This window comes from Bidens hawaiensis, unplaced genomic scaffold, assembly GCF_021521415.1.
Source record: "Bidens hawaiensis isolate Kalapana, Puna unplaced genomic scaffold, B.hawaiensis_p1.1 tig00015877_1, whole genome shotgun sequence".
Classification (NCBI taxonomy): domain Eukaryota; kingdom Viridiplantae; phylum Streptophyta; class Magnoliopsida; order Asterales; family Asteraceae; genus Bidens; species Bidens hawaiensis.
Window position 1 is genome coordinate 322420 of NW_027492422.1, and position 72089 is coordinate 394508.

A 72089-nucleotide genomic window follows, 5' to 3' on the forward strand; every position below is an offset into this window, starting at 1 on the left:
ATACGATCATGACTCATGTGAGGGAGTTTTCTAGTGACCTCTGTGGAGGCTCTGCCTCATACACACAGATTTTAGATAGGGAGACTCCAGAGGTTGAGATGGTCGCCTTGACCGAAAACCCCCTGATGTTGACACTGAGTCGTCCTCCCTTGACTCTGAGTTACCTAACGGAGATCATCATTTTCATCAGTTGTTTGAGTTGGAGGACTTACAGGACCATACTTAAGCAGCGGGCGAAGGAACTGCAGGATCATAAGCTGAAGGGTATTGAGCAGTTTAAGTGTGGGGATTTGGTCTTATTGTATAATTCCCGGTTGAGGTTATTCCCGGGAAAGTTGAGATCCCGTTGGTCAGGTTCGTTTACGATTACTGAGGTTTTCCCGTATGGCACTTTTGAGATAAAGGATAAAGACGGGACGTTTAAGGTGAACGGTCATAAACTGAAGCGCTACATTGGCGAGCCGGTGACTGATCAGACGGTCGAGGTATTCTACCTTGACTTGCACTCCGAGACGTAGACGTGTGGATGCACCACTCGGGAGATTGCCCGAGTTGTAGAGTTTGTATTTTTGTTATATGTTTGTGCTATCTGTTTTATTTGTTTTGTCTATTTCAGGATGTTCCAAGATGAAACCGCTCGTACTCAATCTCCATTCGAGTCGGTCGGTTTAAAGGGTGTTCCATTATTGAAAAAAAAAATTATAAAAACCAAAAACACAAAAATATGTTTATTTCTTTATGTTTTTGTTTTCCGTGTTGTACGCCGCTACATGCGAGCGAGTTTGAGTTTTGCAGGTTATATTATACGCATGGTAGCTACGATGGCGTCTTGGAACAGGTTCTCCCGAGATTGCGGCCGCAAATGAAATTTTATACGGTCGTTTGGTTACTACTCAGCTATTAAGGATTCTGCACACAAACCAGGGGAGTAACCCGTTCTTTGTTTTAGTCTTGTATACTTTATTTTTATTTTCTGTTTTATTTTTATTTTATTTCTTTTCCTTGTACTCATCGAGGACGATTTCGTTCTAAGTGTGGGGATGGGGTTTATTTTACTTAGTTGTAGGAAAATTTTTAATAAAAATAAATAAATTAATTAATTAAAAAAAATAGTCCCTTGAAATTTGTTTTCTCTACGTTAAACAGGAGATGATATTATTACCGAGTAGTGGTTATTTTATAACTTCTTGGTGTTTTCAATATATATATATATATATATATATATATATATATATATAATAAATAAGAACAGTGCCCATTAGACCCGCACGAAATGTATGGTAACCGAACGGTTTAGACTCAGTAATTGATGTGTCGGTAGGCTCAGCCTTTGAGAATGAAAGGGCGGTTTGGTTGTTGACCTAATTGTACCCTTTAAATGGCCTGACTTTAGTGGGAAACATCTTAGGGGTTTTTTTTGTTTAACTAATCTCGTGACAGGACTGGAATGAAATTCCGGGTCATACTCAAGCCTCGAGTCACATGATCATCTGTATATATTAGTTGTTTTATCTTTTGTATTTATCTCTATTCATGCAAAGCCATGTATTATGAGTATCAAAAAAAATGCAAAAAGCCAAAAGACAGAAAAAAAATAAAAATAAAAGAGATGCATTTATAATTGCGTGCACTTGAAAGAGAGCTAGAGGTTATAGTTTGTATATGAGTCGAAATGTTTTAATCATGTGGCAACAGGTTTAAGTCAAGTTGGGGTCACTCGGCCCGGTAAAACCATAATGGAATTAGTGAAGTGACAGCAGGGCTTTTAGGTGTGGGTTCCACTTAGTCATACAAATTAATAGAATTGTCACACCTTATTTTCCTCGGTAAGTATTAGGGGCATGGTTTAAAGTGGACAGCAATACCGGCAATCGACCTGATCTAGCTTATTAGGTGAAAGTTGGAAGAAATATTTGGGTAACGGGTCACTTGTTCTAATACTTTAAAAAGAAAAAATAATAATAATAAATAAATAAATAAAACCAAGAGTTGTCGGTTAAACTCAGGTATGATCCTGTGTAGTATTCCTTTTCAGGGATGAAAAAGTTTTAAGTGTGGAGATATTTGATGTGTTGTAAAACAAACGTATTTTCCGCACCTTTTATCTACGTATTATATTATATTTTATGTGTTTTTACTTGATTTATATAGGTTTTACATAGTTTTAATAATTATGTAGGTTTTGGGTGAAAGAAAGAAAGAAACTGGGACTTTTCGAGGAGCTTACGAGCCTTTTACGCATACAAGTTGAAGACAAAGCTCAAAGCCCGACCCATATGCATCATGGAGGCCAAGTCTTACATTAAACTTATAATATAAAAAAATTAAAACCTAACAGCCTACAAGCTGTTGCGATCGGCCAAAAGCAAGGAGAAAAGAAAAAGAAGTTTGGTGGCTAGGGTTTGGTCTTGTGGAGGCTAGGGAAGGAAGAAGAAGGCAAGGACAAGTCTCGGGATCATTTACTATCGGTTTTGGCAGCCAAGAACATCACCTATTCATCTACATATCCTTTCTTTCATAACATTGTTCATCATTTTTAATATACTTGTTCAATTGATTAGTAGTTTTGCAATTGTTTGAGATATTGACTTGTTATTGATATTTGTTGATCAATGAATGATTGTTAAGATGATTGGGATGAGTTTATTGATGATTTTATTAAGTGTTTGCTACTGTCCAAATAATATGAGAGGCTAAATTTGTTAGTTCTACCTAGGGATGATGATAATTGTTAAAGTTTGATGAGCTTGTTGGATTGTTTGATTGATAGACGTATATTGTTATTGTAAAGTTTGATTTAGACATGAAATAGGTTGTGTTTAAGGGCTGGAAATTTTGGTAATTCATTGCATAAACCCCTTGCGTCGGTTGATTAGTTTTGTGTTGATTGATCGGTGCATTGTTTGATTCTAGACTCTGTGTTTAGGGTTTGTTTGCAGTAGGTACCACCGTAGGGTTTTGTTGCATGATATATTGGATTAAGTACAACAGTTAGACACCTTCTTTAAGACCGAGAGGTGATAGGAAGTTAGGGTTGTCTCATGGCCTTTGCATGCTAGAATAAGAATTGCACGAGAACGAGTTTGTTTCTTGTTAGGTTTAGGTGTTTTGAGCGACTAGTTGATCTATTTTAGTTGAAGTTGAATTGTTCCTCTATCCTTGGTTGTGTAGTATTCATTGCCATCAGGGTCGAGTGTTGGTGAGACCGAGAGGTGATCCATCATTAGAACATGTTAGAAATTGTTTCCCGGTTTGGTCGTTTTAGCCGATTTTGAGTAGTTTAGGCTTGTTGAGTGAGACCGAGAGGTAACCCAGTGAGCCCAGGCGATCCTTAGTCGTGTCATCTTTAGGGACCGGTGTCTTGATATCATTCAATCCATTATCTTGTTAGGCGTACAATTTGATTCAGACCTAGGTAGACGTTTTTCTCCATCCTAAGTTAACACAGTTAGTTCCCCGTTAAGTTTTCTATTTTTGGTAAGTTTTGCCAGTCAGTTAGGTTAGTTCAGTTAAGTAATTAAAAATCAATTAAATATTATTCTAAGGTAGGTCTTGTCTAGGGTTAGTAATCGTTAGCGTCTTACGTGTCCATGTGTTCGATACTCGGACTTCCTAGGTCTATACTACTTGCGATCGGTACACTTGCCGGTTGTGTGTGGTTTAGGATTTTCGTTTTATATTTAAAGCTTAGTTGTGAGGGTCATTGTTATAGGGTTGCTTAGTTGTGTGGGAAGTATTTCTTCAAGAAAGCGGCACGCAACGCCTCCCAACTAGTGAATGCTCCAGCAGGTTGTGAATCGAGCCAAATGGAAGCCCGACCCGTAAGTGAAAATGGGAACAAATGGAGGAAAATGGCAAGTGAACCGGTCGACTCTAGTACAGCTAAATAAGTCTGGATATTGAACCCACGAGACTCTTTAAATTACGTAAACTAGCTAATTAGACTCAACTAATACTAACACGACTATTTATTTATTAAAAAGGGGGTTTTGTTTAAAATACTAAATTAAAACTAATTAAGGAAAACAAGTAAAATAAACGAAAACACAAGTTTGGGTAAATAAGATGATGATGATGAGATAACTACCTAGGCTAGAATCCCCTAAATTCCAGTTATGAATTAACCGGGAAAATATTAACTTATGGACAGGGATCGTAAAATAGACATTTAAGAGAAAACCCGAGCAGGACCCCTGACCCTTCTCAAGAGACACCTATGAGTTTCTAATAAGTTTTAACGCACACCAGTATTAAAAATCAAGTTTCCTTACGGTCACCTAATTATTTATGACTTAGTTCCTTTATACGAAATCCTACCTTACAGCGCGGAAATCAAAGACAGTTTAATATATTTAATTGATTCAATAAATAATAATTAAATAATCAAACCTAGACGGACTCCTTACGAAGAACTAAATCTAGCAAGATCAAATAATAAAGATCTACCAATAACCTAACACCTTACAGATTTAGGTTAGCAGCACACTTAGGTTTAATTAATTAATAATTATTATTTCTATGATCTTAATACATATCAATCATAAAATAGTCAAAAACACAAAGTAGATAACCTAATAGCAACCTATCATAATGACAAATACTAATCTAGGTAACTATGGAATAATAGCAATTAATCAAACAATCCTAAATATCCATATGCATCAATTTAATATGATTAAACCTTTTACTAAATCATAAAAACCATAACGATAAATAAATCCCAAATCAAAACACAACGTCAAAATAGGTTCATCATAAACCTAGGCAGTCTATAATGTTTAGCCTAACATCATAAAATAAAACAAAACAATAATAAAGGAATTCATGGCGGAAAACAAAAGAAACGAAAGATTAAAGGTGATAAAACACGGGGTCTTCGTTCTTGATCGATAAGCACGCCACCGTATGATTCCAAGCCTTCAAACCCTCCAATATATCACCTCTTGAGCTCCCAAATTCGTCCAAGTTGGCTAGGGTATTCAGGTTATGATTAGAGTTAAGTTTATGGGTGTTTATATAGACTTTCAAGGCCCATAAACTTAAAATTAGTAGAGTAGAAGATTCTAGAAATCTGAGCCCGTAGACTTAATATTTGTAAAAGATTCTAGAAAACTGAGCCCAAAGTGCCGCGCAATGGGCCTTCTCCCATTTTGCATGTTTTCGCTTGTTTTTCGCCCTCTTTTCGACATGATTGAAACCCGGAACCTAAAATATTTAAATAAATTAGTAATATACAAATTCTAATAAAAACTGAACGAAAAATAATAAAATATTATATTAAATATACAAGGGATTTATATATATTTAGCCTTATATCACGGGGCGTGATCCGATTGCTCACAGCTCAATGATACTATCATAATATAAAAGTGACAATATCTAATTAATTATTTTATTCAAAGTATACATACATTATTCAATTACAACAAGCAATTTAAATACATGAATATAAGCTCAAATAATGATTATCTTGATTATATCCTAAGGTCTTGTCTACGTGTCCAAACTTCAATCTTCAATACAAGCAACCTACATATGCCTAGAAAATGGAGTTTGTCAACATAAAGTTGAGTGAGAATATCACCAGTTTTTCATGTCAATATAAATAAGCATAACGTGATAAAAGCGGTAAATATAATCAAACCACAAACAAGTATGTAGACCGTTGCCAAGTGAATCAGGCGTTGGTCAATAGCATGAGCACCCAATACATGGGAATACGTTGGACCCCTCTGAATATACGAATGAATGAATATTAACACAATATACGAATGAATAAATACTAACACAAGTAGGCATGTAACACGTATATTTGATTAAGTCACTCACAATTACACGTATGCATATGTTTGATATATATATAGTATGAAATACGGATAGGTACGCATATGTCCCCGAAACGTTTAGAAAGGTTCGTAAAATAGGGGAATGATAAACTCACCTTAGATTAAAGACAAACGAATATAAACACGATTAAGCGAGTTAATGAATAAGCGAGTCGTCCGCTACATGTCAAATGATATAAACAATTCAGAATCTGAGATTTTAGGATATGAGAATATAAATAAAAATGAACTCGTTGCCACTGGAATCAATCCAAACGGACGTTTAGAATTCAAGTTATGTTTGTTTTAAAATTTAAGCGAGCTGGTACTGACTAGAATCCGAACAGCGAGCCGAAAGTCGGGTTTTGGTCAGTAGCCTTAAAATTTCGTTACGAGAATAAAAGTTTTCAGGACCAAACATTGAATCCGACCAGAAGTATGACAAAATATTAAGTTAAACTAGATGACTATTTTGTCCTTTAACGAGTTTTAAACAATTTGACCAGTCAACACCCTTCAACCACCGAAATTGATTCACGGTTATTGACTAGGTAATATAAATGAATGATTTCTATGTTTACAACTTACCCGGAAAGTGAAAGAATCAACAGAAAATGTGAGTCAAAGGTCCACACGTAAGCAAAGTCAAACGAACAAGCTTGTATCTTCAACAATAATGCAAAAACCGAAGGATTTTATGAGGCATAGAGAGGGGTGATGGCTGAGAATGATTCTTAGGGTTTAGGTAAAGTTTGTGGCAGAGATTATTAGTCTTGTTTATATAAGAAGATCCAAAAGAAACCATATATAGAAGATTTACTCATTTAAGTAACTAAATACGATATTAATACCCAAATCAAATGAAATAAGTTGTAGATTTCGTGCATGATCAGTAATTTATAAATATGGACTTGTATTTTAGTTATAATCCTTTTCTTGGACCTTATTTTACTCGATTTATGCCAAAAATAAGCGATTTGGATGCTAAAAACAAATTAGAAAACAAAATAAGCTATTTAATGAGAAAATCTAGTACAATAACTAACAAAATTTGGCTTGGACACCAAGAAAATGAAATTGAACCAGCTATAACATTTCTTGGAGTTTAAGTTTCGTTAATTTAATCAAAAATAGGAAAGAATTGACAAAATTAGTCCATGTAGTTCCCGAAAATGCGATTTTTAGCCGTTTTAAGCGATTTTAAAATTTTCTAAAAATTATTTGGCATGATTGAAAGTTTTGGAATTATAAAATAAGTTAAACCACGTTAAATACAAATTTTAATCAGTTCAAAAGATCCAAATTACATTCTCGAATCGGTTTAAATAAATACGAAAAATCCGAGATGTTACACGATGGGTGTTGTCGGCCAGATTTTACAAAATGTCACATTTAGTCCCTGAAGTTTCATAAATGCATTTTTAGCCATTTTAAGCGCTTTTAAGAGTTTCTAAGCATTGGTTAACGAGTTCGAAAGTTATGAGAATATAAAATATGTTAAATAAAGTAAAATACTAATAAATACAAATTTTAAATAATTCGTAAGATTCGAATCTTATTCCCGAGTCGGGTTAAACATAAACGAATTCAAATACAAAAAATCCGAGATGTTACAAGCTCACCATAGCGGTCGGTACGAAATGTCTTTATCTTTTTCCCAACATCACTTTCAACCAATTTCTTAAATTTCTTGAAAGCTTCAAACGCCTCATCTTTTGCTTTCAACAAATACATCCAAACAAATCATGAGTAATGATAGATTAAAACAATAATATACATGTTACCCACTATTGTTGGAGGGGAAATCGGTCCACACAGATCACCGTGCACAAGTTCTAGGGCTCGAGTTTCCCTAAGTGCGTCGAATTAGGAAAGGATTACCTCATTTGCTTCCCGCCTGAACAAGATTTGTACAACTTGTTGTCACACCCCAACCTACGACGGAATATGCCGGGGCGCGACATAATTGTATCATAGCTAAAAAAACACTAAAATAAATACACGTGTTAATATCTAAATTATTAAATTCATATTATTCAAGTACGCAAAAGCACAAACATTGTCTAATGGAAATAAACATTACAATAAAATAAAAAGAAATAAATAAGTCTTTAATTCATGCATCCTAAGGTCGAATCTACTCTTTAAACCTCTTGCTTCATCCAATATAGCTACCTGCGCCATGCGGGAAAATGCATAGTTTGTCAATATAAAGTTGAGCAAGTAATCACGATTTTTGAATACATATAATATTAAAATGACAATTCCTTGTAATAATATGAAATACTACAACTAGCATAACAACAATATAACAATAATATAAAAGTTGTCTTTTCACTCAAATCCAAGGATAACGAGCTACTCCCGACGGCGTATGATCATACTAATGAGGATGAGATACCAACCACCAAAACATAAAATAAACACATAGTCACATTTACACGTATAATTAATTGAGCAATATCATAGAACGCAGATAGTGGAATTGTAGTGAAAAATGATTAACACATAACGCCCCCAAAATATAAAACGGTAAAAAGGGGGATGTGAATTACTTACCTTTTAGTGAGTGGATTAGTGAGGATAAGATAATAATAAAAAGTGAGGATGACACGTTCAAGCCTTCGAGATACGTCAACAAAAATGACCTATTTGTTAACAATATTATTAATAAACGACGAAAATCTAATAAGACATAATGATTTGAGATTTGATGGTGGTTTGCGTTTAACATATTACTAGTTTAATTGTTAACATGAATTTAGAGTCTTGTAAGGTGTAGGTTATTTTATTTGTTAAATATTTATTAACTAATTTTAGTATATTATTATTATTATTATTATTATTATTATTATTATTATTATTATTAGTGTTAGTGTTAATATTATTATTTAGTAATTAATATAAGTGATATATCATATTCATATCTTCAAGTAAATGAATTTTAATAATACATAACTAATACTAAGTATTGATAACATTATATATTAATTTAAAAACAAATTCATATATATAACTAGATTGGTTTAGTACTATAAATAAATAAATAAATAAATAGATATGAATAAATAAATAATTAAAATAATATTTGTTTAATAGTATTGTATGTTTATGTGTATGTGAATAAATAAATGAATAAATAAATATGAATAAAATAATATTTGTTTCATATGTATATATATGTATGTTTATGTGTGTGTGTGTGTGTGTACAAACTTATGATGCGAAGCCATGGCCAAAACAACACTATCGAGGTTCGGTTTCGTTAAAATAATGTTTATCTATTATTTTTATTATTATAAAAACAAAAAGAAAACAAAAAATTAAATAAAACAAAATAAATAAACAAAACCGGGTCCAGGGGGTTCGAACCCGCCCCTGGACCGGCTCCATGGTTTTACTAGAAACATACCAGCCATCAGGCTGGTGCTTCAGTTTGTGTTAAACATGTTCTACAATACCTATAAACATAAACAACCCAGTACCCAAAATCAATTATAACCCTAGAAATTCAAATCCGTTTAATTGATTGATGTTCGTTCAAATTAATTTAGGGTTATTGTTACTGGATCAAAAACGAATTATGAGCACGCTTCAATTACCGTTTATAGTTGCGGGATGAAGGTTAATGATCAACACGTGGGTTACGTCCGAACTTGAATTGGGAACAGATCCAGACAGCTTTGTCAACTGTAATTGGGTTAGGGTTTTTCTTTGCAAGATTGAGAGGAATGTGTGAGCGAGTTTAATTGAATTATCATTGTATTTATATAGTAGTTTAGAGGTCGGTTAAGCCACGGATTTTGATTTAGCGAATTAGCCGTGATTTTGATTCGATTACCATGTTTGCTACGTTGGTGAGATGCGATTTGGGTTAGTAAATGATATGGCAAGATCAATTCTTGATTATACTCGTTAATTGTGGCTCAATAAACGGAGGGGGGTATACGGCTGTCGAGAAGAAGAAGGAAAAAGATTGTTATAATTTTTTAATACAAATTGCATATTGGTCCCCGGTGTTTAGAGTTGGGTACACAAGGGGTTGAGATAATAGTTAGGGGTTGATTTTGCATTTTCTTGGTAGTTTAATAATTATATAAAAGAAATAATTAAACAAAATAGATATTTTATTAATAAATTCACCCGAATATGAACCGGGTCAGGTAACGTTTACAAATGCAAGAAAACGGAAAACCGAAATGTTACATTTGTTTTCATGGGTAACTTCACACATCCCTTCAATCATCTCCCCCTAGCCATTAGCTTAATTGTTTCAAAGTGGAAGTGTCCAAGCCTAGCATGCCATAACCAACTTGTTTCTTCAATTCGACTAAGTAAACTAACTGGTTTACCAATCTTCAATCGTATCCGATATAGCCGATTAAGGGATCGAGCACACAAATTGTTTTCATAAGTAAATTGCCTTGTCCATCATACATCGTAAGGTAGTTATCATTTATACAAATACCAGTTCAAGAACGAAATGATAAACGGAAACACAAGCGAACACACAATATTTAGGATAAATCTCTCGTATTATTATAATCAAAAAACTAGCTCAAAACTTAATTACAGTAATCCCTAATACAATAATCCTAATCGTGGCTATGTATTTATAGGATGACCCAAACTTGGCCAACAAGTAATTACCAAATATAATAAAACCTTAATTGCAACCGCATAAACCCATTACAACATTAATGAATTCCTTGAGTCCAATAGGTCCAACCCGGTCACCTATATGTGACGGGTCTATTAAGATGGAAATTACCAACATAAGGTTGTTTGTTACTATTGGAATCAATTTGTGCAGTTTCTAACCCATTTTTGATGACCCAGACCCGAATATTTGGTACTATTATGACCCGCAAACCGATTCCATTGTATTCTAAGTGGGATGATCGGTTCGGATTTACCGAATCTTGTGGGTTTGATGGTTAAGACTCGGTTCATGCTCACCTTTATAGAGTAGGACTTGAGTGGTTACGACTAAGGTGATGTCTTGGTACCTGCCAAAAGGGGGGATGCTCTTACCTCCGGTACTAACTAGATCCTCGCTCTATATCACTTTCACACCATCCATCTATATGGATTATTTAATAATTTTACACAGCGGGCCATTTTGCTTTAACCGGAAGATCCAACATCATTAGGAAAGTGTTAAAACTGAATCAGAAATGATAGATTGCCAAAACATACAACTGGTAAATATATCTTCACAAAAATAAAGTGTTTGATGACAATTATGAGAAAGTATTAACTGGACTTACAACAAAGGACCGAGGACACAAATTCCGAGGAATAAAAGAACCAGAGATGTGATTGACGTACTAAAAAAACTGAAAGCGCAAAAGACTAAAGACTTGAAGTACTGAAGAAGTGACACAACTGATAATTGTCTTGTATATTAGTTGGTCTTGTATTAGTATTAGTATTAGTACTGACAACAGAACTACTATTCTGATAAAGTACCGATATCTTATATATCAGTTGGTCTTGTATTAGTATTAGTCTTTCATTTACTCGGTTGTTTAATTAGTTATTCAATAGTGTTCTTAACAACTGATTGTGGTGCCTTCACAATTATTTTTGGTGTTAAGGCGCCCTTATCATAGCGACTTCAACTTATATTGCTTTGAGCTACAACCGCCACCCATCATAGCGACTTTTGTTTCACTGCCGCCACTATCAACATACGGCCACCGTCTTCTTGCTGCTATTGTCACCTCCACCATCGGGATAAGGTGGTAGTGACCTGGAGGTGATGACTACAATGATAGATTCCAATATAATTGTTTGTCATGAAAGTCATTAAAAACTCAAATTCCTTTAATATATTTCAATTTCTATTAATTTTAAATCATTCTCATAAATCTAATTTCTAAATACAATTCTCTCATACCAAAGGACTTCTAGTCCAATGGTATCTTGATGGTGGGATAAGACTTAGTGACCATAAGGTCTTGGGTTCGAATCTCACAAGAGGGGGTTTTTCTCAAATATTGAGTTTCCTCCTGAATCGGTGGCTTGGTGGTGGATATGATCGCGTGGTATCATTGGTGGCACGATGATACTCCAGTGGTCCGTGAGTGATCCAAATTAGTCGTTCAAAAAAAAATACAATTCTCTCATATTAAGTAGTGTTAAGAGGGAATACCTCTTGGATGGACACCCAAGTTCAAACGTGGTGGCCGATGGGGGCTATGTGGAGTAAAATCGTAAATAAGGAAGAAAGATTTAGGGGGGTTCTAGTTGATTTAGAGCATTCTCAATAGCTCCCCTAAAATGATAAGAGAGAGTTTTGTAAATTATAAGATACAGTTATAAGTGGTTGTGAGTGTAAATTCTAGGATGATGAGAAAAATGTAGTGATTTTTTTGTAAATTTGGGAAGACTGTTTGCTTTAATTTTTTTTTTTTTTAATATTTGTTGAATTGGTTGCGAATAAATGTGAGAAAATTGTAATAATAAATGTATAAAAAAAGTAGGGTCAGGTTATTCTATAAATGAGGACAAAAATGAGAAGAGTGAGAAGGATTTATAGTCACAAAAAAACCCCTCGAAAAAAATAATAAAAAAATCACAACTCAAATTTTAATAAAAAAAGAAAAATATAAAAACACAAAAATGTTTATGTCGTCTTCCTCGTTAAAAAAAAGGCACAATGTTGATTGAAAAACATTGTGTTTTTTTGTTTATCATTGATTGTGTCTTTTTTTTCTTGACATTGTGTTATATTACTCAACATTATGTTATATTTTGTTCGGTAAAATGATGCGAGAGAGTTTTGTAAATTATAGGATGCGGTTATAAGTGGTTGTGAGTCTAAATTCTAGGGTATTGAGAAAAATGTAGTAATTTTTTTGTAAATTTGGGAAGACTTTGTTTGCTTTAATTTTTTTTTTTTTTTTTAATATTTGTTGAATTGGTTGCGAGTAAATAAGAAAGAAAATTGTAATAATGAAGGTATAAAAAAGTAGGGTTAGGTTATTATATAAAGGGAGACAAAAATGAGAAGAATGAGAAGAATTTATAGTCACAAAAAAACCACTCGAAAAAAATAATGAAAAATTAATAAAAAAATCACAACTCAAATTTTAATAAAAAAAAGAAAAATGTAAAAACACAAAAATGTTTATGTTGTCTTCCTCGTTAAAAAAAAGTCACAATGTTGATTAAAAAAGATCATTGTGTTTTTTTGTTTATCATTGTGTTTTGTGTTTATTTTCGTCATTGATTATGTCTTTTTTTCTTGACATTGTGTTATATTACTCAACATTATATTATATTTTGTTCGGCGTTGTGTTATATTTTGCGATCTATTGTGTTTTTTTTTGTTTATCATTGTATTGTTTGTTCATTTTCGGCGTTGTGTTTTTTCGGCGTTTTTTTTGAGCGGGAATGACGTGGAAACATTTAGTTTTTTAAATTTTTTCATATTTTATTTGTGTATTGACTTATGATTTTTATAAATTATTTTTAGGGTTTTTTGTGAGGCTACAAATTATTCTCGTACTTCTCATTTTTGTCTCCCTTTGCATTTTAACTTTACCCTAAAATATATTATTTAATTGAGTAGAAGAGAGAAATATATTAATTTTTAATATAATTATAGAGATATGAATGAAGATCTGTCGGGAATAAATTGTATAAAAGAAAAATTATTAAATAAATAAAAATCAAACATATAAAAAACTAATTGTTTGAAAAAGAAGAAAAAAAATATTTAATTAAAAAGTAAGTTGTGATCTTGGTTGGAGTTATAACCCAGGTTATAAGATAAAAAATATTTAATTTTTTTGTTTGTTTTTTGAATAATGTCTGGTCACTAATAAACTTACTAAGAGTAAACTTGAACTAGGCTGCTGGGTTGCAATCGTGGACTAATTACCGGACCATAAATAGTAAATACGTACAAAAACTTCTTTTGTTTGGTCCCACACTCGTTTTAAACGACAAGGTAGGATAAGAAACTGAACCTTGTTTGTGTTAATATAGAAATTATTATTTAAACCACCACAAATAGTCATAATTTATAATTATTACTGACCCATGATGTCTAAATCATTAGTAAAAAGCAACCGAAACACGTGGAACACAAATGAGAAGATGACATATTATACAAAACGGAATTCAATAGTCTTTATTTTTAACGGTGTTTGAAATCATCATAATATTTAAGTATTTTTGAAGCAGTTGTGTCAACTGTATATCCTGATTTTAACGTTAAAACTTAAAGAATCTCAATCTTTAACTATCATTTCTATGTTATTGAACCAGAAGGCCAAGTACAAATTCAATGGTTAACAAGGGTAAATAAAAAAACAACTGATGCATGATAAGACAATCTATAAATATGATTTATGAAAAACAGTATAATTCTAATATTCATTCTAGACATGCAAATGAAAAATATTGGGAATTATTGTTAAAAATCTAACCATGCAAAAAAAAAATAGGACGCGTTCATTTCACATAATTTGTGGGAATTCAAAGGAATTAGAATTAAAATCTCATGACATGGCATACTCGTTTCGTTGGAATTGGAATCTTAATTCCATTTTGGTGTGTTCGGTTGTCAAGTAATTGGAATTGGAATTCAACTCCTTCAAATTTCTTTAAATAATGGGATTCTAAATCCTTCCAAAATGTGGAGGATTTCAAGTGAATTTGTTATAATCTTTTCTCAAGTTTTTTTTAACGAATAAAACATTTTAGTTTTTTATTTTTGATTATATTTTGAGTTGTGAATTTTTTTATTATTATTTTTGAATATTTTTTGAGGGGTTTTTGATCTTAACAGAAAACCCCTAAAAATTCAAAAAAAAATACTAAAAAAATCATAACGCAAAATATAAATAAAGAAAAAAATCTAAAAAAATTAAATGTTTCCGCCGTTATCCACGTTAAAAAAAACCGATTCCAATTCATTTGTCAAACGAACACATCAAGAATGGAATTGGATTTCAAGTCCTTCAAATTCCAATTCCAGTTAGAAATTAGAATGTTCAGATTCCAAATCCAATTCTTTTCAATTCAAAATCCTATGCAAATTCCATTCTATTTTATGAAACGGATGCCCCTGGCCCCCCTTAGGGTTCATCGTTTCGAATTTTATCCTTATTGATATGCCTTAAATTATGTCTTTTATTTTAATTGTAGATTTGTTGTTCGTTTGGATAAAATGTTAGGTTGATGGTGGAGTGCTTCATATATGTTTTGCAAGTGTTTATTCTTACAAAATATTAACAACATTGGCTCATTTATACCTCTAACCATGGTTGTCCTGATCACCCCATTATCACCACCATCATCGCAACCTACGCCATACACTGCCTGCTACCGCTATCGTTTCATGCATCGACGCTAGGGACAGAGCGGCGATGACCTATAGGTGGTGGTTTCGAATATTATTGCTTTGTCAACTAGATGCATTACAAATTTAATTTTATTTTTATAAATTTCTATTCATTTAAGATCTAAATCCTATAACTCAAATTTGAAATCATCTTCTTTCAAGTTTCAATTACTTTGACAAATTCAAGTACCTTTAAAAAATCACAAATTAACGACGCGCTTAGATTTCTATCTGAACCGGTTTTTGCTGTTCTATCTATCGAACTAGAGGTGCACAAAAAACCAGAACCTGGAACCGGACCCCAAAAGACACCTGGAATTGGGTTTTTTTATACCCGAGTTATTACTACCCGAACTGTACCTGATCCTACCCGTAGGGTACGGATTGGGTATGCATTTCAGTATCATAACCCGTACCGGAACCGGAGCAGATTTGTTCCTGGTAATACCCGAAAATAGCTGGGAAAAAACCCGGGAAAACCCGAAAACAGGGTTTTTTTCAATGCTCGAAAATAGAGTATTAAAATACCCAGTTTTAGAATACCCGATTCTATACCCGACCAGAAGCCGGTGCATAGGGTATGATTTTTAGAGACAATACCCGGACCAGAACCTGACCCGGGTATTGACATTTGACAATATCCGATATTTCAATACCCGGTCATACTCGAACCCGGTTCCATACCCGAAACCGGGTATTAGAAAAACCCGATTTATGCACCTCTGTTCTGGACTAGACTAAGACAGAATTTGAACTAGGTTGTTGGCTTGTACTGCAATCATCGCCTAATTGTACTAGACCATTATTGGCAAATACGTTCGTGACTTTTTTCTCTGGTCCTACAACCGGTTCGATCTTCTTATACGACATGGTTTATAACCAACCGAAATTTGACACACTCGGTGTTTTAATATCGAAATCATTATTTAAACTTAAAAATAGTCATAGTTATAACTTATTAGTGACCCATGATGTCTAAAATCATTAGAAAAAAACAATAGAATCACATGGAAACACAAATGACAGGAAATGTTGTACCGAAAACGAGGGCATATAAAAAATGTAAAAACTATTAAATCATATAGTTTTGAACAACAATTTCTTTAATCGAAACGTTTTTGTCTACAGATTATAAACCTTCAAACTATAACAACGAAATCAAAATTAATCAAACCTGTCATCGATGAAATCTTATGGCTGAGGACTTCGAACAGATCTTAGATGAAACCAGAGAGCCAACTTGTGTTCGTCCAGTATACACCAACCTATCATACCAACCAGTTGATAAAACCTAGGACCGTAAGCTAATGCTTCAAACCATCTAGTGTGACTTTTAGCGCCATTTTCGGCATGTGCTCAACTCGTTCAGTGTGAGCATTAATGAATACCTTCTCCCTAATAGAAGAGATACATTTGATACTTCAATGCTCGTGAAACCAGTTTGATACAGGTGTACAAGGAAAGAGGGTTTGGGATCAAGAACAGATTGTGACCCGGAACTAGTAATGAAATGAGTTTGGCAAAAACCGGCTAGGAATCAGACCGAACTACCGGTTCATAATCGGGTTGGTAACACCTCAATTGAAACTAACTTAAAACCGGTTGAAGACCAAACCAAACATGTAAAAAACACCAAAACAATTCTACAAATTATCTAAAAGTGGCTCTATGCATATAAGAATATCAAACATTTTAAAATATATCATTTTGCACGAATTTGAAATCACATAATTGTATAACACATGTCTCATATTAAACATCTTTTAAAGAAAGACATAACCGACACGCAACAAATTCATCATGATCAGCCTACACACTACATGCACGGTACAAAAATCCTGAATGTCTTAAAACCGTTCTGCAGGCTAAAACCCTGGTTCATTCAGTTCGGTTACTGAGGTGGTGGAGGCGGCGGAGGGCGAAGACCTTAATTCTGACCTTGATACCCTTGTGGCGGCGGGGGGATTGGCGGCCTAGGTGTAAAGTTTGACATGCCACCTCCAACAGGAGGTGGTGGAGCCGGAAAGTTGCCTCCAGGCGGCATTGGTCTGGGTGGACCATTTCCCATTGGAGGAGGTGGTGGCGGCATTCCCCTTGGTGGGTTTCCCATTGATGAAGGCGGCGGTGGTGGCGGAGCTTGTTGTGGTGGCGGTGGTGGAACACCAGGAGCTGATGTGCCATTGGCTGCTGCAGCTGATGCTGGTTTATTAGCCTCTGGTGGTTTCACCTTGAAGTACAATTGCAACTGTAAAATTGTAACAAGTTGTCAGATTCATAAGAGAAACAGGAGAATAGAAAGGGCAATTTTTATATACACCCCTACAACTTTGAAGTACAAAGTGGTTAAAATATCAAATATACCAAATTCATTAAAAACCATTTAATTAATGATCTTTTACCCACCCATCTTTAACTTCAAATCTTGTTCCAACTCATTTTTAACTTAAATTTTTTACCCTGTAACTTTAAATTTTTTTACCTATAACAATAACTTTCTTGAAATATTAGATTGCTTATTGGTTCAATTATTATGCGATTATACCTGGTACAATTATCTTATTCATGGTTAATTAACAAATTCAAATAAATAATTAATAGGGTTTAAATAAATATAATGGAAAGGGGTAGAATGGTCATCAAGTAAAAGTTCATTAAAGTTGAGTATATATGATAGCTTTCAAGTTCGTAAGGGCATATATGAAATTAAAGATGGATTATTACTGTAAACATTTTGGAATCTTGGTCCCAGTGAGAGAAAAACTTGGGAGTAGATTTGTCTATTTCTGTACTTGGGACCTACAAAACAAATTTTACAGTCAGCATACGATATAATCATATATATAATATCTTAGTTACAAGAATGATACAGAAATACCTTGAAAGCAATTGTCTCATATGGTTCAGCTGCAAACAGAAGATACTGGTATCTTTTGTCAAAAGACTCGACCCTCTTGTCAATGTCACATAAAACAAAGATTCATTAGTATGATAATATTTATAGAGTTAATTGCCCGTTTGCCCCCTGTGGTTTGTCAAACTAGCACGTTTGCCCCCAGTGGTTCCGAAATAGCACCATTGCCCCCTGAGGTTGTTTTTTTAGTACCTGGGTGGCCCTTGTATTATGTTTTTTTAGCACGTTTGCCCCTTTTGCAGAAAGGCCGTTAAATAGGGACGTCAAGTCACGGTCACGTGCCATTCTGGTGGGGGTAAATTGGTCTATTTATGTTATCCCTATTATAAAAACAACCCCTCACCTAAATCTCCCTCAAAACTAACGGCTGCCCTTCCCCTCCATTTTTTACTTGCAGGTCTCCGGCTTCTAGTTGCAGGTCCTTCAATGGCGATGTGCAAGTGTGGAAAAGTATCCGTTGTCCGAACATCGTGGACCGATAACAACCCTGGCCGTCGGTTCTACTCTTGTCCAGATCCGGTAAGCATTTAGTTTTCACAAACCTCTACAAGTCTGGTTTCAAACGTTGTTTCTCGTCCGATCAAAACCCTAAATCACCGGTGCGAGTTGTGAAGAAATCGAAGAATGTAGGGTTGAAGAATCGAAGGGAAATATGTGTATAAGTGAAACTGACTGTGACGTTCCATCATTTCAATGTTAAAAGACGAAAATACCCTAACTTTCTGACACCAAACGGTGAAAACTAACGGACGTTCATGTTTGGGGGCACCCGGGTACTAAAAAAACAACCTCAGGGGGCAATGGTGCTATTTCGGAACCACTGGGGGCAAACGTGCTAGTTTGACAAACCACAGGGGGCAAACGGGCAATTAACTCATATTTATATTATGACATTACATGTTTGTAAAACCTAAAAAGAACATACCTGCTCATAGGATGACATAAATCTATGTCTTGGTTTTGTAAGATCTTCAATTTCAGGATATTCAATCTGAAATGAGAATCAAATAAATGATAGAATGTTAGTTAAGCTGTTGATTATCAAAATAAATAATAATAAGAAAAGCATAATTTCAGTTTGTACATTTGTAAAAGAGTAAAGTGTCATTTTCGTCCTTGTGGTTTGGAAAATAATGCGAATTTAGTCCAAAAAGTTTATTTTTTGCATATGGACCCTCCACGTTTCCCAATTCTTGCCAATTACATCCAAATCACTAACTCCGTTAAATTTAATCGTTAACTTAGGGGTAGACATGTCTTTTCCCTCTTTCTTTATTACATGAGTACAGTGCCAAAATCGTCCCTGAAGTTTGGTCACATTTGCTAATTTCGTCCAAAAATATTTTTTTTCGCGATTAGACCCTCAATGTTTCCCAACTGTTGCCAATTTCATCCAATTTGTTAACTCGGTCTAAATTTAATGTTAACTCAAGGGTGTTACTCTCCTTTTACATATTTGTTTACATTGTTATTATTATTACGCTAAGCTAAACCCCTTATATGACTAAAAATAAAGAAGAATAAAAAAACAATAACAACCATAACCAGTAGAAATCCCGCCAACAGCAAATCTGTAAGCAGGGTCTGGGGAGGGTAGGATGTAGGCAAACCGTACCTCCATCCCAAAGAATAGAGAGGTTGCTTCCAAAGAGACCCCCGGCTCGAAACCAAATGCATAAGACCAGGTAAAAGGAGCACCAAGTTCAACACTAGACCTTTAGGCCATACAGGAGAAACATAAACCTATAGTAGATCAATAAATAGGCAATAGTAAAAAAGTTAAAAGTAGTCGTAATAGAGATAATAGAGATAGATAGATAAAACTAGTAATATTAGTAACGAATACAAAATATATGTTATAAAATATAAATTTGAGAATATGATATTATAGTAATATATCATTCATCACTTGAAATAAGGTAAAGAAAAGCCCCCTATGATAATTCTAGTCAAAGCTCTACATTTCTCCTAAAAGTCCTTAGCCTTAATCCTACGTCTCCAAGAATTCCTATCCTCAACCATGTCCTCGGAAAGGTGCAAATCTAGCAAATCATGCTTAATCCTCTCGGCCCAAGTCATTTTGGGGCATCCTCTACCCCTCCTCCCCTCTATATAAATAGTTTCTACGGATCGAACAGGAGCCGTCATCTCTCTTCTCTTCACATGTCCAAACCATCTCAGTCTCCCTTCCCTTGTCTTATCTGATATATTAGCCACCCCTATTCTCTCTCGAAAAACATCATTTTTTATTTGGTCTAATCTTGTGTGCTCGCACATCCACCTTAGCATTCTCATCTCTGCTACCTCTAACTTACATGCATGTGACTTCTTAATAGCCCAGCAGTCCGTTCCATATAACATCGCAGGTCTAACTGCGACCCTATAAAACTTACCCTTTAGGCTGGTTGGGAATCTGTTGTCGCACAAAACTCCTGTAGCTGCCCTCCATTTACTCCATCCTACTTGTATGCGGTGGGCCACGTCACTATCTATTTCCCCGTCACTCTGGACAAACGATCCTAGATACTTGAACTTCGTTACCAGCGGAACCACTTGGTCTTCGATGGTGATCTGAATCTCCTCCTCTTCGTTTACCCCGCCAAAGTCACAATGGAGATACTCGGTCTTAGAGCGACTAATCCTTAAACCTTTCCTTTCTAAAGCTGCACGCCACTCCTCTAGCCTCGAGTTCAATTCTTGTTTTCTCTCAGCCACTAACACAATATCGTCTGCGAACATCATGCACCATAGGACTGTCTCCTGAATCGACTTTGACAACTCATCCAAGATTATTGCAAAAAGGAACGGGCTTAGCGCTGACCCCTGATGAAGGCCTACCTCCACTGGAAATAAGTCAGTATCCCCCACGGGTGCACGGACGCATGTTGCAGTGTTGGTATACATATCCTTTATCATCTCTATATAGTTCCATGGGACCACTCTGGCCTCAAGGCTATCCCAAAGCAGTCGACGAGGCACATTGTCATAAGCCTTTTCTAGGTCAATGAACACCATATGTAGATCTCGTTTCTTCTCCCTATACTTTTCCATGAGTCTTCTTAGGAGATGTATTGCCTCTGTAGTGAACCGGCCCGGCATGAAACCAAATTGGTTTACAGTGACCTGAGTTTCCCATCTAATTCTAGGAATCGTGAAATGTTATATATGTTAGGGATGAGCAAAATCGGTACCGGTACCAACTGGTGTCGGTACCAAACCGGTATCGATTTGGTACCGTCGGTACCGAATCGATACCAAGGTTTTGAGTTTTCGGGACCGGTACGGTACGGTACCGGTATTTCCCGAATTTTACCTCAAATACCGGTACTGAACCGAACATTTCGGTACCGATACCAGTACCAAACATTTGTGATTTTCAGGATCGGGATTTTCGGTACTGGTCAGTACCGAGCTCATCCCTAATATATGTCATCAAACAAACACATAATAACAATAATGTAAACAAACATGTAAAAGGACAGTAACACCCATAAGTTAACGTTGAATTTAGACCGAGATAACAATTTGGATGAAATTGGCAACGATGGGAAAAATCGAGGGTCTACTTGCGAAAAAAATATTTTTGGACGAAATTCGCAAATATGACCAAACTTCAGGGACGATTTTGGCACTTTACTCATATAATGAAGAAATAGTGAAAAGACATGTCTACCCCTCACTTAACGATTGAATTTAACGAGATTAGTGATTTGGAGATTGGCAAGAATTGAGAAACGTGGAGGGTCCATATGCAAAAAATAAACTTTTTGGACTGAATTCGCATTATTTGCAAACCACAATGACGAAAATGGCACTTTACTCTTTGTAAAAACAGAGACACATTTTGTCAACGAAAAGAAAATGTACCTGGAATAGCAAAGATCTTTGCTTTGTTTCATGATCAAACTGCTTCGTCACGCGGTAGCCAGGTCGACCAATCTTAACTGCACAATTATTACAATTTGATGTTAAACCACATTAAGGTACAAATGAAATGTTAAAAGTGCTAAAATGCAAGCTCTTTGTTGAGTATTATGCACAAAACAGTTGTTTGCAGTTAAAAAATGCTAAGATCAACAGCAAGTAAAAGTACTATTATTGCATATAAGAAAATCTTCCCAATCTTTCACAATTAACTTGTCAATGAGATTATGAAACTAGTAATGTAGAATGGTAATTTATTGAAAGAAGGTAGAATCAAACTGTTGCTTTACTTATTTAGATAATTCACCGATGGTTATATCTAGTGAACTACTTATATCCTCCTTAAGCGTACATATAAACCTACATTGCATTGGTGATTAAGCATTAGAAGGCTACTAATGACTAAACCACTAATCTACCTACCACTTTTGAGAAAACTAAGACTAACAAAGATAAAATCACTCCATCAAATATCTCTTTTTCATATAAGAAAATCTTGTAATCATTAATTAATACATCTAAAGCATAAGTTTCATAACAAAAAGATAAGACTACTGAAATCAGAACCTGACGATACACGGATTACTAAAGAGCACTAACTATATACACTTTTCTTCTCCTACAAGACTCCTAAGCATAGTGTAATCATGTATCTGCCTGTACCAGCAATTATTGTAGCAATATGTACTCTTTAGTCATTAATAACAGAACTACCTTCAAGCAAAAGATGGAAAACTTAAATTTCTCTGTAGCCCTGAATTAAGTATTGCATAACCTTAGCATGCTATGCCCTTGGAAACAGCTATTAGAAACTTAAATCAATATATAGCAATCAAACTGAAGATAAATAAACATGCAACAATTTGGACCCAAGGATTCTCATATCTAGCTGATTAGACCTATATTCATTCACTGGCTAAGTTATGACCTAAAACGACAATAACCCACATTAGAATAGAAAGATGCCTCATGCCACGAAACCATATTTCCCAAAAATAAAAAGAGTTATGTCATTGATAAAATATATAAATTCATGTCATACTAATCTTTTTAATCTAATTCAAACCAAGAACCTCTTTGCCCATAGTAAAATACTGAACACGATACATAAACTTATGAACCTTACATTCTCAATTAACAATGCAGACTAAAAACATTTAGTTAGTTGAGCACACTACTTCCTACATCACAAAGCCAACTCTAGGTACTTAAGTTACAACCTTTTATCTATGTTTCTAGCTTCAAAAACTATCATAATGTTACTAATTCCTGAAGTTAACAAACAACTTAATCGATTGCAAAGTCACACAATGAATCCAAAACATTCTATATTTTAGCTATGCAGTAGTTGACTGAAACAGAAATAATACATTACCTGACTTGCGAACATTAACGCTTCGCTTATGAGGCAACGGCTGCGCCGGCGCATCCTTGGCCTCACGCGCAGCTCGCTTAGCCAAATTCGTCTGATGCCGTTTCCCCTGGGTATGCGCCAAGTAATTGCCCTCATTATTATGCAACGTCAAGCACAATTTACACTCATAGCTACAACAAGAAATCACAATTAATCAATCACTCAATTCGAAGAATCAATTAATAAACAGAATGAAACCCTAGGGTTTACCTTCCGAGATGATTGCGCATGAAATAGGGATCCTTGGCGAGGTCAATGGTCTCGAGAGCCATTCTACGCAACCGCTCACGGCGGTCAATGGCCTCGTTTTGGGCGGAGGCGGCGCCACCGCTGCCAGGCTTCGAACCCCATTCTCGATCCATGGTTCGGCTTGTTTGGTTCGTGTAGAGGGAGTCTGCTGCTTATTATTAGTTGTTTTAACCGATTTAAGTAGAGTGAGTCCGTTATTTACAAACAAATTGCAGTTTCAGCCCCTGTATCTGTTTTACTTGACAAAAAAACAAAATTACCAACCATCCTATTATATTAAAACAAAACATTATGGACACATGGCATTTTTCTAAAGTGTTCATATAGAACGACACATAAACTGTTTCCAAAATTAAACTTTATTTAAATCAATTAAATTAATTTGCTACATTTATTATTACTTTTAAAATTCCTAAATTAAATTTTGATTAATTCTCATTTAGTGTGATTTCCAGAAATAAAAAAACGTTTAAGTTTATTTATTTATTACGCTTTTTAAACTAATTTTTAAATATTTTATTTCAAAATATTGTTATTATAAAGATCCTTTTGATTTGCACAAAACAACTAACATATGCATAAACTATTAAAAGTCTCTTTTTGAGCGTGTGTACATATAAATACTTATAATTTGCCTTATGTAAATATTTAGTTAAACTTGACTTAACTTTTGATTTGTTTCACCATTTTAAAACCTTAAAGTTATCATTTAGTGCCACTCAATAATTAATATGGGAAAACCTCATATGTTGTGTATAATGAGATATTTGAAGGTTTATGCACAATTTTTGTATTTAATCTTTTTTCAAATTTATATATAATATAATATTTGATTTCATATATGAGAAATTTTTATACAATCCTAAATTATACCACGTATATAAACATCTTTTTTATTGATGTTATATTCTTTATTCAGCCCGTGTATTACACGGGTTACTAACCTAGTTTAGTGAAAATAATATTAAAAATAGCAGAGTGTTAATCATGCATCAAGTGGTAGCGTTGTAGCTGAAAAACAAGGGTGTATGCATCAATCGGACGGTTCCCGATAGTTGAGTGATACGTTCCTTATGTGTAACATCTGGCCCTTCGTACTACCAATATTGTTCACTTTACCCACAAAGAGCTCACAGATTTGCTTTTAGTTTGTCCATGTGGAGACTTCTTAGGAGGTTATCTATCCCGCTACTACTTCAACCTGAGCACACTTAACTGTGAAACTCTCCACTCATCCACTAGCATTAAGCCAAAAACGCGTTGGTAATTTAAGAGGCGGGGCATTTACTTAATGAACCAATAATCTCTCCTGTCTATGGCTGATGTGGGATTGGCCTAGGTTGTTACATTATCTTCAAGGCTTGATGCAAAACAACTATCGAGCCAGGAGTTTTACCGGAAACTATCTCTCTATTCATACGGCGTAGAGTAAGGATGTCTGCATATTATGGGTGAGCAACCTAGCTGCCATAATCGTTAACCAAACCATGACTAATGAAACCAAATTTAACTAATGACCGACATAATCGGTGGATCGATTTAATAAATTTTCAAAAACCACCAAATACAGGTCGTTTTAATTAAAGATTATTTTAAACCTGTCATAACCGAACCGACCCATATATTTTACTGAAATATGTTTGGGATTAACTTCCGTCAAACATATTGTTGGATTATAGCATTTAAATGTTTTTTGTTCTACATTTGTTATCAGATTAACATGAATTTAATTGTTAGATTGTATAATACCATTTTTTGAGCATTTGGTATTAATATTATGAATTATATATTTTGTTGGATTATGTCATGTCGTTTTGTTATAATATTTTGTGCCAAACTTTTGGGTTCAATTACATTGTTTTGGTTACGGTTAACCGACTCTTTATAACCTTCAAAAGCGATTAACAAGAACCACCATAACAGATCAGTTATGGTTAGCTATCCATTAACCAACATTATGCTTATGGTTATGGGTTTATTACAAAACCGGGAAAACTGAACTAAGAACCCCGAAAACCGAACTAAGAACCCCAAAAACCGAATCGTTGAACACTCATCTTAAAAATTCAGGGTTTTTAGTTTGAAATAAAACAAAACGAACCGAATTAGATTTTTTTTCATATTGGCTAACTTGAATTTGATGCGTTTAGACATTAGATTAGACGGAAAAACAATCAAACTAAAGAAAACCGAAACCATGACTAATGAACAATTATCAGAATTCCAAATAATCTTTATGTGTTTTAAAAAAATATAATTTCTACACAAAATCAGCCTTGAGACTTGAATGTGTTTTTGGGCTTTTAGTTGAAACTCCAAAAAGGTTTTATGCCTTAAAACCGTGTATGTTATTGTGCTCCCTTACATGTTTTATGTGATTCTAGGAACCCAATATGAGTATGATAGTCATTCAGCCCCTTACATACGTGGAACCGGACCTAAAAAAAAAGGAACCAGGTTTTTTTATATCCGGGTTTTTAATACCGGATGTTGTACCCGACCCTACTGTAGGGTACGGATAGGACATGTATTTCAATACCAAAACTCGTACCCGGAACCGGACCCGATTTGTACCCGGTAATATCCGAAAACCGAAACCGGTTCCATACCCGGAACCGGGGTTTTTCATTACCCGAAACCAGTTTTTTCAAATACTCGATCTATACCAGAAATATATCTAAAAAAAATACCCCTAAAAAGTGCAACCCCTTAAAAAATCCAATCTAGGCCTGGAAAGTACCCGGACAAAGAACCCGACAAAATCCAAAAATCAGGTTTTTTCAATTCCCGAAAATAGGTTATTTAAATACCCGATTTTAGAATACCCTATCTGAACCCGATACATAGGTTATGGTTTTTAGAGACAATACCCATACCCGGACCCGACCCAGGTATTGCTAATACCCGATTTTCCAATACCTGGTCATACCTGAACCCGGTTCCATACCAAAACCGGGTATTTGAAAAACCCGATTTGTGCACCTCTACCTTTACCTTAGATGGTTTAACATAGCAATAAGATTTTTCTTTGTTCATATAATCATTTGGATATAAAAGTCCACAAAAGTTTAGAAACATGGTTGAACAAAATCACAAATTGTTCATATCATATTATCATCCAGAAGATAGATGTATACACCATATAAAGAAGAAAAAAAACAAAGAACTTAAAAACGGGTCGAGATATCATCAAACCTCGACAAATGCCAGCGCTTCGCGGGCTTATTTTTAGACACCATTACTAACACTAGACCAAAATAAAAAAAAATGTATGACCCGAGGCTTAAACCCACGAGTTTTCAGGCGCGTTTTCACCCGTAACAAATCAGTACTTATAGTCCTTAACGTGAAGGCTCTCAGTAGCACCCTCAGCAGCAGCACCACCCTGATATTTCCCGAGTGTGGCCTCCGAGTTAGCCTTGCATCGCGCAAGGAACACCTCTTGAGCCTTCTTCACATTCTCCTCCTTACCGGCCCACGCCTTCAGGGTGCTCTGCTGTAGGGCCCGCCCGAACGAGAAGGTTAGGCTCCACGGCTTCTTACCCTGGACCTTGTTAATAGCATTCAGGTTGACCGTGGCCTCCTCCTCGCTTTGACCACCAGACAAGAACACCACGGCTGGGACCGCGGCTGGCATGGTTCGTTGAAGGGACCGCACCGTGTACTCACCCACCACCTCGGGCGCAACCTTCTTGGAGTCTGAGCCCGGGGTGACCATGTTGGGCTTCAAAAGGGTGCCTTCAAGAAGCACATGGTGGTCATTAAGAGCCTTGTAGCATGCGGCTAGCACCCGCTCGGTGACATCAGCACACTTGTTGATGTCGTGGGGGCCGTCAACGAGGATCTCGGGCTCCACAATGGGGACGAGCCCGTTCTCTTGGCATATGATCGCGTATCGGGCCAGCCCATAAGCATTTTCATTAATGGACAGCTGGGATGGCTCGTTGGCGCCAATTTTGAGAACCGCACGCCACTTGGCGAACCTAGCACCAGCTTCATAGTATTGAGCACATCTCTGGCCTAGACCGTCAAGACCTGTGGTGGTGGTCTCACCGTTTGTTCCGGCTAGCTCGACGGTACCCTTATCGACTTTGATTCCAGGGAGGACTTTATTCTCCTTCATTATCTCAACAAAAGGCTTGCCTGCAATAATATGACCATAGTTAGAAAAACATATAGGTGGCTAAACTAAATACGGGCGTACACGAGTGGAACTCGAGTCAACCAAGCCTGTTTAACTTGACCCGAACTCATTTTGCTCAGAACATGTATTGGCTTGACTCTGTTTTGGCCAGAACCCGTTTGACCCATTTAGGGCCGTCTTAGAGCATGTGCAGGCTAGGCAATCGTGCAAGGCCCATCGAGGTTTAAGGCCCATAAGTTTTTAATTTCTTTGAATATATTTCATATATTATATGAGTTTTTAATTTCTTTTAATATATTTCGAGGCCCATTTTTATAGCTCGTGCAAGGCCCAAGACAACCATCATGCTCCTAGAGACGGCCCTTCACCGAAGCCTAAAAAATAATATATTGTCACTCAAAAGCATTGATTACCTGCAGCAGTCTTCTGGTAGAGAGTTTCCTCAAAAAGGATGATTCCGCTGCAATATTGAAGGGCACCGGGAGTGCAGAACAGAAGCTCGCGGAGGGCTCGCCTGTTTGACTCGCTGTTCTCAACACCGATGCTGGAAAGACGCTTTCCGATTGTCCCGGTTGATTCATCAGCAGCAAGAATACCCTTTCCGGGTGTACCAATGTAGGTAGCATTGGCAATAAGCTCATCTGATCAACAAACACCATTAGTTCATTACATACTAATTTCAACATCTTCTACAACTCTCATCATGTTACAACACCATGTTCTTATATTAACAATCATTAAGCCAGGTTCAAATAAATAGAATCTTAAGTGCTATAGACATATAGTATGAAATCTTATTATATATGTCATTTAAAAACACCAGATTCATATATTAAAAAACATTAAGACATATTCAAATGAAATAGAATGATAAATTGTATAAACCATACTACATAATGATAAATTATGTATGCTTTTTGATCATATTAGGTATGCAACAAATTCAAATGTCAACCCATAATATAATATGAAATCATTACTAGATATATATGATCATATTGCAACCACTCGGATATATGATATAAAATTATTACATTTAAAATTGTAGATCAAGGTTACTATCCAATCATACATGAAATAGTTATAGCAACAAACATAGAAATGATAAGCAAACATTAACAATTCATGTATTAAGCCAGAATATGGATCCCAAATTACGTATATTTTCGATTTCGTTAATTTCTGAAAAATCCAATCATGCTCAAGAATTCAACATTTAAGCATACGGCCTTCAATAAGATCTACAGCGATCGCCTTCATGACGATGATAAACGATAGAATAATATATAGTCACGTATATAAAACATGAAACAACAAAATACACTTGAAAACAATATTAAACAATTTAAATCGAGAATGAAGATGATATATATATACACACACACACATACCAGCGTACTTTCCCTTGAAGCAAGACATGATTGTTAGATTTGGAAAATGATGAAGGTGAATAGAGAGAAGGAGGAAATGATAATAAGAATGCGTAGGTTTAAGTGTTTATATAAATACATTTTGTTGGCTATTTTTTAAAACCGATTTCAAAGGCTGGTTTCATGCACTTTGAACCATTGTGGCCCTCTACTATTTTCTATGGTAATGGTAATGTGCATGGCTTTTGTTCCCAATAATTAATTCATGCAACTGATTTATATTATTAGTTATATTAGGGTTGTTTTAAGTTTTAACTATTCAACTAGGTTATATTGTAAGTTTATAAAAATCAGAGCTGGCACCATCGCTTCCATCATCACTACCATCGTTGTTGCCTTCATGTCAACACTGACACCGTGACCGACAACTGTGGCCACTAGTCACCATAAAATAAAGTACAACGGGTGAACCTATTGTTAGGTTTCAGTGGTGTTCTGTCAAAATTTTATTTATTAAAACCGGTTTAATAAATGTGACAAATAATAATTAATCTTATTAATTAATAAATGTATAGCGGAATGTAAACGAGTAATCAGCACCAAAACAAAACCTGACAAGATTTGGTTACAAATCATATGAGCACAGTTACAACGAAACAATTAAATATATATAAATGTAAACCGACAATATATGTGTGTGTGTATAATTTTACCTCGGTTAAAAAATAACCTTCGAGACACCGAGAGTTAACGAGCAATGCTAGGCGACAAACGAGACCCAATGGTGGCGGTGCACTAGGCAGCGACAACGGCGGTGGACAGTAGTGGCGATGGCAGTGCGCGGCGGTGAAGGCAGGCAATGGACAGCAGTGGCAGCGGTAAGCAGCCGGTGGACAACAGCTGCGGCAGCAACAGGTAAGCAACAGGAGCGGCAGCGAATGGCTGGTGGTGTGGTGTGAGGAAGAGAGGGATTGTTATTCGGTGGCTAGGGTTAGAATTAATGATAGGTAAACTAGTTTATTTATAAACTAGCTAGCTGATCCTTTCAGTGCGGCGTGCTCTAGGGGGGCTGGCTGGCCAGTCCGATTCAATCCTAGTTAGTTTTCGGTTCATTACTGATCCTTTCGGTTCTCCATTTTAGCTCATGTTAACTCGTTTTTTTTTTTTGCCATTTTCAACCACGATCAACTTCCGAAACCTATATTACACAAGTATGTTAGTAGTATACAAATTCTAAATAAAAATGAACAAAAACTAATAAAATATTATACAAGGGAATTATATATTCATCCTTGGAAAAGTTTAATTGTAATGGAATCAAAACCGGAAACTACGGTTTAAAAACACATAGGTTATATTAAAGTCTTAGAAAAACGCAAAAACCGTGATAACCGATATTGTTGTCCACTTAAACCCATGCCTTTGTCTTTACCGGGACAAGTAAGATCCAACAATTTCATTAATTTTTTAATATAGTGGAACCCAAAGTTAAGATCCGTTTTATTTTATAATTTTCCGGACCAAGCCACCCCAACTTGACTTAAACCTCATAATTAGCATATCAAAACTTTGGTGCATTTTTTTATATGAGTAGTTAAGACGATCAAAGATATTGTTTATCCACCTAAATTTAAGCATAAAAGTCTAACAAAGCAACCATTGGATACGATTGAGGTATAACTATTCCAACTAACTAGCTAGTGTTCCCCACTACATGACATACCCCCGTTATCAAGCAACACCTCAGACCCATTACCACCTGTGATTTTACAAGTTTTCATATGTCAGTTTACATACGTGGTGTCTCTTGTTGATCTTGTTCTTAATGGTATGAGATGCAAGTAAGAGGACCACGTATGACTAACAGCGGGATGATCAATGGATCATAAAGATTTTACTTCACTGTAGTTTATGTAACTGAGTATATACAATAAACTGTGGGTAATTTATGCTTAAAAGCTTTTAAATTATTTAAATATCCAAAGATACCTAGATGATAAACTGTAAAACGACCTGTGGTCTCCAAACCCGAGGCATCCCATCAATACAAGATTTAAGGTTATAAAACCATATGCCTCTGAAGTGTTAACCACTAAAGCTAGAAGTGCATGATTTAGTTTATATCATCGGATACTTGGCATACTCTAACATTAAACCTATCCGAGCATCACATGATAACGTATTCAGATCTCTTATAAAATTCATAATTTTTATACAATCAAACTAAAAATAAGGCTTGAGTATGGCCTGACCTTTCATCTCATATTTTTCACAGACTTAGCATGTTTCACACTAAAATTATATTTATCGTTTATAACCAACTAATACTTGAGTAGAATGGTTAGTATGAATGTTATGTATAGAAGAATGGGTACATGCTCATGCGTAGAGCCTTCGAGCCTCACACATGCACATCAAGTTAGGATGTCAAATCCCTCTAACTTTAAAGGGCTCGGTTATGAACAAGAAAAGATGTCTCGGTTATGAGAAAGAATAGACGGCTCGATTATGAGCAAGAATAGAAGCGTTGGTTATGAGCAAGAATAAACAGCTTGGTTATGAGTAAGAATAGGAGGCTCGATTATGAGCAAAAAATGATGGCTTGGATATGAGCAAAATAGATGGCCCAGTTATGAGCAAGAATAAGAGGCTCGATTATGAGCAAGCATGTATGAACCTAGTTATGAAATGATTGATAGACTGATATAGTACAAGTAAATAATGAATGAGAAATGTTATGTTATGTTTGAATCTTTGAAAGATGTGATTTTATTATAAATCATATTTTACGAAAAGAAAGAAATGTTAGAACTCAGTCATCATGTAACTGACTTTTAGTATACGTGCAAGTATTGTGATGACGCGGCAAGCTTCAGGTGTGTACGAGGCTATCCATATTAAAGATTTAGTTAAAGAAAGAAGTGTTAATGTAAGAGTATTGGTGTACGCTGCAAATTGAATATGCTTCCGTTGTATCAGACTAAGTTTATGAATAAATCCAACGTTAAAGTAAGGGCTCTCAGGTCCAGAACCTTACAAGTAATGATTACATTAAAACATATGGCGAACGGTTAATAAGTTGCGTCACTACCCATATTTGAATTTCATAACTCAATATTTTAGAAACTACATTAGCAAATTTTAAATATAAAAAGTGTTAAAACTTTAAAGTTAGATATTATTATTTTTAATTTGTCCTCTAATCGATGAACTTCTAAAAGTGGAATTAATTTTCTCTTTTTAACCTTTTATCAACTATTCATTTCTAACAATTTTATCATATTAGTTTACTAACTTTAGACCTTATTCTTAGGATTTCATCTCCACTTGTCTTCTTCATCAAATACTCTTTATGAATTTGTTTGTAGTTTGATTATTTGATATAACGAAGCCTTTGATTATATGTTTATGGCACAAACATGATTTTAAGTGTGACACCACAAGACACTTATAAGTTATAAGCATATTATAAGTTATAAGCATATGTGGGTCGAGTTAGGGTTCAAGAATTCAGAATCCCAACCCATTAATCTGAAACCTATCAACTCACTAACCCTTTAACTCGACAATATTCACACCCCTAATATTTAATATTTGAGAATTAGATGTTGTAAAATTTGCATACCATGATGATGAATTCGATCAATATTCAAACCTGCCATCTTGATTTCAATCTTCATAAATAATTAATGACCTGGATTAATCTCCGAATTGTTTGAGAACTTTCAGATAAACCTATTTCGCGGGTTAAGCACGAATGATTTATCAGATAAGATAGAGATATCTCATGGTTGGAATTGGATTTGGATAATTCTATGAATGTGATGAAGAACCAATGTTTTCATAACTGGATCGGACAACGAACCGGACAAGCAACCGGTGACTGGCCAAACAACTTTGGTTAAAAAAATGACGGGTAGACTTTAAAAAAAAAAAGATTTTTTTAAAAATATTTTTTTCATAGTAAACTGGTTCAACCGGTTTGGTTTTCCGGTTGGACAGGCCGATTTTCTGGGAGCCGAGTGAACTATACACAGAACCGGACAAGTAAGTGGACCGAATCCCAGTCAGACCGGTCCGGTCTCAACAACATTGTGAAGAATAGAACGTGGCAATCGCCTGTTTGTTTTATGTAGCAATCAATTAAAGGTTAGATACGCATATGGCCTCCATCATTTTAATTAAGATTGATGTCACAATAGGTCCTCCGGTCCAATGCATAGGGGTGATGGTTAAGGCTTCGGATCTATGGTCTCAGGTTCATAACCTGACTCCGCCCGAGGGGGGGGGGCATTTGTGGGTTTTTTTCTTGATCATGTTCTTGGGTGAGTCAAACATGAAGCATCAAAATTAGTAAGGATAATTGACATCCTGTCTCAAAAAGACTAACCCTAGTATTGGAAGTAGTTTCAAACGTTGTTAAAAATAATAAAGATTGATGTCATGACTCATGGGTTTTAACCCAACATCCAATTAATTAGTAGCCCACTACATAATATATTAAGGCCCAAGTTATTATTGTAATAACAAATTATTAAGTCTTAATAACAAAGCCCAAATAACATCTAAAATTTAATCAAGTCCACATTCAACTTGTTTAATCTTTAGCGTTACTTACTCGATGGATAAGTTAATTCATTATACTAAAATACACGTCGATAATACTAAAAAATTACCAACACTATTCTCATGCCTTTCCAAAGGATTAAATGATCATCAACTGAATATTCCATGCACTTTTCTATCAACTAATCTCCATCACCATTATGATTATCCAAAGTGGGCATAAGGGCATTTATCATTAGAAACAGCCGTCACTGGATAATCTTGAAGGTGATTTGAACATAATTTGCATCCTCAATTTACGACTATATCCATATAACTTTCTTGGGACTTTTTCCCAAATTAATAGCAAAGAAAATGGATCACATCTACATAGGAAACAAAATCATGTGATGAAACAAGAAAAGAAAAGAAAAAAAAAACACACACAATTGTGAAATATATGTTTTATTGTTCTTTTCATGGCATCCTATACCCTAATGAGTTTAGTGAAAACATGTTGTACTTAGCCCTTTCTGAACATGTAGCCGATATTACGTTTTATAATCCATATCAGTACTTTTTAATTTTCTTCTGTCTTAACCCTAAAAAGATATCCTAAACATTTTTTAAAAAAGGAAAAAAGAAGAAAAAAAACATTAGACGCAAAGTTAGTCATTAGTTTTAATGACACGGAGATTTCTGTCACAAAAGTTAATTGTGAATGGGGTACTATTATTCCAAAATCAGTCATAGTCGTTTTTATAGGATTGACGCGCATGCGTTCATACATATTTTATATGTCACACGTATAACATTTCTAAATGGAATTGAAATCATAATTTTCCGCATAGCATTTTTAATCACTTAACAATAATAATTCAATTATTTAGTAACTGTGTAGCTAAATCATCCAAAACTGCTGACTAATTTTGATAAAAGATAACAAAAAAGATCCAACTTCTTGTGACATTATCGACAGATCTTTTAAACGTAACGTCTCGTCTCTAGCACGCATTGATATATACTAGAACTTGGCGACATATCAACAACATGACATTATTTGTCGCTAGTCTAAAGTAATAAGTGAGATTGTCCTCCTTGGATAAGTTATTGATTTTTCTATATCTAATCTCATAGTTATTTTGTCGGGTTTCAATCAAATAAATTGACATAAAAGTACGACTTTTTGGACAAAACTTTTGTGTTGGTTGGAGTTTCATGCTCAAGAAGGAACTAGTTACGGATGATACATCATTGTCTCAAAATATTGCAAGTTTCACCCACTCTTCTTGGGTCAACTACTGTTTTCTACTTCCACGTACTTTATATCTTTCATTTAATTCTGAAATGGTGATGTAGTTTTCCATATCTATATCTCATTCATGTTCGACAAGAAAATAAAGAGGATGTGGACATGTTTTTGATCCATTTACATCCTTGAAAGCGACTTCGTATCAATCAATCGTTTAAATCGATAAGAGTATTAAGGTGACGGTGAGAATCAAACAACATACTAGGTTAAATAGTGGTATACAACGTCGTCGTCGTTTTCTAACAATTTAACTCTAAATTGTTGTCGGAAGCTTAGTTTAAACAACTTAGTGTACATAAGAAGGCTGTGTTTTAATTTACCGGTTGAAAAGTTATGATTTTACTAGTTAGTTAGCTAATCAAGTTACAATTATCAATATTTTATTTTTCGAACATATATATATAATTATAAATTGTTTCATGATAGTTTTTTTTTTAAATAACAAATTAAATAATCAAACTTATCTGATTAATTATAAATTGTTTCATCAAACTCTTTTAAAGCGAAATTGTATGGAACTATAATTAGAACCAAGAACCAACCTAAAAATATGGGTTATGTTCATTTTAGGGCATTTTTATGTTCGGTTTCGGTTATGCTCGATTGAACCTCATATCTGCTCACCCGCAATCAAATATAACATCCATACACCAAAATATAAAGTTCTATAAGGAAGGATATATTTTTGTATACAAAAAGGGTAAAATCCATAAATTTTATTTCCCGATATAACATTATATACTAGGAAAAAATTTTAAAAAGATTTGACCTTCTCTAACTGTTTTTAAATCTTTAATTTCTAAAAGTTTGCTGTTCCAACACGTTTTATAGAAGTATTTTATTTCCTTGCTAATTAAAGCAGTTGACTCTTAGATGGGGTTGTATATTGAACTATAATAGTTGTACATATGATTGGGATAAACAAAGTATCAATGCCTTTCTTCCCTTTCTAGTTCTTCTATATGGAGAATAGAATCTTCTTTTTCACTAAGAAAAAGTAAAGAACACCTTTGGGCTCTTGTACCCCTCCAAAATATGTCAAGAATAAAGTTTGTTTTCAATGGAATCAAACTATGAGGTGCAATTGTGTTTGCAATGAAGTCATGAAGGTGTAATTGTGTTTGTATTTATAATTATGTAATGAAAATTTTACAACATATGCTATAATTACATAATGCTATTTCTAACGTAAGTTAATTAGATTGTGATTTATATTCGTCCGTGAGCTAAGGGTGAGATGCCACATGCTGCTTGGACCACAAAAATATTTATCTTTGAGACGACGACTTTGTAAATATATTTGCAATTTGATTATCCATTGATATGAACCGAACGCTGACTTTTCATTGAGTTGCCTTTCCACGAACAAAGTGAATATCAATTTTTGCAAAGTAGGTTGAACATAAATTGTCACATCAGAGAGTCGGAGTAGATTTTGTGTCTATCCTAAGTTCTCGTAGAAGATTTTGTAACCAAGTTAATTCTAAAAACCATATCAGATATACCTTTGTATTCTAACTCAATTGATATCCTGAAATTGTTTTATACTTTTATGTGATGCAAGATATAAGGTTAGAACACAAATAGACAACGAATCCCTCTGTGGACCGACGGTCATCTGAGAATCAGCCCAGACAACATCATAAAAATTCTTAAGAGTTAAGGATCCTTGCTAGTGTACGTCAATGAAGGCCTAGAGTGTGGAGCCGAAGTTGTGACGTATGAGTAGACCATGATCGATGGTGTCATTTAAGTACCATAATATTATTTTAACCATATGCCAAATGAGAAATGGAAATCACAAATGTTGCTATAATCCTTACAAAATTACTAAAGTACAAAAATATCTTTTAAAGAATCTACTATGAAGTGCATTCACAAGTGTTAACCAGCATATTTATTTTGTTTTTATACACAAAGAATATATTGTTTAAAACTTATCATGGAATCTTGATAATGATTGTTTAAAACTTATGATCATTTAATCTGAATATACTTAAGCACATTGAGCATCTTCTTATTTTAAAGTAATTTTATTTAGATTCAAGGTTTAGTTGACCATCAAACTTAAACTATAATAGGTATCTTATCATTAAAAAGGTATAAAAATGCCAAAAAGTAGAAAAACCATTAACCACCAACACTTGTGTTAAAACTCTGATCACTCAACTTGCATATATGTTAGAAACGGTTTCGACCAACCAAGTTACTATTCATGGAATCTGGAATCATATATATAACTTATTTTGTAATTGTTATATATGGTTTAAATTAGAATATTCGGTGGGGTTATTTTGTCTCTTAATGATTTTATTAAGATGACACCTCTTGGTGTTCAACATTAAAATGTGTCTGTGTCCAGTGGCGGATCTTGAACATTTAGTATGGATGGGCTGAAAGTCACAACAATCACATATTTTTTTCCTACTTCTAAGTTTCGGGTCGGCAATCCGGTTCAGGTGGGGTCAAACAATAATTCCAAACCCTAACATACCAAATTGAAAGAAATACAAAATAGCGAAATGCGAATTACCGAATCTGATCTCTGCTTGCTTATGTTGACTGTTTCGAATAATTGATTTCATTCCCACACAAGTCAGTTTCGAACCTCAGGCCTCAGCAGACAACGACAGTGCCCAGTCAATCAATCAATTTCACATCCAAACGATTTCATCAATTCACTTGCTTGCTTCTCATCTTTTGTTTTGACTTCTATGACGAACCTCATAAGTTAGTAAATCACACAACGGCCATCGCACAAGGAACCTCCATTTGTTGTTGTGTTCAAACATCAACCATATGTTAGGGTTGGATTTTAGGCGTAATGTTTAGTTTTTTTGTTTAAAGTTTATTTGGGTTTGGGGTTGGCCTTATGGAGTTTTATTTCTTAGCCTTCCTTTATTTATCTTTATGTTTATTTCGTAAACGATTTCTGATATTCGGCTTTAAACAAACTTTGCATTTATAAAAATTCAAGCATAGCCCGGACTCAAATAATATGGATGAGCCGGATTCAAATAACTTGGCTAGGCCAGACTCAATACATATATATATATATTCTTAATTTTTTCGAAAAAAAGACAATACCGAGCGAAAAGCGTGATGGGGCCAAGGCCCGATTTGGCCCGTAGAAAGATCCGCCAGTGTCTGTGTCACTGAAAGAAACCTCTGAATCAATCATGGAGCCTCTTACCCGATCAATCAATAAAAAAGTTAAATCAATAAACTCTTTTAATGACTTATATAGACAGTGGGTTCCAAACAGGGATGAGATCGGGACCGTACCGATACCGGCCGGTCCCGGTCCCGAAAATCACCAATTTTTGGTACCGGTACCGATACCGGAACCAAAGGTAAAAAAATCGGGAAATACCGGTACCGATCCCTATACCAAAACTCAAAACTTTGGTACCGATTTCGGTACCGGTACCGGTACGGGTACCGAATTTGCCCATCCTTAATTCCAAACAACCCCCTAGTATAATGAACCCCTTAACAATCAAGAGTCCATTTTCCCATACTTTGCACACAAAAGTTATAAGTAAAACCACATAAAACTTCAATTATGTACATCATATATATATGGGTGGGTTAAAATAAAAAGAGATTGTTTTCTAGGAAGACTAAGAATAAACCATAGCCATTGGATCATATTAATCAATGGTTGAGATTTAAAATTACCAAAAACCGACATAGTTTCCTAGAATTACTCTTTCACCATTATAATCGACATAGTTTTCTATAATTAGTCTTTTACCATAAGTTTTAATGGCAAATGTCAAAAATCTATTGATTCTTACAATTCCTAAGAAACTTTTTATTCTTATTTGAACATTTTCTATATATATATATATATATAGGCTAAATATAAAATGAAAACCCACTTGAGTTGTGAAAACTCTAAAAACTCATTCTCAACCACATGTTTTTAATTAATGTTTAAATCTTGTGGTCCACAATTAAAGTGAATAAAAAATGTAAATATAAATATAACTTTTTCTCTCTCCTGAAAACATATATAAAAATTAGCAAAAAAATAGCAAAACATTTTTTTTTATGTTTCGATGTTTTGTATTAAATGTTACAATATATATTACATGTAACAAAAAAAAAACGATGTTACATAGGGTTTTCGCGGGTTTTCACAACTCAAATGGGTTTTAATTTTAACCTTACCCTATATATATATATATGGGTAGTATATAATGAAAACTCACTTGAGTTGTGAAAACCCTATGTAACATCGTTTTTTTTTTGTTTTTTTTTTCTTGCACATGTAATATATGTTGTTACATTTAATACAAAACATCGAAAACTAAAAAAAAATTGTTTTATTATTTTTTAACATTTTTTTACTAATTTTTATATATGTTTTCAGGAGAGAGAAAAAGTTAAATTTATGTTTACATTTTTTGTTAACTTTAATTGTGAACCACAAGATTCAAACTTTAATTAAAAACATGTTGTTGAAAATAAGTTATAAGAGTTTTCATAACTCAAGTGGGTTTTCATTCTATACTTCACCTATATATATATATATATATGGAGAGGATCAAGAGAGAATTCATTTTTAAAGAGAGAACTAATAAAGAAATATTTTTAATTTAATTAAAAAAAAATATTTTTAAATTTTCATTTTTGCCATTATTCTTATATTATGTTACCATTTACTCGAAAAATATAAAAAATAAAAAATAAAAAACTCGTTGTAGTGCACATATGCAATACATCGACTTTTTTTTATTGCATATGTGCACTAGTGTGTATTTTGATATGTGCAATAATGTTGAATAGCATATATGCAATTTTTTATATTGTATTAGTGTAATAGTGTTATATTATATACAAAAATACCAAAAAAACAATATAGTGCATATGTGCATTAGTGTTGTATTACGTATATGCGATAGTTTGTTTCGAGTACAATTATTAGTGTTTGTATTTGCATATATTCAATTGTATGTATTGTATAATGCAATTGTGTTGTATTATATCCAATAAAACACTATCGTATATATGCAATACACATTAGTGCACATATGCACTACATCGCCGGTTTTTTTTAGGAACAATATCATCTTATTAGAAGGAGGAAAGAAAAATAGTTTTTATTAGTTTTATTAGTTCTCTAGTTCTCTCTTTAAGAGGAGTTCTCTCTAGATCTCACCCCTATATATATATATATATATATATATATATATATATATATATCGGGAAAAGTTAACGTACAAATGAAATTAGCGTGCTAATTATGAAAATTAAGTAGAGTAATTATGTAGTTACATTATAGAGTAATTATGTAATTACTCTATGATGTAATTACATAATTACTCTACTTGATTCTCACAGTTACAGGTGTTCACGGTTCGGTTTCAAACCGTGAAACCGCCCAAACCGATCATTGGTTTGGTTTCATGGTCGGTTTTTTTCTTTAACTTCCGGTCGGTCGGTTTCAAAAATTCCAAACCGTAGCGAACGGTTTGGTTTACGGTTTTACCGGAACCGATCGTATAAAACCGAACCGGACTGTAAGGTTTGATGGTATATATTTTTAGTCTTTTTATATATATTCTTATACAACAATATTTTAGTATATGTATTGAAGATTTAATAGAAATTTTTATGGGTTTTCAATCTTATCTAATTCGATATCCTATGAACTTTTTTAATCAACTACTTCTAGGTTCATACAAAAGCTTGTTAATGTCATTTGCTACATATACTTTGATGCATACTTTCACTTGTTTCACCCTTCACAATAATGTACTATCTGCACATTAATATCATTACTGCTTATTAATTTCAAAACTCCATCTACATGTTAACATACGCATACGCATTTATATATTATTCTTCCACTTCTACACATTCAGTTCATTTTGAATAAGCTTTAATTTTATATTTTATAGAGGCTTGGAAGCCTAAACCGTGAAACCAAACCGGAACCAAACCGTTAGTAACGGTTCGGTTTGGTTCGGTTTTAACTTTCAACGGTTCGATTTTGGTTTTCGATAATAAAAACTATTACTAACAGTTTCGCTCACGGTTGGATCTCAAAATCGGACTGTGAACACCCCTACTCATAGTTAACACGTTAATTTCATTTGTATTTGATCCAAACCCTATATATATATGTGTATATGTATATATATATGTATATGTGTATATATATATATATATGTATATATATATATGGTAAGGATCCTAATAGAACCCTTTGCAAATTGAGAACCATTTTGGGCAAAAAAAAACATCTTAAAAAATATTTAAAAAATTATAAAACAAAAAACAACGAAAATTTTAAAAAAGTAAAAAAACCAAAATTCTTATATTTCATTCTGATTTCATAAAAAAACAAAAAAAAAATTCGTATTATGCATATACATATGTGTATATTTTGATTTAATCTCTAGTTACGTAATGTACACATATGCATATTATCATTTACCTTAAGTTATAGATATATGTATACAAACGCGTGTGTACATATATGTACATATTATACATATATGCATAATTTAGCTAAATCGAGATTTTTTTATGAAACCAGGATGATAAAATAAGAATTTTGGTTTTTTTACTTTTTTTATTTTCGTGTTTTTTTTGTTTTATGTTTTTTTTATTTTTAGGTTTTTTATGGTCCAAAATTGTTCTCATTGTCCTCAATTCTCAAAAAGTTCTCACATGATCCTGATCCTATATATATATAGTTCTTAAGTTCTTAAAACTCAACAAGGTTCTCAAAATATCTCTCCCCTTATATAGGTCAAAATTGATTATTTGGTACCTGTGTTTTTCCAACCGCATTTTTGGTTGCAAAATGGTCGGAAAAGCCCAATTGTGACCGTTTTGCGACCGGACAGGTGGTTGCAAATGCCTAGGTTTCTAGTAGTGCATAAATCACACCATGATCTCTTGTTAATATCTTACTTTATTATCATTTTTTTTGAATAAATAATAATACTAGTTCTTTGACATTCATCTCAAGAATAAGAGAATACATGGAAAATTCATTTAAGAAGGTGCAATTGAAACCTTTTCAACTTCAACAATGTACTCAAGTCTCGCAAAAGGAGGAATCTTTACATGTTCAGAACCAAAATCTGCACCCTCGTCTCCAAAGGCGAGAGCGGGAGGCACTATGATTCTTCGCTTTCCACCGTTTCTCATTGTTTTTAAAACCATTTCGACCCCTTCACACACTCCTTTGCTATAAGGCCTTGATCCAACTACAAGAGCCAACGGCTTTTTGTCCCTACCAAAAGTATCCACAAACACACCACCATCTCCTACCACACTTCCCTTGATATCTATGACCACTAAATCACCTTTCCTTGGTATAGCACCACCACCAACTCTCAATTCATAGTACCTACATAGCCAAAGTCCATGCTTGTCTGTTCATTAAATAATCATTTAATTTTTTATTCGTTTAAAATATTACATAAATATAATTATTTTGATAGATAAAATACTAAACAATTAACATCATATTCTATGGGATGATCATACCGTATACCATTAGGTAACACCACCTCCTCTTCCTTCTCAACGTCTCTGCATCAATCCAACAAAAATGAATTCAATGGTTGGATCAAAGCTGGTTGAAAATAATGTGAAATAATTAATACATGATGTATAATGTTTTAGAGTGTGGATTGATGAATCCCACTAGGGATTCAAATGAGATTTGAGAGGTCATTCCAGTCCTATACCAGAGTGTAAAACAATTTTTTATACTTGCAGGGTATTCAATTACTGGGGTATACTCGTTAATTTGGCAGAACTTATCAATTAGAAAATTTGAAATACATTTCTTTACTATTCTAAATTTTATATAATTTTATTTTTTTGAATGGCCAACGTATAAAGCCTAGGTACCGGGATGACCAAATGGCAAAAGACAACCCCGTATGCCCACGATCGCAAAGATAGCGGGGCAGCCCAAGCACACCATCTTCTATTCCGGGAAAAAACTGCCGTCCGAAGGCTCACTGTGTTAAAACCCGGTTGGGATCAAATTCAAACTTCAGACCCTATGGTCTCCAACCAAAATCTTCACTTTTCATCCATTAAAGTTGAGCTAAAGCTCACCGATTTATGTAAATTTATAAACAATGAAATTAGAAATATTAAAACTAAAAAGCCATTGGATTAGTAACCTTGGTTACTACATCTACCAAGCACAAAGAAAAATAAACATGAGAAGAAAATGCTTTTGAATATGATTTACGTAAATGGTTATTTATGTTTTAAGGAAATTTATCGACTATCATCTAATATCATGCCCGTACAAATACAATAACTTTTAAAACTAATAATGGAAGATCCACCATCCGGCCCCATACCTTAATACCCAAGTATGATCATTTTCTCCCATCATGTTTACTAGTCAGGTTTGGGTTTATTGTCATCCTTACTCTGTTCCCGAGTTTCATTTAACAAGGAAAAGGAAAGGAAATGAAGGGATGGAAAGAAAATGTTGTGTTCCTGAGTTTCATTAAAGAAAGTTTCATTAAAGAAAGAAAAGAACAATAAGTGTGTTCCCGAGTTTCATTAAAGGAAAGAAAGCAAAGAAAAGGAAAGGAAAATGAAGGGTTTTATAGTATAAATTCTTTCCTTCCATTTTGGAAGGAATTGAATGGATGGAAAGGAAAGGAAAATGAATGAAAGGAAAATGAAAAGAAAGGAAATGAATGGAAATGTTTTCATTTCATTTTCTTTCCTTCGTTAAGTGAGCTCGGGAACACAGCGTAAGTGAGCTCGGGAACACAGCGGGTTTTATACGTTAAATCTAGTATTATTTTTTAATCCTAAAATACGCAGCATAACAAACCTTGTATTAACTTGTTGCTGGCTGACTTCGAAACGGGTCTTGATTTGTTCAGAGACAACACCAAATGCTAAAAATCCCACCCAAGCCAGCCCCGCACCAAGACCGAACCTTCTAGTCAAGCTCGACGCTATCCAGTCTGTTGAATCCGCACTTCCACCTCGTTGTACCTTATCTTTAGCCACCACCAATGGCTCCGGTGAAGCAGATGGCTGTTGTGACGGTGGCTGAGATGGCGGCGGTGGTGGATTTGACGATGAAGCTAAATGATGAGTTCTTGATACCGGAGTGGACACAATAGCCGGAGAACCAAAGAAAGTAGCCATGGGTTATCTGAGCACACAATACATGAAGGTGTTCTGGTGCGATATGTATATTAATGGTCCCTACCTTATCTCACTGCTTGTGATAAGATTTTTATGGCACTAAAATCTTCAATATCAAACACCTCAATTAAAATTTACAACTACATATTCATGGAGTACAAGACACCTCAAATCATATGGGAGATTTCTTTTGAGAACCACTTTGAGTTTTAAGAACTCGAAAGAACTCAACGTAACAAAAAGAATTTTTGAATTTTTTTACATATACGTAATATATGTAGGTTACATGTACGTAAAAAAATTACATAATTTTTACGCACCGAGTCGACTTATTACATAGGTGTAACGAACGTTTAAATTAGTGTAATCATTGTACATCTTTATTCTTTCTCATACTTTAATTTTTTTAATCACATTTAATTTCAACCATATAATTTAATCTATATAATTAAATATGGGAAGAAAATTGGATTTTAATAATCGAAACTATTAAGCATTAACCATTAATAATTCTAACTAACAATTTAACCGATGGCATTCCCAATTTTTCATTTAATGACTAATAACAATCTCAGTTTAATAAATGATTAACTCTGTTAATTTTTTTTTCTATTTAAGCATTGTAAAGTAAGTGAAGCACCCTTACTTACAACTAATTAAATAAGAAATACAAATTACTAGCATACCCTTTATATTTAAAAAAACAAACTAACGAGTCGGATTCAGACTTTCAGTTAACCCAAATATTCATCACAAGTCACAACACAGAGTCAACACCATCCCTACCAGGCTACCATCATCTTCGGCCTTCGTCACATTCACCATTTCCGGCCACCGTGTTCGTCATCATCTCATACCACTACTAGTCTACTATGACCTCATTATGATTTCACACTTCTGTTTTGCTTATGTAACATGCACCAATTCATCAGCCTTCATCTCCGGCCGACCACCATCATCTTTGTGCATCACCACCATCATGCTTGCAGAATTTTGAATCTGCTCGAGCCGTCTCCCCCATATACGTTACTCATCTCAATTCGTATCCAGTCGCCTCATCCCCTTTTTCCGGCGACCCACCGTGTTCGAATTCAGTACCCAAATTCATATATGATAGATTGGGGGGCTTGATGCGTTGGTGGTGAAGAGTTCAGATCTTGAAGGATGGCTAGCGATTTCTTTCTGTTGTTGCAGGAAAAGAAACGTCGCCGGAGCTGGTGGTTGTACACTTGTATGTGCAGATAAAATTTTCTTTTAACTTAATTTTTTAGAGGTAAGGATACTTTGGTCATTTCATAAACTTAAATAGAAAAAAGTTAACAAAGTAAAGCATTTGTTAGACTGAGATTGTTATCAGCCACTGAATTGAAAGTTGAGACTGTTATCGGTTAGATCGTTAATTGGGATTGTTATAGAGGAGATTTTTTTTAGAACCACTTTGAGTTTTAAGAACTTGAAAGAACTCAAAGCAACAATTTTTTTTTTTTTGCATTTTTTACACATACGTAATATATGTAGGTTACATATACGTAAAAAATTACAGAATTTTTTACGCACCGAGTCGACTTATTACATAGGTGTAACGAACGTTTAAATTAGTGTAATTACTATACATCTTGAATATCTCTCATACTTTAATTTTTTAATCACATTCTCAACCGCATAATCTAATCTATTTAATTCAATTTGTGGTAAAGAATGAAGTTCTTAAAACTCAACAAGGCTCTCAAATTATCCGATCCATATATATATATATATATATATATATATATATATTCATGCTTTTTATAAGGTCATGGAATTTCCATCGGTTACATAGACAATAACATGCATCCTCATGAAAAATTAAGGTTAGTATACAGAAACACAAATTAATAGTGAGAGAACAAACTTTTGATATAATTTTTCTTTATTAACAGAAATTAAAATAAAAAATTAGCTAGGCTTCTTACACGCACGAATCAACAAAGACGCACCAACTTTTTGTTCTTCTTTCTCATCCAAATTCTTTTCTTGGAGCCACAATCTACTATCCAGCCCATTTCTTGGTCTAAACAAGAAGATCCCGGCCCTTGATCTTGATTTTGTATTCGAATCCGAATCTGTATTCGATTGGAAGAACCAATCATGAACATCCCACATCAAATCCACAACCATTCCGTCTAAAAACACGGTTTGATTACCGCGAAAATTCCATCTTAATCTCTTAACATCAATCACATTCTTCTTGTCTATACAAACACACATACTCAAAGGGGTCTTGTTTGTTTTGTCATCAGCCACACATGTGATCAATATATCATGCCACATCCCCGTGTCGAAAAACTTCGCCCTGCTCGAATACTCAAAGTTTCCCAAAAATCTCTCATTACGCGATACCAACGAACATTTGGCAAAAGGGTAATCAAGAACAAGCTTCTTTACCTCCAAATCATCAGCATCACCAATTGAAATCAACTCGGAGTTGACCAAAACCGCCACAAAGTACCCTTTGACCGGCTCCGGTCCAACTTCGTATATGGCTTTAGAAAGATCCCAAATGAGTTCAATCTTGAACTCAAAAGGCTCAAGCTTTTTGGACCCTTTGATCTTTCTCAAACAAAAGGATTTAGAAGAATTGGAATGGTGGTCATTGATGTTGATTGTGAATGCATAGTCAATGTTGTGAGTTGACCATGTGAGGGTGATGAACATTAGGGTTTGTGCAGAGAGTTCCACTTTGTAAATAACTGAAACTTCATCTTGGATTGAAGGGATTAAGGCTGGTGGCACATAAATATTATTTGAATTCCCAGAACAATATGAATCTGAAACCTTGATTGCATGTTCATTGTAACAAGTTGCTAAATTTCTCATCTTTAACCTCATATATGCCCAAGGTATCTTATCTTCTTGGATGAGAGAGAAAGAGAGGCTAGAACAAACTTGCAAACATAAATATATATATGTGTATGTATATATATATATATAAAGAGGATAACTGAATCTCCTTGCTATGAACAGAACATATGTATGTATGTATGTATATATATATATATACTATACATATATATGTGTGCATATATAGGATGGGATCATGGGAGGGAGGTTAAGAAAGTGTTGTGTTTGTCATCTTTAGAAAGTAGGAAACTAAGAAAGACAATGAATTAATGTCTTGTTGATACATATAGTAATTCTGTTTGTGTGTGCATATATGTGTATATATCGGTATGTATGTATGTATGTATATATTTTGTTGAGAGTGGGGGTGGGGTTAATGGCCAGCACATCTGCATTAAATGAGGATTCCGTTTTGGTATTATACGCTCCACTCTTTTAATTGCAAGATTACTATTTCCATAACCAAAATGGCTAAGTTCAGAGTAAGACGTAATAGACAGTTCTCTGGAAATAGCAAAGAGTGTGAAAAGGACAAATGTTAACAAAGAGGAGAATTGCTTATTACAGGTTTTTGTAATTATGAGCACATTGAATAAAAACAAATAAGGCTAAAAAAAATATAAGTGTACTAATTTGACTTCTACTGGAGTTTGACTTCTTGGATCTGAAGAATTCGTTGCTCAACTAACCAAAGATTATTGTGCCAAAATATTGGGAAAACCAGTAAGGCTGAGGGGTGTGGAGCGCGAGAAAGGGCGCGTGAGGCCATTCCCTCGCGCCCCGGGGCGCGAGCACCACACCACCGAGGCGCGAGAGGGGCGCGAGCGCGGATTTCCAGGCGGGCGCAAGAGGGGTAGCGGCTGGGAGAACGCGTGAAGTGGCCTGGGAATGCGTAAATAGAGCCGTTGGGCTCTTTGTTTATTAAAAAAAAAAAATTTTTTCTCTATAAAACCAATATCACATACCACCCAAAACCAATATCACATACCACACCCAAAACCCAAAATCACCCCATCTTCCAAACCTTTTTTTAAAAACATGGCTGGAAATTGGTACCCAAACCTAGATTCAGATTACAGTTACGACGATTTATGGTCGGCACCGGACCAACCGATGTTTTATTCGGGGTCGCAACAATCATCCGGCTTTCAACCATCCAACATACAACCGTCTCCTAACTTTGTTGTTCCGGAGACACAAGAACCAGAAGGTGAAGCTGCGGGACAAAGAAGACGCGTCCACCGGAAAAAACAAGTTGCAACGGACGGGTCGGGTTCGGCTTCGACTGGAAGGACGAAACGGAAAACCACTCCGTGGTCATCGGATGAGAAGGAAGCCCTGTGTCGGGCTTGGATAGTCATTTCTGAGGATCGGCGTTGCGGTAATTGTTTTAACGTTTTTAAAAATGATTTTTAATAAAAAAGTTAAATAAAAAAGTTAAATGACTTACAAATTTATTTATGCATTTTGCAGCGGACTACCAAAAGAGCAAGGTCTTTTGGACAAAGGTTAGGGAGACGTTCTATTCGCTCGTTGGGAGTACAGAGCGGAACGCCGATATGATTTCGGGTCGGTGGACCGAAATCAGAAAATTTGTCGGCTTGTTTACTAATCTGTTCAACAGGAACGCCGGTCGTATGAGACCAAGTGGCAGTGACGATTTGGCGGTTTATAATTTCACTGTCGAAGAGTGGAAGCAGGAGTGCCTGCGGAGGTATGGGACGGTGAAGACGTGGGACGATGTAAAGGTGTGGGAGAGGTTGAGAAGGTGTTCTAAGTGGGTTGAGCTGGTGGCGCCGGACCTTGATGCGGAAGTAGGGCCGAAACGGACTAAAACTAGTTCGTCTGGAGCGTATAGCACTTCCGCCGGGTCGGATTGCCGGGTTGGATTCGACCTAAACGTTGCGGGGGAGGAAACGTCTTCACCGCCGAGGAGGCGGCCATTGGGAAGGGACGCCATGGGGAAAAAACCGGCTGAGGGGGAAGCCGTAAACATCACCGATCTTGTTGAATCCCTCAATAAATTCAACAAAACCATGGAGGTGGTCTCTAATGACAAAAAGGAAAAAAAAAAGAATGAGAGATTTGGACTTCCTTACAAGAGACTTCAGTAACCTAAATCCGGTCGACCAAATGCTGATGGAAAAACAAAAGGAACGTATCCGCAAGAGGTTGATCGAAGAAGACCAAGCCGAAGAATAAGAATAATGTTTTTTTTAGTACTTTAATTTTTTTTTAGATATTAATGTGTTTTTTTAATTAATGTGTGTTTTTTTAAATAATTTATGAGTTTTTTTAATAATACGTTTTTTTAATACATTTATAAAAAAATTAAAAAAAACCGCTCGCGCCCCCTCTCGCGCCCCTCCACACCAGGGCCCGGGGCGCGAGCACCACAACCAACACCCATCTTATCAAGTTTCTCTCTCTGTCACACGTCACAATATTATTGGCTGGAGCCCCCCACTCGCGCCCCCTCTCGCGCCCCTCAGCCTAAAAGATTGCTCACTAAAGATTATTGATTATAAAATTATTGTATTTCAGTTATAATAATTTTATAATGTCATAATTAGATTCAGTTTTTTTTTTTAACTAATTTCAATCTTAAAATTTTTTATGTGGTTTCGTCTTCGATTGTGTTATTGGTAAGCCCGAAGCATCAAAATTAATACGAATTATTGGCATCCTTGTTTTAGAAAATTAAAATACTCAGATATTAGGAGTATTTTCAAACGATGTTAATTAAAAAAAAAGATGATTGTTGTTTATACTTAACAGGCACTAAACAATCTATAATATATATAAATGAAACCCCTAAAATTCTACGTGTTGGGATGTGGTCGTTTCGCTCTTTTATGAAAGTCATTAGATTGCTTGATTTTTAAATTAAGGTCTCTCATTGATTTAACCCAAATTAATGGGTATGGGTCTTACCAAAACCAGATAGCTCTTAAACGGGTTATAACATCTCATTAAATTAAAAATTAATCTTACCATTTATTTGATATGAAAATCCTATAAAATAAGGATATACTAAAATTTAATATCCAATTTAAAAAGGAAAATATATTATTTAGAATTAATAAATAATTTTATAGTAAAAAACATAAGCGGGTCATGGGTCACCAAATCCTGATAGCTTTTAAACGGGTTATAACATATCATTTATTTATGAAACTCTTTCATCATCAAACCCTAAGTATATTATTAACTTTCTTACAATAAAGAAAATTAAAATCCAAAAAATAAATATTAAAAAACGAAAAATGTAAAACAATTATTCTCTTAAGCCATCAGATTGCTTTATTTGTAAATGAAGGCTTCTCACGCATTTTATCTGAATTCACGGGTAAAGGTCTCATCAAACTCAGATAGCTCTTAAACGGGTTATAACATCTCATTATATTAAAAATTAATCTCATCAAATATTTGATATGAAAATCCTATAAAATAGGGATACGCTAAAAATTATTATCCTATTTTATTTAAAAAAAAAAGATATTGTTTATAATTAATAAACAATTTTATAATAAAGAAAATAAATGGGTAATGGGTATTACCAAACCCGGATAGCTTTTAAACCGTATTATAACATATCATTTATTTGTGAAACCATTTTATCATCAAACCTCAAGTATATTAATTATTAACTTTCATATAATAAATAAAATTAAAATCTATATATATATATATATTAAAAACAAATAATGTAAAACAACCCCCGTAATACGGGGGATAAAATCTAATACGTAAACATAAATATCTTACCTACAACTTAGCTTATAATTTTTAGTTTGGGACTTTGTAAAAATAAAAATTAGAACAAAAACATTCGAAAGAATGTTTTACATGAAATTTTTTAGCCAAAATGATTCTAGGTGATCACATATTCACATACCAAACTATCTTCTTCTTCTTCTTTTTCGTTTTTTTTTTCAATTTGAAGGCATAGATAGCGATAAACGTAAATACATATGCCCTCTAAAGCTAGACATCCAGAGCCACATTTAGCTTGGAACGATGTGTAGCAAAGACAGTAGTCGATACTCTCTTGGTGAGCATATTTGAAATCTAAGCATCACAAACTTTGATTGTATGAGCAAGAACCATATCAAGTACAACGCTCACATTGGCTAAATACCAATGTACTAGAGAAGATCATCCAAGTACTCATATTGAGCCAATTGCATAAAGGAAACCTCTACCTCCAAAATAGCTCGGTAGAAATTTCAAGTATCCTAACACACAGAATCCTCAAAATAATCCTCACAGTGCATCAGAATTACAGACAGACAGAATCCTCAGTATAGGGATGAGCAAATTTGGTACTAGTACCGGTACCGAAATCGGTACCGTCGGTACCAAATAGGTGCTAAAGTTTTGAGTTTCGGTTTCGGTACCGGTATTTCCCGGTTTTTTTACCTGTGATACCGGTACCATCCCGGTACCGAACCGAAAATTTCGGTACTTGTACCGGTATAAAAAATTTGCGATTTTCAGGACCAGGATTTTCGGGATCGGGACCGGTCGGTACATCCCTACATTAGTAAGTATCATTATTTATTATCATGATTCTTTCACTCTTAAATTGGTCTTGCAGGCAACGGTCGACAATTAATATTCAGCTGAAGACTTGGTCAAACAATGAAGGATAAGAGACGTTGGAGGCCGTTACAAGCGGTTAATGGTGAAGATCTGCAAATATGTAACCGCTCCAGAATCCTCTCCAGGGCAATTAATGCTCATCATTAGTTATCCTTCTTGTAACTATATATAGAAGTTGTATTTGATTGCATATGACACATACACACACCCGTATACACTCTTTTGTACTCATAGCAGCAATCAAGCACTTTCAATGCTTGTAATCACCATTTCTTATTAATATAATTTAGGCGGGGGAATAGTTCCCCCCCCCCCCCCCCCGAGGTTTTTTGCCAGATATTCTCTAAGGATCAAGGGTTTTTCCTCACTAAATCACCGTGTCACCCGTACCATTTACTTACTATTTTGATCATATACTTAAGCATCCTACTTTACATAAAAAGTTTGGTTACTTGGTTATCCTTGTGTAATTTTTGTCCAAAATAGTTTGGCGCCTGTCGTGGGGCAAGTGGTGCTTTACATATTTCAAATCTCAGTTTTCATGATCAGTCACTAGCTTATAATCATAACCAATGGCGTCTTAGTTGAATCAATCATCATCTCCAAGCAAGTCGACTCATTCGGTAACTCAGTCCACGAATGCGGGTCTGAACCAATCTTCACCATTGATGCAACCGCCTCTAAGAAGACCAGATAACACCTCAAAAGTTACATATACCAGCATACCATATTCTCAGCTGAGGATCCTATCATAGTTTCGAATAATGAGATCCTCTCCATGTTCAGTCAAGTCTGGAAGCAAATGACGGAAAAACAACAAACCAACAAAGTATTCTTGGAGGAGATACAAAATTGAAGTCGAAGAAAGCTAAAGCATCGGAGCCAGCAGCTATCCAACAGCTTAGGATGATGAAATTTGAAGCTTCGGGATCTAGGGGCAAAGGCAATGAAGATTTCAGCACATCGGGATTTTCGAGGGAAAAGCATTGACGATTTCATTCCTATGGATCCTCTGCCTAGAGTCCAGAATCATGAATCATCAGCCAGGATCACTGCGGAAAAGACCCCCGAAAGGATCCCAGGATCATCACATCAGGATCCTAATATTGGTAACACGAATCAGGATTCTTTTTCTATTTCTAACAAAGCTATATATATACAGGATACAGGGATAAATTCTACGATGGCTAAGGAGTTACAAAAGCTGAAAAACATGATTTCCAGCATACCCGACATAGTTCAACCTATACCGGAAGTGACCGCTGCAAGCACGAAGGTTTTGAGGTTCGCCTCACCAATATGTGAGCTGAAATCCCGAAAGGCTTCCAAACTCCCAGCATGAAGCTCTATGATGGAATAACCGACCCTGAAGAGCATGTGGCTCAATACAGAGAAAAGATGGAGATCATACCCATCTCAGCAAATTTAAAGGAAGCATTTCTATGCAAAGGCTTTGGATCAACTCTAATCGGATCAGCCTTAAAATGACTATTGATTGTGCCTCCTAATTCAATTACTTCTTTTACACATTTAATTAATTTATTCAACAACCAGTTTTCTTGTAGCAGGTCATTTGAGAAGCTAACTAATCATTTGTACAGGATCACTCAAAAACATGAAGAATATCTTAGAGATTATGTTGGCAGGTTCAGCAGGGAAGCATTGGATATCCCAAACATTAACATGACTACAGCAGTCCAAGCTTTCAAGATAGGATTGAAGAGTGCTTCTCCATTATATAAGGATCTCGCCATGAATCCTTGTAGGAACTTAGATGAAGTCAGAAATCGGGCTCTACGGTTCATTAGGATATAAGAAGATCAAAGGATCCAAGAGAGGATCAACGCACCAGCATATAGCTACAATTGTCCCAACCGAAAATCAGAGCCTTCGTCCCAGTCATCATTCAAATCCAATCCTTGCACAAGGCCTAACAATAATAAAATTAATTCTATGCAGGGTGAAGATGGTAAGGAAAAAGAATATCCAAGGATCATGGACTATTGTTTTTCTGTTGGCATGTCTGGACTAATGTTTGCTATGCAGGATCTTGGAGCCAAGGCTCGATGGCTGAGGAAGAATGACAAAGTTTCATCCAGGAAGGATCAGTCCAAGTGGTGTGCTTATCATAAAGACTTCAGCCATATAACTGAAAACTGCATCACTTTAAGTAAAGAAATAAGTCATCTATTGAGAAAGGGGTACTTAAAAGATCTCTTAGGAAGGAAAGGGAATAAGATGCAAGGGGATAATAAGCCCGTCGAAAGAGCACACTCTCCTCCTCCGGATGTAAGAGTAGTCAACCTTATATCAGGAGGATCCGACATATGTGGTACCTCCTACTCTGCAGCCAAAGACATGCTAAAGAATCCAAGTCCGAGAAAGAGACCAGATCCACTAGAACAACAACTTTCGATGATAAAAGAGTTACAACCTTTGAAGAAGAAGACAAGAAAATATCTTGGATCCTCACCATGATGGTCTTGTCATCACATTATACATGGCAAATCATTATGTTCGAAGGATCCTGATCGACGAAGGAAGTTTAGTTAACGTTATCCAGCTTGAAACCTCGAAGAAAATGAACATTCTAGAAGATGAAATTTTGAACAAAATCATCGGCGTTAGTAGGATTCAGTGGGGAAGTGAAGAACATAGTTGGAGAAATCAAGCTGCCTATCTACATAGAAAAGGAAAATTCGATACAAAGATTTTGTGTCATGGATTCACTATCATGTTAGAATGCAATCTTTGGAAGACCATGGATCCATGGCATGAAACCAGTACCTTCCACATACCATCAATGCATCAAGATGCCAACGCCATGGGGAGTGGTTAAGATAGTAGGTGATCAACAAGAAGCCAAAGATTGTTATACATCCTCCATGAAGCTATCCGTAAAATCAAGGCAGTCATAGCAATTAAAGAAAAAGGATCACGAGGTCTTAGAAGCAAATGAGTAAGATGTCAAAAAAGTTATCCTAAGCCCCGAGGATCCTGATAACAAGATACTTTTAGGATCCAATATCCCTAAAAATATTGAGTCAAGGATCGTAGAGTTCTTAAAAGAAAGAAGATCAACATTCGTCTGGAAACATGAAGACATGGAAAATATTTTCAAAGACATTATTACTCATAAACTATGTATAGAAAATAATTTCAGGCCAATACATCAAAAGAGGATAAAGTATGCACTCGAGAAGAATGTTATAACACAAGCAGAGGTAGAAAGGCTGCTCAAAACAGGGATGACAAGAGAGGTAAAGTTTCCTAGATGGCTCGCCAACGTGGTAGTGGTACCCAAGAAAAATAGGAAACGGAGAGTTTGTGTGGACTTCACCGACCTCAACAAATTATGTCCGAAGGATCCTTTCCCTTTGCCTCATATAGACTCAATGGTAGACGCAATAGCGGTTCAGGAAATGTTATCCTTCATGGATGCCTCCTCAGGATACCAGCAAATCCAGATGGAGCCATTATATCAAGAGGATACAGCCTTCATGACACACACATGTATTTATTGCTATATTGCCATGCCGTTTGGTCTTAAAAATGCAGGTGCAACCTATCAAAGGCTCGTCAACATGATGTTCAAAGACAAGCTGGGGGACACGATGGAGTATATATTGATGACATGGTGGTTAAATCTAAGAAAGCTGAGGATCATCTGAAGGATCTTTAGGAAGCATTGATATCTTGGACAAATTCAACATGAAGCTGAATCCCTCAAAGTGCCATTTTGGTGTAGGATTGGGAAAGTTCCTTAGGTATATGGTCACCAAAAGAGGGATAGAAGCAAGTCCAGAACATATCAAAACAGTCATCAACCTGAAATCCCTGAAAAATACTAAAGATGTTCAAAGGTTAACATGGAGAGTAGCGGTACTCAACAGGTTCATCTCAAGATCTTTCGAAAGATGTAAAGAATTCTATGATGTCCAGAGGAAGAATAAACGATTTGAGTGGGGTCAACAACATGATAAAGAATTCCAAGATTTAAAGACGTATCTATCTTCAACTCCACTATTAATGAAGCCGGAAAACAATATCCTTATTATCACACCCCAACCTAAGGCGGAAATGCCGGGGCGTGATCCGATTGCTCACAGCTCGAAGATACTATCATGATATAAATGTGATAATATCTATTTAATTATTTTATTTTAAATGTGCACACAATATTCAAATACAACAAAACAATTCAAATAAATAAATATAACAAGTTTAAATCCATGTTTGTCTTCAATAAAACCCTAAGGTCTTTCTAAGTGTCCAAACTTCAACTCAAAGCAACCTGCATATGCGTAAAAAACAGAGTTTGTCAACAACACATGTTGAGTGAGTTTATCACCAGTTTTGCAATAAAATAATGTTAACATAATAAATAAGAAAAATAAGCAAAACGTAATAAATGCGGTAATGAAATCAAACCATGAGCAAATAAGTTGTCAATTAAACCATTGCCAAGCGAATCAGGCGGTGGTCAATAATATGAGAACCCTCTCCAAGGGGATATGTCAAACGAATGCATATAAACAAGTAAACACATAATATGTATATTTGATTAATCACACACAATTACACGTTTTCTATTATATATATAGTATGATATACGCATATGTCCCAAAAACATTTTAGAAAACTGAGTAAAATAGGGGAATGATAAAACTCACCTTAGATTAAAGGCAAGTGATTACTAATTAAGATAAACGAACTAAAGATTAAGCGGGTCGTCCACTACGCGTCGCACGAGATTAATGATCAGAACATGAAACTTCTATATATGATAATATAAGTAAAAGCAAACTCGTTTCCGCTGGAATCAATCCAAACTGACGTTTAGAACTCAAGTTATGTTATATTTAAGATTTAAGCGAGCTGGCACTAACCAGAATCCGAACAGCGAGTCGGAATTCGGGTTTTGATTAGTAGCCTTAAAATCACGCTACGAGAATAAAATTCTTCTAGACCGAACGTTGAATTCAACCAGAAGTATGAGAAAACGTAAAGTCAAACTTGTTGACTGTTTTGCCCTTTAAAGGGTTTTAAGCGAATTGACCAGTCAATACCCTTCAACCACCAAAATTGATTGAAGGTTATTGACTAGGGAATATATATGAACAAATCCTATGTTTACAACTTACCCGAAAAGTGAAAGGATTGATGAGAAACGGAAGTCAAAAGTCCTAAAGAAAGCAAAGCCAACTAACAAGTCTCGTGTCTTCAACGAATATGCAAAAACCGAGCAAGATGATGAAAGGCAGAGATGAGTGATGGCTGGAGGAGGTCTATTAGGGTTAAATTTAAAGTTTATGGCAGGGAATTATGATGTGTTTATATAGAAATAGCAAAAACGAACTATATTTAGTATATTTACTCGTTTAGGCAAGTAAATACTATTTAAAGGAAAGAATCATTGAATTATTCATAAAGATCCTCTCTTGGTCAGTAAGAAACGAATTGGGAATGATATTTTAATTGTATGATGTTTACTTGGTCCTTACTTCTTTCAAACATACCTAATATAATCGATTTTATACCATAAAAGAGCTAGGAAACGAAATCGGCTAAAAAATCTGTGTAGTGTCCCCATGGCGCCGCGCGATGGTGAAGATGGAGCTAGCCACGTGGTGCTCCAGGCTTAGGAGGGTTGGATTTTTGATTTTTGGCAAGTATGGTCCTTGTAGTTTGATCTTTGGACATTTAATGAATCATTTATGAAATAAATATGAATTAAACATTATCCAATGTATGAGGGACTTAAAGTGAACATTAGGAAACTTATTTACTTATAAATATTTGATTTTCAATAATAATAAAGATCTAAAAATGTTTTGTTCTTAAACGAATACGGGTTTGAAAACTCCGAAATGTTACACTTATATTTGGCGGTATCCAAGACCACCATAAGTGTTGTGCTTGTCAAGGATCATGAAGGTGAACAGCATCCTATCTATTATGTAAGTAAAAGTCTATTAGATGCGGAGACCAAGTATTCTCATCTTGAAAAATTAATCCTTGCATTAGTCATGGCATCAACTAAACCTAGACATTATTTTGAGATACATGCTATTCATGTTAAAACTAATTATCTTATCAAGTGAGTCTTGAGAAAGCCAAAAAAGTCAGGAAGGATGGCCAAGTGGTCTGTAAAACTTAGTGCTTATAACTTGATATATGATCCAAGAATAGCAATCAAATCACAAGCTCTAGCAGATTTTATGGCTGATTTCAGTAGTGATATCCAACAAGAAATATGGAGATTCGACAACTAAATGAAACCGATGAGAAGTGGATCCTATTCACTGATGGAGCATCCAACATAAGAGGATCAGGGCTTGGAATCATACTAAAATCGCCACAGTGGGACATCATACCCCAATCCATCAGCTGTGGATTTCAAGCAACAAATAATGAAGCAGAATATGAATCTTTAATTACAGGATTGCAATTGGATAAGGATATGAAGATCAGGAATCTAAAGGTACGCGTTGACTCTTTGTTAATTACTAACCATTTTAATGGATCTTATGCAGTAAAGGGTGAAATATTAGCCATATACTTACAAATAGTCAAGGAATTGGCGAAAGAATTCAAGATCCTCAACATAGAACATGTTCCAAGAGAGAATAATGCTGAAGCTGATGCCTTAGCAAATCTCGGATCAACCCTCAAGATATTGGCATATAGCAAGATCCCAATCATCCACATCCTGCATCTAACAATCGACTTAGTTTGTCCAGAAGTAAAAGAAGGACCCCTTGAAAGTTTAAAATTCAAAATCCTCCCAGAGAAAAAGGATCCTGGATCCTACCGATCAAGGCATATTTGCAAAATGGAGAAATCCTAGCTAACGAAAACAATCACAGATCCTTTCGAATGAAGTATCTTGTTTTATTTTGTTACATGATGTTTGTACAAGAAATCATTAGCAGGTCCCTAGATTAGATGCCTTGAGGATCCCGAGATCCAAGAGGTACTAAAAGATATTCACGAATGAGATTGTGGTAGTCATATTGGGGGCAGATCACTCTTCTTCAGAGTGTTAAGAGCAGGATACTATTGGCCAACCATGAGAAGAGATGCCCTAGTTTATGCTCAGAAATGCGATGCTTGTCAAAGTCAATGTAATGTGCTTCATCAACCAGCATAACCAATGCATCCGATCGTTTCCCCTTGGCCATTCTTGAAATGGGGAATAGATATAGTTGGAAAGCTACCAAAGGTACCTGGACGAAAAGTATTCATACTTGCAATGACAGACTACTTTTCTAAATGGATAGAGGTAGAAGCATCTGTACAAGTCAGGTTAAAATAGGTCACATCCTTCATAAAGCGCAACACTTTACAAGGTTTGGGATCCCGCAGAGATAACATGCGACAATAGGTCTCAATTCATTGGAAAAAGAATGAAAAATTTCTGTGCCACTTGGGGAATCAAGATAATAACTTCAACTCATGTCCACCCTCAAGCTAATGGACAAGCTGAATCCAACAACAAGATCGTCGTCAACAATTTGAAGAACAAGTTAAGCGACAAGAAAGGTAGATGGGCAGAAGAACTACCTTTTATCCTATAGGCATATAGAACTACAGAAAAAAATGCAACAGCAAGGATCCATCTCCAGGATCCTAATAATAATGATCCCTAAAGACTCGGACTTGCAGCTGGATTACTTCAAATAAAACGTGTTCAAAAAGGAAACGTGGAAATCAAACGGCTAATTGGAAGGAGGACCTGCAGCTGGATTACTTCAAAAAAAACGTGTTCAAAAAGGAAACGTGGAAATTAAACAGCTAATTGGAAGGAAGACTTGCCGCTGGATTACTTCAAATAAAACGTGTTCAAAAAGGAAACGTGAAATTTAAACGGCTAATTGGAAGGAGTCTGTTATCTCTGGAATTATAGGGATTATTGTTAGCTTAGTATTTGTATAAATAGAGCTCATTTGGATCATAACACACACACTTTTTCACTCGAGACTTAGCGCACTCTGTAATCATGATCCAGTTGAAGCTCCACCACTTGTAATCAATTTTTGTTATTAATAAACTGGTGGTGATAGTTTTCACCACCCGGGGTTTTTTTCTTGTTATCCTCAGGATAACGGGTTTTTTCTCACAACAAATCTTCGTGTTATAGCACTTTTACATTCATTTCAAGCAAGCACGAAGTCACATTTACTAATTTGGTTATGAAATCACATTTGTTAATTTTTTACCAAAACAATTTGGCGCCCACCGGAGCTATCGGTGCTATAATCCTTCAAATCCCTTTATTTCATTCCCAATCAGTTTCATCCCTTCATTATGGCCTCACAACAAAAAACCAATTCTGTTTTTGCTCCGGCTGTCACCACTGCTTCAAATGTTAACTCTGGTCCTCCACCAGTCCTGAAGAAAAACACTCAGCCCAGAGGAGAACTTCCACCATACGCAGGAATCTCTACACGGGTACATCCGGTTATTTCTAATAGTGACTTTTTTGCATTGATGAAACAGGTCAAAACTCACATGGAGCAGCAATAAAAGACCAACTCAAGGCTATTTAAGGAGATTGAAGGGATCAAGAAAAAACCAGAGCAGGAGACTACTCCAATCATGCCCAGGGCTCTTGATTTTGGTTCTCCAGGATCATCTATCCTTCAGAATCCAGGATCCTTGGGAACACAGTCAACAAGGACTCCGTCTCAGTAGCAGTCAGGATACTTGGAATTTACCCTCCGGTATCCTCGGAATTACCCAGACCAACGAAGCCAGACTCCATTAACATGCAACCTCGTTCAACCATGCCAGCCGGCACATTCTCGTCAGGATCCCCCTTGGTGTCCTCTGAAGTGCATGTCGGGGATGATATCCCTATGCAAACATCACCTTATCCTGAGGCTACCCTCAATGGAGGAACTAGTCGTCAAGACTCAGGATACCAAAGGCCTAACCACGATCTCGGTAACAATTTATTTAATGCAAATTTATACACTAACCATGGATCTTTGCAGGATAAGGGGATATCCCCTGAGATAGCCAGGGAATTACAGAAAATGAAGGATATGATTTCTAATATCCCCGGGATAATACCCCCCATAGCAGAAGTCCCCGCATGCAGTCACAGGTTATCCAGGTTCAATTGGCCTATATGCGACGAAGAGATCCCCAAGAAGTTCCAAACAGTATGAAGCTGTATGATGGCACTACGAATCCTGAGGAACATGTAGCTCAGTATAGAGAAAGGATGAATGTCAACCCCATCCCCATTGACATCAAAGAAGCCTGTCTATGCAAGGGATCCGGTTCAACACTAACGGGACCGGCTCTAAAATGGTTATTGAGTATTCCTTCCAAGACTATTACTTCACTTGCTCATTTGATTAACTTATTCAATAATTAATTTTCTTGTAGTAGATCTTTTAAGAAAATGACAGGTGATTTATATAGAATTGTTCAGCATAGTAATGAATCCCTAAGGGATTACATAACTAGATTTAGCAGGGAAGCTTTGGATATCCCCAACCTTGATATGGCGGCTGCTGTTAAAGCTCTCAAGATGGGATTGAAGAAGAATTCTCCTTTCTATGATGACCTTGTCATGAATCCATGTAGGAACCTTGATGAAGTCAGAAACAAGGCATTAAGATACATTCGGCTAGAGGACGACAAAAAGGCTCATGGAAACCTGGTTATCTGGAAATATGAGTCTACCAACAGAAAGTCAGACTCTCCACAGAAGTTCTCTAGGCCAAAGCCTTATTCCAAACAAGATAATCCCAAGATAAAAGCCGTGGAAGAAGACGAAGACAATGAGGAGTATCCTAACATCTCCCAATATTGTTTTAACATTGATATTGGTGGTAATATGTGCCATGCAGGATTTAGGTGACAAGGCTAGATGGCCCAAGAAAAATGAAAAGTTCAGATCCAGCGAAGACAAGTCCAAATGGTGTGCATTCCATGAAGACTTTGGCCATTTCACCGACGATTGTTGTGACATTTGAGCCAAAACAAGGTACACCTCAGTACGTATTTACCGATTAAGCAAATAAATGCCTTCTGCGTAACAAACGAACAATTAACCGAACGGGTCGGGTTATGACCCAGATATCTCGGGGGGCCATCTATAAGTGATATACGATCTATACAAGCTAAAATATTAGAAATATGGTCTTAGTTTGATAGCAAACAAGTTAAACGAAAACATGCTCGTTTAACCACCCGCTATAGATTTAAACACGAAAGATAGTTACAAACCAAGCATTGTATCATCCGTTAAGCCGAAAAAGGCTTACCAAACACTTATTTGAAATGTTTTAAGCAATCTGTGAAAACATTTTTGATTTTTACAAACATATAGTATGTTTTTATAATTTTACACAAAACTAGCCGAAAAACACTCGTTTTCGCACTGTTTAACGCACCCGATAAGTTTTTCGCGCCAAAAACCGAACCCGAACTAAATTTGGACCGGGCTTTTCATATTTGGGCTTGAGAAATCAGAAACCTGGGCCAAAATGGGCCAAAGGTGGGCCCACGAAGCTCCGATCGCAAACAACAGCCCCCCCCTTTTTTATTCTTTCACATATAAACTAGATCCAAGATATTTTCAGCCTCATTTTCTTGAAAACTCTGGACATAATTTCTGCTCCAGCCAAAAAACTTCAAACCCTAAGGTAAGGGGCTTAAATAAGTAGCTTTTTTACTTGTTTAAACTTGTTTAATACCATAAAAACATGTCTTGGTTACTAAAAATCATTCCTAACCGTGTAAAAATCCTAAAAATGGTCCATAAACATGTTTTGATCATACACATGGTAAGGAACCTGTTTTGATAGATATTTAGGCCATAAACACGGATTAAAGGGTTGAAACGGCATTTTTACGGTTCAAAAGTTCGTTTTTGTGCACTAGCCGAAACCCTAAGTTAAAGGCTGTTATGTTGATGAAATATTGCTTGGTTTGTGATATAGGACTTGTACCTAGCTTTCTTAGAAGCACAAGAACCTGAAAACTTGATTAAAAAGTCGGAAACGAGCTAAACCCGCCAAGGTAATGCCGAAACACTCGCTTGCGGGCTACTTAGGTTAAGGTTGTGATGTGCATAATTTTATGACTTCACATTTTTCTGGGACATCAAGGACCATGTCAATAAGTCCCTTTTTAAATTTGGTAATTTTTCGACCATCCGAGAATATTTGGCGAATTTATTACCGAATTGGGTTGTTTATTTGGGAAAAATAGCTAAAATACTTCAAAAATTATGAAAATTTTCTGGAAACTCAGATTTGTAGAATTTTGATCACATATGAATTTTGGGATCATTTGGATAAGTTTAAAGGTGTTTTATTTATTTGCGTTCGTGTGAATTTTTACGCCGAATTTGGGCCGAAAAGAATATTGCACGAGCTTTTTACATTCTGGAATTGATACAAGTTGTTTTGGGACATGATTTGAGTATTCAAGAATTTTTGGTGAATTTTTGGAAATTATTTGGGCTAAACGGACGATTTTCAGGCGAAATATAGCTGATAAAATGAATTTTTATAAATTAATAAATCAGTAAATAAATTCCAGAAATATTTTTATTAAAATCTACATATTTTAATTGATAAGTGGTTAAATTTTCATAATTTAATGATTAACGGTTAATTAATTATGCTAATCTTAATATTAAACAAATTCAGTTTTTATAAAAACCGGCAAGTTCGCGACTAGTGAATCTGCGGGAATATCAAAACATCAAGAGTGATCAAAAATCATATTTTTGGACTAATTAAGTAAAAATGAACTTTTCTATAAGAAACCTGGACAATCCGGGTAGATTGTGCGCGTTTCTTCTCAAATCAAACTAAATAAACGAAAACGGGCCCCGTGGCTAATCCGGGACCCTAATCGGTGATCCTTCTTTATAACTTAATCATTTTATTAACCAATACATTTACTCAAGCTTATTTTCCCATAACTATTTTCCGAACGCGTAAACGAGCAACTTGGCCCAGCTGGGAAAACGGGAATCTGAGCCAAGTTCGGTTTTGAGTATTAGACATTGAACAACATCACAACCTAAGCCTATTGCCACTTTCTGGGCGTTCCAGCTACACCCAGATTAGTTATACAGCCTAGATTAGTATTGAGATTATAATAATATTAAAATATTAATATTATTATAATATTGATTACAGGAACTACCGATAGCAGACTGATCAAACCACGAGCTGATACAGTACTGAATATCTACTAAACCGTGAGTTTCATGACCCCACTTTTAAACTGTTTTACGAACTTTTGGGGTGAAAAGCATGTTTGCTTATATCTATATACTTATCTGAAACATGTGATGATGTAAATTATCTAAGTGCTAACACACGAATGTCCCCACGATCACAGTGATTAACTTCGAGTCGGTGGCTTGTGAATAGTACTATTGGTTTGACAAACCCAGGCGGGGCCAGCACGGTTGCTGAGACATTATCCCGTTTGCACATGTCCATATTTTTACGAACCAGCTATGTAGTGTTAGACATAGCTACCGGGGCATGATGTGGGCGGAAAGGGGCCACAGTGGTTGATTGAGCGTGGGAAATGGAGGCACGCAGCACGAATAGTCCAGGCTTCACTGTAGCTTAGCATAATTACATCACATACATCAGTTACATACATACATACTTATTTCATGATTTCAAGTGTTGACTTGTGAATACTCATTACTGTTTCTTGAAACTCGTGAAACTCACCAACTCTAGTAGTTGACCTGCTTTAAACTGTTTTTCAGGTGTACCTAAATCGGAGTAATTTGGTGATCTGTTACTTGCCTGAAGTGTGTGGTCGATACTATGTGAATAGAAGCAAGGGTGTTAGTAGTAAGAACGTTTAATTAACGAACTAGTTTTGTTTGTACCACCTAGACTGTAAAACAATGATAGAACAAAGAAATGTAATATATTGTAAATTAGTTTGTAATGTTTCTTTATAAACAATGTGTTGATACCAGAGGTGTCTGTTACATTCCCGTTTTACGCTTCTGCATTGTGCTAGTCGAGGTGTGACAATTGTATAGAACTTCAGAAGGAAATAGGGTACCTTCTCAGCAAAGGATACCTGAAGGAACTGTTTGGAAGAAACAAGAACGAGAGTCAGGATCCCGTCAAGATACCTGAAAGGGCACATTCTCGACCACCCGGAGCTAAGATTGTTTCCTTTATCTTGGGAGAATCCGACATTTGTGGAACCTCATACTCCACGGACAAGAAGCGTTCCAAAGAAACGAAGATGGACAACGGAGAAAGACCTCTCCGCACCTCCACGCTGACAACTCAAAGAATTATATCCTTTGATGAGGAGGATCGATGTGATCTTGTGGATCCAACCATGATGGTTTGGTAATTACTTTATGTATAGCTAACTATTTTGTGCGCAGGATACTCGTTGATGGAGGCAGCTCTGTGAACATCATCCAACTCGATGCACTAAATAAAATGGATATTCCGGAAACTGAGATTATCCTAAAATTCTCAGTCCTTGTAGAGTTCAGTGGCAAAACCAAGGATACGTTGGGATAAATCAAACTTCCAATATATATTAAGGGAACTAACTCCCTACAAAAATTTTTTGTTATTGACTCATTGTCTTGTTGTAATGTGATATTAGGCAGGCCCTGGATCCAAGGCATGAAGGCAGTTGCCTCAACTTATCATCAATGTGTGAAACTCCCAAGTCCTAGGGGAATCATCAAGATTGAAAGTGATTAGCAAGATGCCAAGGAATGTTATGCTTCATCAATGAAGTGGAATACCAAGCCTACTCAAGCATAGCAATTACAGAAGCAACCAGGGGAGGTTCTGCAAGCCAAAGACCAGGATGTGAAGGAAGTATCCTTGGATCCTCAGGATACCGAGATCAAAGTTTTGATAGGATCGGGTATGTCTGAGGATATCGAACAAGGATTGGTATCCTTCTTAAAGAAAAGAGCTTCTACCTTCGCCTGGAAACATGAAGATATGATAGGTATCTCTAAATCCATAATTACTCATAAATTTGGTATAGATAAATCTTTCATGCCGGTACATCAAAAGCGAAGGAAGTTTGCTCCTGAGAGAAACATTATCATACAAGAAGAAGTGCAGAAGCTGCTCAAGACCAAGATGATAAGAGAGGTCCACTATCCGAGATGGTTGGCCAATCTAGTTGTAGTCCAGAAGAAGAATGGAAAGTAGAGAGTGTGTGTGGAGTTCACAGACCTGAATAAGGCCTGCTCAAAAGACCCATTTCCACTCCCACACATTGACTCGATGGGGGATGCAACTGCTGGAAGCAAGCCCTGAACAGATCAAGTCCATCCTTGATATCAAATCGCCAAGAAACGTCAAAGACGTCCAAAGATTGACCGGAAGAATAACTGCTCTCAACAGATTCATCTCAAGATGTCACACCCCGACTTAGGGCCTAGGCGTGACACCCGTAGTTGGTACATGTTTTGAAAATAAATCAGAGTTGCGAGTAATTAGCGGAAGTCTTTGATTATAATAAAATATTAATTTATTTTGAAAACCTCTTGAATAATAAATATTCAAGTATTTGATTTACAAACCTTTGTTTATTCTTGTTTACAATATTTTATTTATTAAAAACTAAGCCATCTCTATCTGCGAGCATCTATCTCCAAGAGTGACTCCTATCCCTTGCTATCTGTGCTATATTTGTTTTCCTGTAATGTGGGGGAAAAATACGTCAGCGATATGCTGGTGAATCGTTGACTTTGAAAACATTTGACTGACAAGATAGTTTTGTAACAAACTCAGCAAAACGTCTCTTATTTCTGGGAACTTGAGCCACTGCCATACACACACGATTATGGTTCTCCAAGAACTCATGCCCATTGGAGAACTTTCGTTATGTCTGTTAGCCTGCGGCCACGTAGCCTTGATTGATAGGTTAACAGATATGTTTGGATCCAGACACAAGTGTACTCGGTCTGAGTTGCTTTTATTATCTACCTTGTGACTTAGGGATCACGTAATCCCTTAAAATTTAGAGATCACGTAATCTCATATTTGACTGACTGTTTAAGATAATAAACCCGTTTATCTGATTGTAAAAGGTTTAACGTATTCACCTGTGATTGTGATTGTCTATTCTGAATGATGTGGTGATCTCGTTTGAAAACCCTTGTGAATGAATGATTGATCTATGTAATAAAATAAGTTAATATAAATACCCGGATCGTCTCTTGGTCCAGCTACAGACCTTTAGTTTGGTTTTGATAGCTTTAAACCTCGACTGATCATTTGTTTGAATAAAATATTTAGACTCGTAGTCTTTTCATTTGTTTACACATCATGTGTTGAGTTTCTTCTTCATGAAGAAACATCTATTGATAGGTTTCTTCTTCAAGAAGAAACATTGAATTGACTATAACCCTGGTATGTAAAATCTTACATTTCTTAGTTGTGAAGAAACTACTATATCTGCTTGTATGTAAAAGCTTATGTTTCTTAATTACGAAGAAACATAATTTTAACTATAACCTTTGCATGTATAAAGCTTTTGTAAATATACTTATGATCAAGGTTTTGGGCTATATCCTTGACTATGGTCTAAGCCATATAATATAACAATAAAATAATATTTAGACAGAACTCCTACCTTACGCGGGTATTTGAAGTTTATATGCCTAAGCTGGTACGGTCAGCACTTCTACTTTCTATCGCGTATCGAGGCTCAAATCGTTAGGACTTCAGGGCTTGGAACGCACTACGAAGTCGGCACGCAGAACGAGGTTCTGTGTGTGAAAGTGAAGGTGTTTTGGTGTGAAGTGAATGTGCCGTATCCCTCCCCTTTTATAGCTGATTTTGGGAGGCGTCGCGTAGCGCGATGGTCCCTTCTATTGGGGCGTCGCGTAGCGTGATGCCAGACGATTGACGTGTGGTTGCTGACTCAGCCCTAACGTCTACCACGTGTCCCCCCGTTGTGACACTGATGCGTCATCATACACCATCGCGTAGCGTGATGGTGTTATTCCTGGGCTCATCGCGTAGCACGATGGGTCCTGGAATCAGATTTTTAAGATTTGGTCCCTCGTCTTTGATAACTTGCCACTTCTTGATCATACTTTCATTTTCCAAAAATACTAAGGCGCTCGCGGCGATGCGAAGTGCAAAGTGCGCCATCAAAACGCCACATTACGCCCGAGTCCGAGTCTGTGCGCGTGCGCGTCGGGTGCTTCGCACCCTCCGCTAGAACTATGGAGAGTGGTTAGCTACATTAAAACATTTCTATGGAAACTTGCTTCCTTATAAAGAGCTTCCATTTCTTTTCTTGTTTCCATGCGGGATGAAACTTTTCTTTCTTATTTATACCCATGTGAAATGCTTCCACTTTCTTCCATCTTTCCATGTGGGATGGAATTTCCTTAACATGAGATATCTTTATTTTTCTTATCTCATTTTTCCTATTACTTATCTTATGAATATTTTAATCCTTCAACTTTCAAAGTTGACATTTTTAGTCCAAAATAATTATGGGATTTTCTAGGATGTTACACAGGATCTTCAGAGAAGTGTAAAGACTTCTATGATATCCTGAGGAAGAATCAAAATTTTGAATGGGGAGAGAAGCAAGAAAGGGCATTGATATCCTTGAAGGAATACTTATCCTCAGCACCACTTCTAATGAAGCTAGTTGATGGTGAGCCATTATCTTTGTACTTAGCTATTTCGGGGAGTGGAATAAGTGTCGTCCTTGTCAAAGGCCATGAGGGTCAACAGCATCCAATATATTATGTAAGTAAAAGTCTAATAGACGCGGAATCCATGTATTCTTATCTTGAAAAGTTAATTTTAGCACTTATAATGGCTTCTACTAAATTAAGACATTACTTTGAAACTCATGCTATTCATGTAAAAACTAACTATCCTATCAAAGCTGTTTTGAGAAAACCAGAAATGTCAGGTAGGATGGCAAAGTGGGCTGTAAAACTTGGTGCATACGATATTGTGTATGAACCTAGGACAGCCATCAAATCTCAGGCACTTGCCAACTTTGTGGCTACTTTTAGCCAGGATATCCTTGAAGAAGTAGAAAAAGAAGTTCAGCAATTGGACATCAAGGAGAGTTGGACTTTGCATACTAATGGTGCCTCCAACATAAGAGGAACAGGTCTAGGTATCCTACTAAAATCTCCACAGGGGGACATTATACCTTTATCCATATCTTGTGAATTTCATACTACTAATAATGAGGCTGAATATGAGGCCTTAATAGTTGGTTCACAATTAGCTAAGGATATGAAGGTCAAGTACCTTCAAGTCTATGTTGATTCATTATTATTAGCTAACCATTTTAACGGTTCTTATGCAGTAAATGTAGAAAACTTAGCGAAATATTTAGGTATAGTTAAGCAATTAGCTATGTATTTCGAAACATTTGATATAGTACACATACCAAGGGAAGGGAACGCTAAAGCAGATGCCTTAGCGAATTTGGCATCAGCTCTCAAGATTCCAGGTGATATCAAGATACCTATAGTGCATATCTAGACTCCAGCAACAAAGGAGAACCATGAAGCCATGGAGACTTCAAAACCTGAAGACGATCCAGTATCCTGGACCCGTCCCATAGTATGGTATCTTCAGGATAACGAGATCCTAGAAGGAGAAAATCCCAGAGCTTTCTGAATGAAGGTAACCCAGTATATTATTCTAAATGATATTTTGTATAGAAAATCACTTGCAGGTCCATACTTGAGGTTCTTGGAACACCATGAAGCACAAGAAGTCCTCAAAGACATATATGAAGGTGATTGCGAAGATCACACTGGGGGTAGAGCCTTAGTATCCAAGATACTGAGGACAGGTTATTTATGGCCGACAATGAGAAATGATGCAATGAACTTCTCCAGGAAATGTGATGCTTGTCAAAGACACAGCAACATTTTGCATCAACAATCTAAACCCCTACATCCTATCATAGCTCCGTGGCCATTTATGAAATGGGGAATGGATATTGTGGGAAAGCTGCCCAAGGCTTCTGGTGGAAAAGTCTTTATGCTGGCCAGAACAGACTACTTCTCCAAGTAGATCGAAGCTGAGGCGTTTGTCCAAGTTAAAGAGAAGGATGTGATCTCGTTTATCAAACGCAATATCCTGACAAGATTCGGTATCTTGGCAGAGATCATTTGTGATAACGGTTCATAGTTCATCGGTAGCAGAACAACCAACTTTTGTGAAAGTTAGGGAATCAAGATGGTGACTTCAACTCCAGTACATCCTCAAGCCAATGGTCAAGGAGAGTCTAGTAACAAGATCATCATCAACAATTTGAAGAAGAAATTGGGATCCAAGAAGGGAAAATGGGCTAAAGAACTACCATTCGTTCTTTGGGCCGATAGAACCACTTCAAAAAATGCAACAAGTCAAACACCTTTCTCTTTGGTGTTTGAGGCCGAAGCTGTTATCCCTACAGAGATGGTGATCCCCATAGCAAGAACCAGCATCCAAGATACTGAATCCAACAACCAAAGCCTTACTAAAGACCTAGACACTATTGACGAGCTCAGAGATCTTGCTAAAATCAGAATGGCGGCCTATAAACAAAGAATAGCCTAGTCCTACAACAAGAACATTCGAATTCGAAGATTCCAAGTAGGAGACATGGTGTTAAGAAAGGCGTTCCAGAATACCACTAACCCAGCAGATGGAAAGCTAGCTCCAAAGTGGGAAGATCCTTATTTGATCGATTCAGAAGCACGCAAAGGGGCGTACAGACTAATCACTATGGAAGGTGTTCCTATACCAAGGGCTTGGAATGCTATCCATATTAAGGCATATTTTTGCTAGTATCCTCAAACTGGTATGTTAATATCCTCAACATCTTAGGATAAAGGTATGTTCCCTAATTTACTTTTACATTATTTCATATTTAAACTTTATTATCTCTTTATCAAGTTTATTGACTTAAGCATCAGAGGGGTGTTAGCCAGGCTAACACCCACCCCTCGTCAAGAGTTTAGTGTTTTGAAGATAACCTAAGGATACGTTATCTTGACAACAGTTAGAGGCTGATCACCTCCCACACGAATATGATATCCCTGGTATCTTCTAAGGTTTAAAGGTATTCACCTTTCTTACGAATTGGGTAACACCCCGCCTGGAGCGCACTGTAACATTTCGGATTTTCCAAACCCGTATTCATTTACGAACGAAAAATTTTTAGACCTTTATTATTATTGAAAATCAGGTGTTTATAAATAATTAAGTTTATAATGTTCACTTTAGGCCCCTTTTACGTTATATGTTGTTCAAATCTTAAACTATGCATAAAAAGTTCGTTAAATGACCTAAATCCAAACTATAGGGACTAAAGTTGACAAATGATGATATTTTCCTCCTTTTGGTCGGAACACCACGTGGTGGGGGTGGCCTAGGCCCACCACGCGGCGCTATGGGCTACCTGCACAGCTCTTTTCATTTATTATTTTTTCGTAGTTTGTTTTTTTGCCCGAAATCGCTTATTTTAAGACATAATAGAGTGTTTTAAGACCCAACAAGACTAATATAGCTTAGATACATGTCCATACTCATTAACCCTTGATCAAGAACGAAATTTACTGGTTATAATGTTGATTTGATCATTAAAGGCTCATCTAGTTCTAAAACGAGTAAGTTACCATATTTAGTTCGATTTAGTGTATCCTATATAAACATATCATTATTTCTCTACCACAAATCATCCCTAAACCATAATGCACAATTCCTAGCCGTCGCCTACCTCCAACCTTCATCATCTTCTTTGGTTTTTGCATTATTGTTGAAGATACACTCATAAACGATTGACTTGCTTATGCACCGACCTTTGACTTCCGTTTCTCATCGATCCTTTCACTTTTCGGGTAAGTTGTAAACATAGGAAAAATTCATATATATTCCATAGTCAATAACCTTTAATCAATTTCGGTGGTTGAAGGGTATTGACTGGTCAATTCGTTTAAAACTCGTTAAAGGGCAAAATAGTCAACAAGTTTGACTATCCGTTTTCTCATACTTCTGGTCGGATTCAACGTTTGGTCCAGAAGACTTTTATTCTCATAATGTGATTTTATGGTTACTTACCAAACCCGACTTCTGACTCGATGTTCGAATTATGGTCAGTACCAGCTCGCTTAAACGTTTAATTCAACATAACTAGAGTTCTACTCATCTGTTTGGATTGATTCCAGCGGCATTATGTTCGTTTTTATTTATAGTTTCATATCACAAAGTTTCAGGTTCTGATTAGTTATCTCGTTTAACCCGTGTTGGACGACTCGCTTTTCCGTTTACTCATTTATTCTTAATTATATTCACTTGACTTCCATCTAAGGTGAGTTTTATCATTCTCCTATTTTACCCGATTTTTATAAACGTTTT

At 35.6% G+C, this 72089-nt stretch overlaps 5 protein-coding genes across 5 annotated transcripts; 1 reads left to right on the forward strand and 4 right to left on the reverse strand.

The window, feature by feature from the left end:
- Positions 1–16860: 16860 nt before the first annotated feature.
- On the reverse strand, positions 16861–23836 carry LOC143549967 (uncharacterized). The gene is made up of 7 exons (XM_077040725.1): positions 23643–23836; positions 23394–23563; positions 21962–22038; positions 19020–19085; positions 18059–18133; positions 17905–17979; positions 16861–17428 (listed from the first exon to the last, which is right to left on the reverse strand). The coding sequence occupies exons 1-7, from the start codon at positions 23792–23794 to the stop codon at positions 17111–17113; spliced, it is 933 nt and encodes a 310-aa protein (XP_076896840.1). The 5' UTR covers positions 23795–23836; the 3' UTR covers positions 16861–17110.
- Positions 23837–26788: 2952 nt separating this feature from the next.
- Positions 26789–29256, reverse strand: LOC143549968 (fructose-bisphosphate aldolase 6, cytosolic-like). Its single transcript, XM_077040726.1, has 3 exons — positions 29217–29256; positions 28239–28466; positions 26789–27824 (listed from the first exon to the last, which is right to left on the reverse strand). The coding sequence occupies exons 1-3, from the start codon at positions 29242–29244 to the stop codon at positions 27007–27009; spliced, it is 1074 nt and encodes a 357-aa protein (XP_076896841.1). The 5' UTR covers positions 29245–29256; the 3' UTR covers positions 26789–27006.
- Positions 29257–42065: 12809 nt separating this feature from the next.
- On the reverse strand, positions 42066–44228 carry LOC143549969 (peptidyl-prolyl cis-trans isomerase FKBP17-2, chloroplastic-like). The gene is made up of 3 exons (XM_077040727.1): positions 43889–44228; positions 42565–42609; positions 42066–42424 (listed from the first exon to the last, which is right to left on the reverse strand). Exons 1-3 carry the CDS (start codon positions 44209–44211, stop codon positions 42067–42069), a joined length of 726 nt encoding a protein of 241 aa, XP_076896842.1. The 5' UTR covers positions 44212–44228; the 3' UTR covers position 42066.
- Positions 44229–46146: 1918 nt separating this feature from the next.
- LOC143549985 (uncharacterized) lies at positions 46147–47067 on the reverse strand. The gene has a single exon (XM_077040742.1). It carries the CDS (start codon positions 47065–47067, stop codon positions 46147–46149), a length of 921 nt encoding a protein of 306 aa, XP_076896857.1.
- Positions 47068–57952: 10885 nt separating this feature from the next.
- Positions 57953–58546, forward strand: LOC143549986 (uncharacterized). Its single transcript, XM_077040743.1, has one exon. It carries the CDS (start codon positions 57953–57955, stop codon positions 58544–58546), a length of 594 nt encoding a protein of 197 aa, XP_076896858.1.
- The last annotated feature ends 13543 nt before the right edge of the window (positions 58547–72089 follow it).

Bases quoted from the DNA above. Each gene is read 5' to 3' on its own strand.
- LOC143549985 (XM_077040742.1), bottom strand. From the start codon at position 47,067: ATGAGAAATTTAGCAACTTGTTACAATGAACATGCAATCAAGGTTTCA.
- LOC143549968 (XM_077040726.1), bottom strand. From the start codon at position 29,244: ATGTCTTGCTTCAAGGGAAAGTACGCTG. The intron at 28,467-29,216 runs GTATGTGTGTGT...TTTGTTGATCAG, and splicing joins CTTCAAGGGAAAGTACGCTG to ATGAGCTTATTGCCAATGCT. The intron at 27,825-28,238 runs GTAATCAATGCT...ATATTATTGCAG, and splicing joins CTACCAGAAGACTGCTGCAG to GCAAGCCTTTTGTTGAGATA.
- LOC143549967 (XM_077040725.1), bottom strand. From the start codon at position 23,794: ATGGATCGAGAATGGGGTTCGAAGCCTGGCAGCGGTGGCGCCGCCTCC. The intron at 18,134-19,019 runs GTATGTTCTTTT...GACATTGACAAG, and splicing joins TTATGTCATCCTATGAGCAG to AGGGTCGAGTCTTTTGACAA. The intron at 17,429-17,904 runs GTAATAATCCAT...ACAATTTTACAG, and splicing joins AAGATTCCAAAATGTTTACA to TTGCAATTGTACTTCAAGGT.
- LOC143549969 (XM_077040727.1), bottom strand. From the start codon at position 44,211: ATGGCTACTTTCTTTGGTTCTCCGGCTATTGTGTCCACTCCGGTATCA. The intron at 42,610-43,888 runs GTTTGTTATGCT...GGATTGATGCAG, and splicing joins CAGCAACAAGTTAATACAAG to AGACGTTGAGAAGGAAGAGG. The intron at 42,425-42,564 runs GTATGATCATCC...TTGGCTATGTAG, and splicing joins GTGTTACCTAATGGTATACG to GTACTATGAATTGAGAGTTG.
- LOC143549986 (XM_077040743.1), top strand. From the start codon at position 57,953: ATGGAGATTCGACAACTAAATGAAACCGATGAGAAGTGGATCCTATTC.